This window comes from Gossypium hirsutum, chromosome D11 (genome assembly GCF_007990345.1).
Source record: "Gossypium hirsutum isolate 1008001.06 chromosome D11, Gossypium_hirsutum_v2.1, whole genome shotgun sequence".
In the NCBI taxonomy this organism is placed as follows: Eukaryota; Viridiplantae; Streptophyta; class Magnoliopsida; order Malvales; family Malvaceae; genus Gossypium; species Gossypium hirsutum.
Genome location: NC_053447.1, coordinates 55,318,258 through 55,390,346, shown reverse-complemented (window position 1 = coordinate 55,390,346; position 72,089 = coordinate 55,318,258). Strand labels below are relative to the sequence as shown.

Below are 72,089 nucleotides of genomic sequence, written 5' to 3'. Positions count from 1 at the left end.
TTGTCCCATAATTTCTTAGTGGTGACCTCGTTTTGGTAAGTTTCTAACAAACCATCGGATAAACCATTCAATATGTGGCCTATGCACATGTAATCAGCATTGTCCCATTTTTTTCTTTCTTAGGTTACAGCAACCGATTCATTTTCATTTTCTTCCGGTCTTGGAGTATCCAAAACATAGGCGATCTTCAAAGTTGATAATAAGAAGTGCATCTTTTTCTACCATCGTCGAAAATTGCCACCATCAAACCGATCAAGTTTGACAAAGTTTGAAGCCAACTCCCTTAGTGCTCCACTTTCTTGTGTTAAAATTGATAGTACAAAACTCCGGTGAGGAAAATCTCGAACACACAAACAAAACTCGAACAGAAAATGAAGAAATAAGACAAGGCTCCAAGGCGTGTATCAAACCACTATCTTTAAGGTTGTATTTGGTGTGCAAAAGAGTTTCAAGAAAATTAACATTAAGGATACAATGAGGCCAATGACTATTTTTTGTTTTGCACTGACGAATATAGTCCATTAAGCATTGAGCAATGTATAACTAGAAACTCAATTTCTACAAATAATTTTTGCAGTAATTATATATAGAATAATCTAATAATATCAAAAGAATAGAGGAAGGTTAGAAAGAATATTAGAACTTGTTGGTGTGATTTCCAAATAACATCTCATTCCTATTTATAGTAATTTTCATGTCTTTTCATAAAGACATCTTTCAACAGGTGTCACTTCTAAATAATAATGTCTTTGAAAAGCATAATTATTCATTTAATATTATAACTATTCAAACAATACTATTTGAATAATTATAATTTTATCAAAAATCAAGTGAGATACTCTTGACCGATAATCAAAAGATTTAACTTTTGATTAATTACACCATTTCATTTATAGTTAATGGAACACTATAAATATTTGAAAAATTTCCAACACAGACCAGTTCAAAATCAATTAATTTATCAATTAAAATGATTTTTTAGCTCAGTTCAATAAGTACATACTAGTTCGCAGGTCAACCGATTTTTTAACTCCTACTGGACTAATACCCCAACCGATTCTCTATCCAACAAATTCGATTTAGATAACAACAAATTTTGGAGCCTTTTAAATATTTTTAATTTTTTTTATTTTTAAAATTTTAAAGAGTTTTTATTGTTTTTCATAATTATTTTTCTTTTTGAATTTTAGTGTTTTTATTTAAAATATGAAAAAAATAATTTTTCAAAATTGCTTTATGTTTTTTTAATGGGTAAAAATCAAATTGACAAAAAAATTATAATTGGTTAAGAATGTTATTCAGACCATTGCCTTTGTTATTTTGAGAAACCAGAATTTGGGTATGATCATTACCATATTAGGATCAAATCCATCAATTAGTCCCTGATCTACTTGTTAAGGCTTTGCAATTTGGTTAAGAATATGGTGAAAATTTTTTGGTCACTATTCTGCTGGGCTAAGGAAAATTGTAGGCAACTAAAAATTAATAAAAATGAAAACATAAAGGATGGTTCTACCAAAAAGGTACACCTTAAAGTGCAATGTGTTGATTTGAGTGTTGTGATGGCAGTTGATTTAGTCCCTGATCCACCATTATCTTCGAAAGAGAGATTGGTGGGGAAAGGCCCTATTTGCTCGATGAGGGAGAACAGAATAACAGCGGTGGAAGTGGAGGATAACTTTGATTTTGTGGAAGGGGACATCACAAGATCGATGGTAACTAGCATTCCTTCGATTGATTTCTCGGAGAGGGTTCTACTTTTCTTGCTCCAAGAAATGGGTACTACAGTAGTGATTAAGATCTTAGGTCTAAACATTGGGTACGCTTCCCTCCAAAATTAGGTTTCTAATATTTGGAGACCCTCTATGCCGTTCCAACTTATGGACATCGAGAACGGTTATTTTTTTGCTAAGTTTCATAATAACGATGATTTCAAAAAGGTGCTCTCTCAGGGCCCTTTGATCACTTTTGGACAATACTTGAAGATGCAGTCATGGTCTATAGATTTTAATTCTGCACAACCCTTTACAAACATTGTAATGTTTTGGATCCGTTGTAACACCCCTAACTCGGCCTAGACGTTATGGCCAAATCTAGGTGTGTTACGAAAAAGGGTTTTAAAATATATCTTTTAAGTTAAAACTTATCGTTTTATTTGTTTACCAATCGGAGTCTTAATATCCAGAAAACTTGAGTTTATAATATTATTTGAAACCTTTTTAAGTTATCAAGAATTTGCAGCGAAAGTTTGAAAATCATTTTATTCGTAACCGAACTCGTGTTTCCAAAAACCATTTGTAAAAACCATTTGCTTTTGTAAAGTGTTTTTGTCAACGTTGCGGAACAGAAAGCAAAACAAAATCCAAATCCAAAAGTTAAAACCATACAATCCAGAAAGTCCTAAAAATTACAAAATTTTAAAAAAACAAGATTTAAAATAAAATCGATATTACTAAATGAAAACAGTTCTCTGTCGAGTGGCCGCTGCTAATCCTCTGTCGCACTGACCCGCCTAAGCCTATGGATTACCTGAAGAACAGACAAACAAATGTGAGTTTTCATAAACCTAGTGTGCAACCCAACATAAATAGTCATGCAACATATACAGAATTTCATATACAGTCAGATACAAATTCAAACTTAAGTCCATAAATGTAACAGATATTAGAATCAGATAACAGATAGGACGTACAGAATCCTACCCCATCCTCTATACACCATCTCCGCCCATCCCATCACACCATGTGGGGTTAAAAACACCCACTCATCCCTACACACCATATAGTGTCGATGCGACACATAACAAATAATATGCAATCAAGCTGCCAGAATATAGGCGTAAGGTCATCGTACAGATCACTTCCTTTACATGTACAAATCCCACCCCAAACACAGATACAGAATACAGATGCAAATATAACAGAATAAACATGCTTAACATGCTCGTATATAGACAAATACATACTTAACCGTACAATTAGGCATATATATCAGTTTCCTTCTCAAATAAGACTTTAGAGTATTAGATAACATAAAATAGGGTTTGGTTAGCCCTTACCGACTCTACGGTAGGTCCACAATTGATCAAAATGATCCGTACAAACTTAGGAAAATTTTAGAGTCACGGCCAAAATGGCCTTACCCATGTGGCCCATACGGCCTGGCCCAAAACCCACACACTCGTGTGGCATGCCCATGTAAGCCCACATGCCTAACCTAGCCTAGCCCATGTGGCCCACACAGCCATAATCACACCGTTACATGGTCGTGTCAAGCGCACGGCCATACCTTGTCAGCCACACAGTCGTATCTCACACACGGCCGGTCACACGTTTATGTGTCATCGAAAACCCAATTTTTGGCTTTCACCAAACCTCAATTTTTCGTGTTTAGGGTACACACCTAGTTCGTTTTTTACATTTAAACAATCCCGAGCCCTCTCAACCTAAAAAACACCGTTCAATCGATCAATTCCAAGTACCGAAACACCAATCTATCAAAACCCCAATCAACATACTTGAAAATTTTACTCAATCGAAAGGCTCGATCACTTGCCAAAATAGTTACAATATCCCAAACACGCTACACGATAGATACAAGACCTCAAACACACCCTCAAATCACTTAACCACTAAAATAGATACACATATGTGTCAGAATTTATAGAAATAGAAATAAATTATTCAAGGTGTTACATCCGTCTTCTAGAGCTTCCGGGGCATTTGTATAAAAAAAATTTATGGGACAGTGGAGAGATAGTGGAAAAAGTTACGAAACTAGATTTTAATATCGATAATAGAGCACAAAGACATTTCGCTCGTATAAAATGTTAGTTTAGATAAACTTTTGGTTTCCCAGGTCTTGATTAATGGAATATTTCAACGAGTTGAGTATGAGTATATTCCAACAATCTGTTTTGCGTGTGGACTATATGAACATGTAAAGGAAATATGTTCAAATATAGAACCTTGTCTAAGGGAAAATGGTGGTGTGCCTCCAGATATGGAGAATCTCTGATGGTTGATACGGTGATGGTGGACGATGATAGAGCGGAGGAAACATGCGCATACAGACCATGGATACTAGTTGAGAGGAAGCCGAGGCGTAACGCTAGGGATTCACGGAATAACGTAATTGCAAATCAGGGGGATATGATTATTGATTCCTGATTTATTGTGATGGTTGCCTTTAATTTAAAGGAGAAAGGAAATGGAGAGGGGAGTGAGGATTCTCTGAAGGCAAGCACTAAAGGGAAGGGGTCATGGATGGGGATAGGGTTAGTGGTAGTAAGTAGTTTTTTGGTCTCGTTTAGAGGAGGTCTGAGTAGACCACTTTAGTGGACCAATGGAGTAGGAATAAGGTAATGGGTTCCAAAGATGGAGTGCAGGCTAAGTGGGGGACTGAACTCTGGGGGAGATCGGGGTAAGCTCAGAGGCCTAAGGTAAGAAACCAGCCGAATCAAATGAGTTGGGGTTTCTAAAATTGGTTAAGTTGGTCGGGCAACAAAGGCTTCTATGCTCGATTGTGCTATAGAGGGCCAAGGTGTATCGGTCTGATCTAAAGAGGCATAGTTAGAGACTACCTAAGATGTGTCCACTTCTTTCGTGTCTGTAGTTTCCAAAAAAGACCCAGGTGAGTTTAGCAGTGCAACTAGAGATCGGCCTTTTTAAGCTAATAGCTCCGTGACAATTACTCACTTTAATCTTACTTTTGAGGCTCTATTGGAGGTTTCTTTGACATTGAAAGAAAGTGTACTTGACCTAGTAAAGCATTCGACAATTGTTTTTAAGGAAAACAATCACCCAAATTCGTTTTAGTTAGCGGACGATGACCGAGCAGGGGTGTTGGGCAACGATGATTCGACTTCTAAAGGGCAGATCACTGGAGGAAAAGTCAGTGCTGGCAGAAATGGAAGAAAGCTTAATAAGACAAAACGGGATCGAGAGAGCCATTTCAAGATGTCAAGCAGCTCTCGAGTGTCTCTATCGAAATCGATCAACAACATGGTTGAACATATCTCTTCTCAGATTGGAAAGAAAGGTGATAAGGAAGAACTGAAGGTGGTTGAAAAGCAACTGGAAGTCAAAGATGTCATTTGAAATTAAAGGTAGGTTTTTCTTCTCCTTTTATTCTATATGGATTTGTATTTTTCTGTTTTCTTGTGGAACTGTCAGGGGTGTGCGAGTGTAAAATTTCTCCATATTTTTTGGGAATGCCAATGGCAGATTGTTGAGTTGTGGACCTGACAGTTTTTCACTCTGGTAACCGGCTAAAGAAAGAGTTCTTCGTTAGAGAAAGACCAACAAGTTTTTGATTTATAAGAAAAAGTCTACTATAGGCTAAAGGTATGAAATGTGAATTTCAAAGTGTTGAGGTAAGTTTAGTAAATTTCAAAGGTAAGTTAAATCTTGTTAAAGCAAGGTATAGTTGAATGAATTTAGTATGTGTGCGAGCATGTATTAATGGAACAAATTTAAACATTTTGTTACAATTCAATTACTTATATATTCTTGTAGTGCTTACTAAGCCTTCATCGGCTTAATGCGTTTATTTTAATGCGCAGGTACAATTAGACTTGAAGAGCTAGAGTCAGGCAAAGAGATCTCTTATCTCATCATATCCTATAGAGCTACAAGAGTAGGTACTATATTTTGAGTTAAAATGGCATGCACATAAGTAGACCAAATGTGTTCCCAAGTGTCAGGGACTAAAATGCAAACTCTTGAAACTCCATCCATTTCGGTTTTTATTTGAAGAATTTTGGTTCTATATGAAATGAATTATTGAGGTTATAAGTATGTCTACAAATGTAGTTTGTTAAAGTGATAATTGTGATTGATTTGGAGTTGTTTTAAATAGTTTGAATGAATCTTGAATTGGTCTTAAAAGTTGAGTTGAATCCAATATATTGTAGGGGGTGTTACTGAGCTTTTAACTGATTTTTACCAAAATTTACCCAAGGTATCGATACCTATACCCTTGGTATCGATACCTAGGCTTTAAAAATCAAAAATTCCAAAACATACTGTGATTTTGGAATCGTTTTTAACATCAGTGTCGATATTGAAGGCTAGGTATCAATTCCTAGGCCTAAAGTATCGATACCTTCATCAAAATTTGAATTTCTAGAAGGCTAATTTGATATTGCCTTTCTTGTTTTCTCTTCAACAAGCCATTTGGGCATCATTGAAATACTTTTACAAGCCAAGGATTTTGATCATGGAAGGAGGTCAATGAATGATCTTAATGTCCTTTTGTTACTCATGTGGGTAAAGACGCAAATTCTTTACATAAGAATGCTATGAAAAGTTATCTCAATCGTCATAATTCCTAGCAAATATTGAGAGGCTTATTGAGAAATAAAATTCTGAACAAGTTGCAAGAAATCGGCTATAGCTCAAGGTGTCAATAGATGTTGTTAAGTAGCTTGTATTTCAAGGTTGTGCCTTTAGGGGATGCAATGAAGCAAAAGATTCAAGATATCGAGGTAACTTTCTGGAACTAATAAAACTCTTGGCTTCTTGTAATGAAGATGTGGGCGCAATTGTCTTAGAAAATGTCCTTCAAAATGCACAATATGTTAGTCCGACTGTTCTACATGACATTTTTTCTATTTTGGCGAGTAAAATTCAAGGATTCATTCGAGAAGATATTGGAGATTCAAACTTTTCTAGTTTAAGTCAAGCGCACATTTAACGGTCACAATTTTAGTATATTAATATTCCTGAATTCCTATCAGCCCCACAATCATAATGCAACACAACCCCACAACTTGAAGCCCCTAGTTTTCTGAAAATGGAATCATCAACATTAAACTTCAAAGCTCCCTCTTTATAGGGATCGCACCGAACATCGAATTTGATTTTAACCACACAACAGTCTTGGACACATAAGCTTGAGTCATCCTAAAAAGTCCACTAATTAATGACACCCCCCTCTTTAACTGCCTTTAGCTAGTAGTAAGCTATCGTTGGAAATGTTGAAACCAGAGAATCTGATTTACTTGGAAACTTATTTTTGTGAAATCAGCCTTTGATTTTTTCCTTGGTTTTATGTGAAATAGTACATTAGTTTCTTAATTTTGTTTTCCACTTCAGCATCTAAATAATTTCAATTAGAATAAAATAGTTGTTCATTCTTAAAATTCTTCAAGGTATCAATTCCAAAACATATATCATTAATCCAATTTTTTTCCAATGACTAGTATGGCATGACCAAAGAAAAAAAAACAATGGAGTTATCGGTCGATATCTCACCCAAACATGAAACAATGTCCAAAGGGAATCATGATGGATTTGAAAGTTTTCATACTCCTATCATAGGTTACAAGCTCAATGGAAACAACTATATTCCCTAGTCCCAATCAGTTAAAATGTTCATTTGTGGTCGAGGAAAAATATTTTTAGCTGAATAATATTTCTTGATATGCTTATGTGCCCCTTGTTTATTGAATAAAATGTTATTAGCCCTTCAAAGAAAAACACTAAAGTAAACTTTTGTCAATAATTATAGATAAGCAATCTGGACTTGCGGGTTGTGATCTAAAATGGTTTGCTCAATAACTTTCAACATATCATTCACTAGATGTATGTTTTTCAAAGCACAAGATCATAGGACACAGGTAAACCACCTTCACGCCTGTATAATTTTAACCTCCATACCCTTGCCTTACCATTCATTCATCCCTCTCAGCAATTCCTCATGTATTGAATATGATATTATACATCTTGAATGTGCAGGAAAGTGGTTATATATATATATAAGAAATAACTTAGAGAGACATAACAAACCAATTTTTATATTATTCAACTCATTCATGTGTTTTGCTTTATTCTAAGTTGAAATGTCTAACCATTTTATTGTGAAAGCTCTTATTTGTTGATGATTAATAGAATGGACAAAGGCTAGTTGGAACCATAAAAAACTTCAATTCTATTTAAATATCGAAAAAAATTAATAGAAAGTATTAGTCAACGTTTAATTTAGTAAATATAATTAATTAAGTAATTTCAATTTAATAAGAATTTTGATTTTAATGGTAGTAAAAACAATATAAATTTTATTTTAATAAAAAATTAAATAATTTAAATTTTTATCATAAACTAACTTTTTTAAAGTCATAAGAAACCAACTCATTCTATCAATTTAAATACATAAATAATGAATAAATTAGTCCATATTTAATTTAATAAAAATAATCAATTAAATAATTTTATTTTAATAAGGATATTAATGCTAATAATAATAATATATTTTATTTTAATTAAAACAGATTAAACAACTAAATTTTCTTTTAAAAAAATTAAGAATAAAGATTTCATTCACTATCTCTAATACCTACATTTATGTATAATTTGAGGGGAGAGGAAAAAAGCCAGAGAAATTGCAAAGGGTTTATATAATTTTGAAGGCTGTATAGATGATTCTTGAATATTGATTGTAAACCATAGTTGTAGTTAAGAAACTAATGAAATAATATTATGTTAGATCCCAATCAATTTCCAAAAGCGAAAAAAAGAAAACAACAAAAAATTAATACAAGAATCAAACGTAGTGATTGTTAGTACAAATCTCTGGTGAAGAAAATTTCGAATACACGAACGGAACTCGAACAGAAAAAGAAGAAATAGGACAAGGCTCCAAGGTGTGTATCAAGTCACTATCTTTAAGGTTATATTCTCCCCCATCTATCTTCGGTGTGCAAATGAGTTCCAAGCAAATTAACCTCGAGGATACAATGAAGCCAATGACTATTTGCGTTTTGCACTGACGAGAATAGTTCACTACATGCTGAGTAATATTTAACAAGAAACTCAATTTCTACAAAGGATTTCTGCAGTAATACTTTATAGAATAATCTAATAATATTAGAAAATGAAGGGAGGAAAGAAAGAATATTAGAATTTGTTGGTGTTATTTCCCAATAAAATCTCATTCCTATTTATACGAATTTTCATGTCACTTAATAGAGACAACTTTCAATAAGTGTCTTTCCGAATAATAATGTTTTTAAAATAAACATATAATATTATAACTATTCAAATAATATTATTTGAATAGTTATAATTTTTTTCAGAAAATCAAATAATATAACTTTTGATTAATTACACTCATTCATTTATAGTTATTGAAACACTATAAATATTTGAAAATGTTCTAGTGATTCATTCATTTCCCTAAACGAAGGTTTGAAATCCAAACTTTAAACTAAAAATAAATTGTAATTGTAAGACTCCATATCGTATGACGAAAATAATACTACGAGAGAGGTTACAATAAGTTAAGGTACATGAGAAACCTCTTCATTTTTTTATTTTTCTTTCAACTAAATTCAACATGAAAATTGTTTTTAACATCAGTATCGATATTGAAGGCTAGGTATCAATTCCTAGGCCTAAAGTATCGATACCTTCATCAAAATTTGAATTTCCAAAAGGCTATTTTGGTATTTCCTTTCTTGGTTTCTCTTCAACAAGCCATTTGGGCATTATTGAAATACTTTTACAAGCCAAGGATTTCAATCATGGAAGAAGGTCAATGAAGGATCTAAATGTCCTTTTGTTATTCATGTGGGTAAGGATGCAAATTCTTTACATAAGAATGCTATTAAGAATGCTATGAAAAGTTATCTCAATCTTCATAATTCCTTGCAAAATATTGAGAGGATTATTGAGAAACAAAATTCTAAACAAGTTGCAAGAAATCGGCTATAGCTCAAGGTGTCAATAGATGTTGTTAAGTCGCTTGTATTTCAAGGTTGTGCCTTTAGGGGACACGATGAAGCACAAGATTCAAGATATCGAGGTAACTTTCTTGAACTAATAAAACTCTTGGCTTCTTATAATGAAGATGCAGGGGCAATTGTCTTAGAAAATGTCCCTCAAAATGCACAATATGTCAGTCCGGCTGTTATAAAGGACATTTTTTCTATTTTGGCGAGTAAGATATTAGAGATTCAAACTTTTCCAGTTTAAGTCAAGCACATATTTAACGGTCACAATTTTAGTATATTCATATTCTTGAATTCCTATCAGCCCCACAATCATAATGCAACACAACCCCACAACTTGAAGCCCCTAGTTTTCCGAAAGTGGAATCATCAACATTAAACTTCAAAGCTCCCTCTTTATAGGGATCGCACTGAACATCGAATTTGATGTTAACCACACAACGGTCTTGAACACATAAGCTTGAGTCATCCTAAAAAGTCCACTCATTAACGACACCCCCTCTTTAACATTAATCAATTAAAGAATTTTATTTTAATAAGGATATTAATGTTAATGATAATATATTTTATTTTAATTAAAACAGATTGAACAACTAAATTTAAAAAAAAAATTAAGAATAAAAATTGCATACACTATCTCTAATACGTACATTTATGCATAATTTGAGGGGAGAGAAAAAAAAGCCAGAGATATTGCAAAGTGTTTATATAATTTTGAAGGGTGCATAAATGATTATTGGATTTTGTTTGTAAACAGTAGTTGTAGTTGAGAAACTATTGAAATGATATTATGGTAGATCCCAATCAATTTTCAAAGGAGAAAAAAACAACAAAAAATTAATACAATAATCAATCGTAGTGATTGTTGTTAGTACAAATCTCTGGTGAAGAAAATCTCGAACACACGAACGGAACTCAAACAGAAAAAGAAGAAATAGGACAAGGCTCCGAGGTGTGTATCAAGTCAGTATCTTTAAGGTTATATTCACCCCCACCTATCTGCGGTGTGTAAATGAGTTCCAAGTGAATTAACCTCGAGGATACAATGAAGCCAATGACTATTTGCGTTTTGCACTGACGAGAATAGTCCACTACACACTGAGCAATATTTAACAAGAAACTCAATTTCTACAAAGGATTTTTTCAGTTTTACTTTATAAAATAATCTAATAATATTAGAAAATGAAGGAAGGAAAGAAAGAATATTAAAATTTGTTGGTGTGATTTTCAAATGAAATATCATTCCTATTTATAGGAATTTTCATGTCTCTTTATAGAGGCATCTTTCAATAGGTGTCTTTCTGAACAATAACGTCTTTAAAATAAACATATAATTATTGATTTAATATTATAACTATTCAAATAATATTATTTAAATAGTTATAATTCTTTTTTAGAAAATCAAATAATATAACTTTTGATTAATTATACCCATTCATTTATAGTTATTGGAACACTATAAATATTTGAAAATGTTGCAGTGATTCATTCATTTCCCTAAACAAAGGTCTGAAATCTAAACTTAGAACTAAAAATAAATTGTAATTGCAAGACTCCAATCGTATGATGAAAATAATATTAAGAGAGGTTACAATAAGTATTGAACACTTATAGTTATTGGAACAGTATAAATATTTGAAAACGTTCTAGTGATTCATTCATTTCCCAAAACAAAGGTCTGAAATCCTAACTTCAAACTAAAAATAAATTGTAATTGCAAGAATTCATATCGTATGACGAAACTAATATTACGAGAGGTTACAATAAGTATTAGAACACTTGTAGTTATTGGAACACTATAAATATTTAAAAATATTCCAGTAATTCATTTATTTTCCTAAACGAAGGTCTGAAATCCAAACTTCAAATTAAAAATAAATTGTACTCCATACCGTATGACTAAAATAATATTACTGAGAGGTTACAAAGGTACATGAGAAACCTCTTTATTTTTTTTTATTCTTCTTTCAACTAAATTCAACGTGATAAACATCATCCAAACAATTAGCTACTAAGGTTCATGGGTTTAGAAGTATCCCCTAGTTGTTGTCCCACCAGAACCGGGACTGAAGTTGTTTAACGATATTTTGATCCAGCTGGAAGGCCTTGGCAAGAACATCAGGATTGATGGCCGGGTCAGAGCCAAACACTGCATTTGCAATGGTGATCACCCCTGGGTTTTGGCTACTGAGAGCAGCAAAGGCAACCGCATTCGTACTCCCTATGTTGAACTGGAAGTGAATCATACCTTCGGGGAAAACGAATACATCTCCGGGGTATAGGACTTTGGTGAAGAGACGGTTATCTGTGTTCGATGTGACAAAGCCGACGGAAAGTGTGCCCTCCACAACGACTAGAATTTCAGTGGCACGAGGGTGAGTGTGAGGAGGGTTTAGGCCACCGTAAGGTGCGTAGTCAATTCGAACAAGAGATATGCCAAGAGTGTTAAGTCCAGGTATTTGTTGAACATTGGCTGGAGTGACCATTGATCCTACTTGGTTTGATGTATTTCCAGGAATGTTGAGGCCAGGCAGGAAGAAGTCTTCTGCGGTTGCAAGCTTGGGGTCCTTGCAGAACTTGCCATTAACGAAAACTGCATAAATGGAAAGAAAAGAGTTTACTACTTGGACACTTGTCCAATACTTGTACTTGCTATATTTCTCCACTTTTAAGAGTCGAAACGAATATATTGCAAAGATGAAATTTCAAAGAATTAAAGAACACACCACCGTCTTTAGTATCATTAATTGCTACACAGAAATCCTGAAGAGGGCTGGGATCTGAAGCTGAGACAAGTTTGGAAGCCAAAGCCAAGAGGACAAATGCTACAAGGAATTGAACACCTTTCATTGTTGTAAGCAACAGTCCTGAACCTGATCAAATTGAGCTTCTAAGATTTGTTGCTTTATGAGGGGTGAGAAATCTGGTTTCAAAGCATGTCCATTTATAGATAGTAGTCACTGAACAGGTCCATTGTCATTTTATTTCTTTCACAATTCCATTTTAAAAAGGAAAATAAAAAAAGAGGTTTGCCAAGTCTGAAGTGATTACTGGTTCTTAAAGAAATCTGAAGGAATCATTCTTCAACTACTCTACACCCTCATCCTCATCGAACTGGTCGTTTTTACATACCCAATATCGTCTTAACTACGCTACTGACTTTGAATGTATATATATGTATATACACAATTGATAAGCCTCTAGCAGTATTTCAAAGTTGCAGTGCTCCTATATATCCATAGAATGGTGAAAACTATATGCAGGTTACATTTAATGCAACCGGGCTTTTATGAAGATGTCCATGCACGTGTATATTCAGAGAGATATAAAACCACAAGTTTTGAATCATTCCGAGGCGCTTTTCTTGCAAATACTTCTTACTTAATCAAGCTATTTTGTTTGAATTAATTAATAGATGTTGAAGCTGGTTAATAAGCCGGCCCGGAAAAACAGTTTCTCTAATTTTTTTTAAAAATAAAATAGAATTGAGATCACTAATTGCAAAAGGAGATGATAATGAGGGAAAAAGATCATGTCAAAGGTTTCAATAGTTAATCTCCCTCAACCCACAATGGCAGTCTCTTTCACACTTTAACCAAGCCCAGCTGCAGGCACTTTATGTTTAAACACTGCCATGCAAATGGCAAAATGTTTCCAACTAGGATTATTGTTAACATTATTTTCATTGTATCTTGCATGAACAGGGTTGCCTGCCCGCAGCCTTAGCAACCTTGGGTATCTCCTAAGGTCAACGTTCGAATGGATCAAGTTGTATTAAGTACTACAAAAGACATAATTTAATTACAGATTTGACTACTTCCATGACAAAGATACTGATGTAAGCATTGGAAGTGGGAAGAGACAAGGGTAGTAGTTGAAGAACAATTCATCAGAAATGGAAAAACATAGACTAGCTCAAAGACTGTAATGTATAAATAGTCATGTTCTGCAGCAGAGTTCCTCATCCTCTCCAAAGCAATCAAAATTCCATTTATCACAATGAAAACTGCCCATTTCATCCTAGTATTTTGTCTCTTGGCTCTGGCTTCCCCATTTGCCTATGCATCTGATCCCAGTCCTCTCCAAGATTTCTGCGTAGCCATCAATGACCCCGAGGATGCTGGTAAGTTTTGTTTTTATCTCTTCTTCTTAAACTTGACCTTCAAATAAAACATTCTACAATCTCTTCATGGCATGGTACATGAAAATAACATTCTTCTTCTCATCTCCAGTGTTTGTTAATGGGAAGTTCTGCAAGGACCCAAAGCTTGCTAAAGCACAAGACTTTTACTATTCAGGGCTCAACATCCCCAGAAACACATCAAATCCAGTGGGATCGACTGTTACTCCAGTTAATGTTGCTCAAATACCAGGGCTTAACACTCTTGGCATCTCATTGGTTCGAATTGATTACGCACCAAATGGTGGCCTAAACCCCCCTCATACTCACCCTCGTGCCACCGAAATCTTAGTCGTTGTGGAGGGCACACTCTACGTTGGCTTCGTGACATCCAACACCGATAATCGTCTCATTACCAAGGTCTTATACCCTGGAGATGTATTTGTTTTCCCAATTGGTCTCATTCACTTTCAATTCAATGTGGGGAAAACCAATGCCGTTGCCTTCGCTGCTTTGAGTAGCCAGAATCCTGGGGTTATTACCGTAGCCAATGCAGTGTTTGGATCAAATCCACCCATCAATCCCGATGTTCTCGTCAAGGCTTTCCAATTGGACAAGAATGTGGTGAAAAATCTTCAGTCAAAATTCTGGTGGGCTAACAATTAGGGCGCCCAAATATAATTCAATTTGAATCTTTGCAATAATCTTTGACTTGTTTCCTTTTCTACAATAATATATATATATTTTTTTTGGAAAGAATAAATATAAAAAGTATTTGCTTATGTTGCTGTAAGCTTCTTTGTTAAGTAATGAAATTTATTGTTTTAGTTATTGCTATTTTTACTTATTTTTTTGGTTTGATTTAATAATTTGTTTTCATTTTTCATTTTTTTATGGTAGTACTGTAGATTCAATGCATTTTAAATATAAAAAATTAAAAATTTAATGTTATCTAAATTGGACTGGACCGACTGGTCGGAGTGGGAACCGGTTGGGTATTAGGCCGACAAGACGTAAAAAATCAGTTGACTTAAAATTGGTATGGACTGCTTGAACTGAGCTAAAAAATCGTTGGAACCGATTTCTAGTTGGTCTAACCAATTGATTTCCAGAACAACCAATTCGACTCGTTCAAAGCAAATAAATTATTGAAAAATAAAAAAATTATAAAAAATGATTTTTTAGCCCGGTTTAACCAGTCCATACTAGCTCGCAGGTCAACTAATTTTTTACCTCTCATCGAATAGATACCCTAGCTAGTTCTTGACCCAATCGATCCGGTCCAGTTTAAATAACATTAAATTTTAGAATTTCTTATGTTTTTAAAATAGTTTTGAAAACATCTTTTTAATCTTTTATTTTTAAATAGTTTTATTTTTTAAATTTTTTTTAATTTTTTTTAAACTTATATATACTTTTTATTTTTTATTTTTTTATGTTTTAAAATAGTTTCCATAATGATTTGACTTGTTCTTTTCTTGTGTTTTAAGCTATATTTATTATGTACACGTATGCCACTTAAGAGGCAAAATTGTTGAGCACTTTAGCGACAACCATTCCTTAGCTGATTCAACTATAGGAACATTAGCAAGTATCAGCATTAATTGGTGCAAGAAGTTTCTATTTGGAATGCAAGGTTAGGTCAATCCTGCATGAAGTTCGACTATAGCAACATAAGCAAGTAATGTTTTCTTTTCCTTTAAATATACAATTTTTTCGTTGAAAGATAATTTTCTTAATCATCATATACTACTCCACAAGTCAAACAATGCAGTTCGACACACCTTAAAAAAGCAACATTAGATTGCATAAACCAGATTATAATAGATTACACGAACAATAAAAGAAACACTCCATCACTACTAGAAACTAGAAAACATGACACCCCTAAAGCATGTTGCTTTTTGCCAAAGAGTGAGCTATCTCATTAGCCACTCATAACACCATAGAGAAAGCCACTTCTCCAATCTTATTCAATGACTAGTTTTATCTTACTTTTTCAGTTTAAGTTAATGGCACATTTAACGCTCACAATTTCAGCATCTTTAAAATCTTGAATTCCTATGAGCCCCACAATCATAATGCAATACACCCCCACAACCTGAAGTCCCTAGTTTCCCAAAAGTGAAATCGTCAACATTAAACTTCTAAGCTCCTTTTACATGTGGATCCCACCGAACATTGAAATTGCTTTAACCACACAACAACATTGGACACATAAGATTGAGTCATCCTAGCAAGTCCACTCATTAATGAAAACCCCTTCCTTAACTGCCTTTAACCAATGGCAAGCCATCGTTCTAGCTAGAAATGTAAAAATCAGAGAATATGAAAAAAATTTATTTTAAAAAAAAATTTATGTACTTTTGAAGGGTAAGAACCGAATTGGCAAAAAAAATTGTAAATGTTGAGGGCTAAAAAAGTTGTTTTACCTTTGACAATGTTAACTTTAACGGCAAAAATTAAACAAAGGGACAAAAAAATTTTAAATAAAAAAGCACAGAATTTTAAAATATAGCGACTAAATTTTAATTTTTGAAAGAGTACAAGAACCTTTGACATATTTAAATTTAAATATTAGAAAGGGAATGACAAACGGATATAAAATGCTAATGTAATTAGATAAAATTGTAAAGGATGTCCAAACATGCCTAGTCACTTTGATTCAATCCAGAATTGGAATATATCATATACCTAATCACTTGATTTTGACTGGGTAAAGTCTGTATATTCGATTTTGTACAACATTGGATAAGCCTACACCAAATTTACCACATTCTTAATATATCAAACTCTTTGCTATTGCATCATATCGTATTTGTTAGTTCATGGCATTGCTGACTAGCAATAAACTTGTATTAAACAAACCGGTGTGATCACTCAAACTAATATGATTCGAAGTCTGTGAGGTAACTGAAGCCTTGAAGTTTACTTTTCTGTACTAGGAAAAATTCAAGTCATTAATTAGGCTTAAAAATATTTTATTACAAAGTTGGCAACAAATTGGATCAGTGATTAATTCAAAGCTCATTTTTGGGTAATTGCAGTGATCAACAGACTTGGAAAGTTTCGCTCTTGCATGCATGTTTCATTGAACTTGCAAGAAATTGACAATGTTGTGGATGTGATAAGCACAGATGTGAGTACAAACGAACATGCCAGAATAGACTATGTCAACTGAGATTGTATAACATGTTGATTACAGACACAATCAGAAGCCTTTAATCAAGCTTAAGTTTTTGTCTCCATAGCATTTCCTTGATCATGCTAACTAAAAGATTGACCGAGTTCAGTTTTACATACAAAACTGTCGGCTGCTTGCAGCAACTCCAAATCTAAATTAAATTATTCCCACTATCTGAATAAAAAATTACATATATATAGATTTGTTTGCATAAGGCCAGATGGAATTATTTTTGAGTTGACATTTGATGCAATATATATATTTGAAAGAAGTATTTTACAAGAAAACTTTCTTGTGACTAGCAAATTATAAGATAATAATGTATTTTCAGCACCTCCTTTTCTCCATCAACTTTAGTCTGTGAAGGAAAAGTCAAAGCCTGGATAAGAAAATGTTTAGAACTGCGAGTGAATTAAGACCAATTCCACGACATATATTGCAATGATGTACGAGGAGAACAGAACTAGAAAGTGTAGTGGTTGAAGACTGATTCACCTCCTAATAAGAAATGACTAATTGTGAAGGCAAACGCCTAGTCTTCACGTACTTGATGAAAGGCAAATCAGGACGAGTTCTTTTGTTTCAATGCCTATATATAGACCTGTTTGCCATGCAGGATTTCCCACCCCTCTCCCAAGTAGTAGCATACATTTCGTGCTTGCACATCAATTATGATGAAACGTGTTGGTGCAAGAGGTAGCAGCAAGCTGATTTTCCAGCTTTGTTTGGTAAGCAAGCCTCGAGACTTGGAGCAGAAACAACCGAAGAAGAAAGAAAAATTTGCAATGGAAAAATAGTAAAGAAAGAGAGAGATTTGAATGAAAATTGAGCTGATTTTTCATTAAAACATTTAAGAAGGCATAATGCCAATACATATATGAGATAGCAACAACAAAACAAACAAGTTACCACCTAATAACACACCTAACACCACTAACTTGCCTAGTAACTTGGTAAACTTGTTTGAATACATAAACAGCTACCAAAACTTGTCATTCATCACCTAATTACATCAAAATGCAGCTACCAACTAAGTTTGATCCTAACTAAATACAAAACATTCATTTAAAGAAACTAAATGAACCAAAATTCCTTCAGCTTGCTGCACCAGTTTGCTGCTTGAAGCACGTTCCTTGCATGGCCACCTTTGTTGCTGCATGGGAGCTGACTTTAACACTCCTCCTCAGCTTCTTTGCAGCAGACTCCTAGTAGCTTTCTTAAATTTAGAAATCTTGACACACCAAGTGACTTTGTAAAGATATCAGCAATCTGGTTCTTAGAGCTGCAGTGTATCAGCTCGATTTCTCGAGCTTGCTCCATTTCTCTTATCACATGCAGTTTTATATTGAAATGCTTTGTCCTGCCATGGAAGATAGGATTTTTAGCAATAGCAACTGCTGACTTGTTGTCACAATGTATCACAGTTGCTTCATTCTGCTGTAGATTCAAATCATTCAAAATTTTCCTTAACCATATAGCTTGATTAACTGCATTAGCAGCTGCTACAAACTCAGCTTCAGCTGTAGACTGAGCCACCATCGTTTGTTTTCTTGAACTCTAACAAATCATAGCTGAGCCTAGTGTAAAAGCATAACCAGAAGTGCTCTTCATATCATCTTTTGAACCAGCCCAATCACTGTCAGTGTAGCCAATCAGTTTCAATTCATCAGCCCTACTGAAATGTATTCCATGGCTTAAGGTGCCTTTGATGTATCTTAGCACTCGTTTTCCAACTTTATAATGCTGCTGGTTACAGCAGTGCATGAATCTTGATAGCATGCTCACAGCAAACAGAATATCCGGTCTTGTTGCTGTCAAATACAGCAAACAACCAACAAGGCTTCTGTAGTCAGTTTCACAAACAGATTCATGATCTTCTTGGCTCGATAGCTTCATGCCAACAGCCATAGGAGTGCTGGTTGGTTTACAATTCTCCATTGAGAACTTGGCTAGAACTTTCAAGGCAAATGATTTTTGTCTCAAGAAGATTCCTCCTTCTGCTTGATTAACTTCCATTCCTAGGAAGTATGTCATCAATCCCAGGTCTGACATTTCAAACATCTCTTTCATTTTTGTTTTGAAGCCAGCCAGCATGAATTTGTCTCCTCCAGTCACTAGAAGATCATCAACATAGAGTGACACAATGAGCTGTGTTTCAGCTCTATTTCTTTTAACATAGAGTGTTGGCTCACTAACACTTCTTTCAAATCCCAAACTGACCAGATATGAGTCAATTCGAGCATACCAGGCTCGAGGAGCCTGTTTTAGGCCATACAAGGCCTTTCTTAGCCTGTACACCAAATGTTCCTTACCAGACATTATAAAACCTGGAGGTTGTTCGATGTATATCTCCTCTTCCAAGAATCCATTGAGGAATGCTGACTTGACATCTATTTGATGGATTGTCCACTGGTTCTGAGCAGCTACAGCAACTAGCAATCTGATTGTATCGAGTCTGGCTACTGGAGCAAATGTTTCCATGTAGTCCAGACCATACCTTTGACTGAATCCCTTCACAACTAGCCTGGCCTTTAGCTTGTTCAAGCTTCCATCTGCATTGTGCTTCACTCGATAGACCCATTTTACACCAATGGTCTTTCTGTTGGCAGGCTTTTCAACCAACTCCCATGTATGGTTCTTCTCAATCATGTTGATCTCATCAGCCATAGCCTGTTTCCAACCTTCATCTGCCTCAGCCTCTTCAAAACTGCTAGGTTCAGCTATAGCAACATGTACCCTTTCATAAATCTCATCTAGGGACCTTGTCCCTCTTACAGGCTCATCATCAACATCCATTTCAAGACCAAGCTGCTCAAGTTCAGCTTGATTGGGCACCAGGTCTTCTGAAACTGCTTCTGGTTCATTCTTGTCCCAATTCCAGCAAGCCTTTTCATCAAAGATGACATCTCTGCTTACTTGGACTTTGTTTGACAAGGGATCCAGCACCCAGTAGCCCTTCTTAGCTGAGCTGTAGCCTACTAAGACACCTGGTTGAGCCCTTTCAGAGAGCTTGTCTCTCTTTGCTGCTGGTATTTGTGCATAACACAGGCAACCAAACACCTTCAGGTGTGCCAAGGAAGGTTTGAATCCAAACCAAGCCTCGAAAGGTGTCTTGGATGCAAGAGCTTTGGTAGGAAGCCTATTCTGAAGGTAAACAACAGTGTTTACTGCCTTAGCCCACATGGTCTTGGGCAGTTTCTTCTCGAACAGAAGACATCTGGCCATATCCATCAGACTTCTGTTCTTTCTTTCAGCTACCCCATTCTGTTGAGGTGTGTAAACATTTGTAATCTGATGTTTGATGCCAGCATCATTACAAATGGCTTGGAACTGAGCTGAAGTGTACTCAGTGCCATTGTCTGACCTTATCGATTTTAGCTTGCAGCCTGTTTCTGTTTCTACAGCAGTTTTAAACTTCACAAACACTTGAGTTACCTCAGACTTGTGTTTCAAGAAGAAAATCCAGCAAAACCTTGTAAAATCATCAATGAAGAGGATAAAATACCTGTTTTTGCTTAGTGATTCAATCCTCATAGGTCCACATACATCAGGTGCACCAGCTGCAATTTTTCAGTGGCTCTCCATACTGAATTTGTAGGAAATGGCAGTCTTGCCTGTTTTCCCATCTGACACACTTCACACACATCATCATCATGCTCTACAGAGCTGGTAAAGTTCTCAGCCAAGCCCTCACTAGCCATTCGAGCCATTGACCTGAAGTTGGCATACCCGAGCCTTTGGTGCCAAAGCTTGGAATCATCAACAGAGGCAGTGTATGCTGACTTTGAGTCACTTGGCCAATGAACCTCAAAGCATTTATCAGTCATTGTGACTGTCATAAGGCTTGATCCACTTGGATCAGCAATGTGGCACTGTTTGTCCTTAAACACAACAGAATAGCCTTTCTCAAGCAATTGAGCTATGCTGAGAAGGTTTCTATCAATTTCAGGTACCAGCAAGACATTTGAAATAACTTTGTTGCCTGTAGGAGTACATATCAGCACCTCTCCTCTTCCTTCAGCCCTTATAAACTGACCATTTCCAACCTTGACCTTGGTTTTGCAACTTTTATCCAAGGTTTTAAACAAGGAGATATCAGGTGACATATGGTTAGTGCAACCACTGTCCAATAACCATCCTTTTGAAGATTTCTTCTCAGTAGCTAAGCAAACAGCAAAGACCTGCTCTTCTTGATCACTACTGTCCTCAGCCACTCGAGCTTCAACCTTTGACTGCTGAAATTGATTCTGCCTTGGCTTGTTCCTGTTTTTACAGACCCTTTCAATATGGCCCTTCTTCTTGCAGTGTTGACACACAGCATCTGGCCTAAACCAACATCTATCTTCTAGATGTCCTAACCTCTTGCAATATCTGCAGGGCTGGTCATTGCTCCTTGCAGCATTAGGCTTAGGCCTACTTTTCCAAGGCTTTTTGCCTCTTTGAGCATTTGTGCTCGAGACTTCTCTAGCCTTGGCTTGAAATGCACCTTCATGGTAATCTTTAGATCTGCTAGCTCTCCTTTGTTCCTGAGCATAGAAAGTGTTAATTAGCTCAGTCAAAGAGATGCTACCAAGATCTCTTGAGTCCTCTAAGGAGGATATCTTTGCCTCATATCTCTTAGGCAAAGTGGAGAGGACTTTCTCCACAATTCTTGCCTCATCAAAATGCTCACCAAGGAGCCTTATGCTGTTAACCACTGCCATGATTCTATCTGCATACTGCTTCACTGTTTCTTCTTCCTTCATCTTCAGATTCTCGAAATCCCTTCTCAAATTCAATAGTTGTTGTTGCCTTGTCCTCTCAGTGCCTTGAAACTCCTCCTTAAGCTTGTCCCAGGCCTATTTTGGAGTCTCACAGGCCATAATTCTGGTGAAGATGACATCTGACACACAGTTCTGGATGCAGGACATGGCTTTGTGCTTTTTGGTCCTCTCATCAGCATGTTGTCTGATCTGAGCTACTGTGGGGTTGGCCCTCAGTGGTACTGGCTCAGCATCTGTGTTGACAACTTCCCACAGATCAAAGGCCTGCAGGTAAGTCTTCATCTTGACCAGCCATATGTGAAAGCCTTCTCCATTGAAGACTGGTGGGGCTGCTGGTGAAAATCCTGAAGAAGCCATCAGATTCTTTGATTTTAAGCAACAGGTCCACTAAGACAAGGGCTCTGATACCAATTGTTGGTGCAAGAGGTAGCAGCAAGCTGATTTTCCAGCTTTGCTTGGTAAGCAAGCCTCGAGACTTGGAGCAGAAACAACCGAAAAAGAAAGAAAAATTTGCAATGGAAAAATAGTAAAGAAAGAGAGAGATTTGAATGAAAAATGAGCTGATTTTTCATTAAAACATTTAAGAAGGCATAATGCCAATACATATGAGATAACAACAACAAAACAAACAAGTTACCACCTAATAACACACCTAACACCACTAACTTGCCTAGTAACTTGGTAAACTTATTTGAATACATAAACAGCTACCTAAACTTGTCATTCATCACCTAATTACATCAAAATGCAGCTACCAACTAAGTTTGATCCTAACTAAATACAAAACATTCATTTAAAGAAACTAAATGAACCAAAATTGCTTCAGCTTGCTGCACCAGTTTGCTGCTTGAAGCACGTTCCTTGCATGGCCACCTTTGTTGCTGGATGGGAGCTGACTTTAACAAAACGACTTCAACTTTTCATTGCAGCTTTTGCCATCTTGGCCTTCAGTTCCTTATTAGCCTCAGCTTCTGATCCCAGCCCCCTGCAAGATTTCTCTTGAGCCATCAATGACACCAAGAATGGTGGTACGCTATTGTTATATTATGTTTTGTTTCTCAGTACTCTCTTGTTGACTAGTATCTTTAAGTCCATAATTATGCAAGACGCTAGAGCCTTTTATCCGAAGTAACAATTTCTTCATAAGAATTCATATATTTGCATGGATTCACGATATTGACTAACCTTAGTTTGTTTCATACAGTGTTTGTAAATGGAAAGTTCTGCAAGGACCCAAAGCTTGCCAATGCAGAAGACTTCTTCTACTCAGGGCTTAATATCCCTAGAAACACCTCAAATCCGATTGGATCAACAGTGACTCTATCAATGTGGCACAAATACCGGGACTTAACACTCTCGACATATCTCTAGTTCGAATTGACTATGCTCCATATGGTGGCCTAAACCCTCCTCACACGCACCCTCGTGCAACGGAGATCCTTGTGGTTTTGGAGGGCACACTTTATGTCGGTTTTGTTACATCCAACACAGATAACCGCCTCATCACCAAAGTCCTAAACCCTGGTGATGTGTTTGCTTTCCCTGTCGGTCTCATCCACTTCCAATTCAATATCGGGAATACCAAAGCAGTTGCATTTGCTGGTTTCAGCAGCCAAAATCCAGGAGTTATCACGATTGCAAATGCAGTATTTGGCTCTAACCCTCCCATTAATCCTGATGTTCTCACTAAGGCCTTCCAGTTGGACAAGAATATTGTTACCTATCTCCAATCCAAATTTTGGTGGGACAACAATTAGTTCATTTAAATATATGGGAATAAAATTTCTTCAATCATAAGTTGTGATTGTATTGTTCTAAATAATGTGAGTATAATGTGCCTGAGCTGATGGTTATGGCATGGTTTCTAGTTTGCTAGTGTACTTGCAATGTTAAGAGCTAGTGACTTATGTTTCCTTGTTAAGTTTTTTCTGTCTTGCATTTTGTATGAAGATTTGCTTACGATGGTTGCTATTTTTTTCGGTAGCGATTATTTTAAATTGGCGCTACAACCTCCCACTTAACATATCACGTGGTGTTTTCGGTGTCAATACTTTCTTGTAAGCTATTATATTAGGTCCTTTTGTAAGTTATATTTCTAAAAAAATTATGTATATTTTATTACTAGAATTATGACTCATCATAGTATATTTATAATTAACTTAATCATTTTTCTACTAATTTTTTATTTATTAAAAAATTATACATTTTATAATTAACCAATTCTTACTCATTATTATTTATAATTATTAATTTTTATTGGTTTATAAATCGTGGGTAAATCTTATATATCATATACATCAATTAAATTATACTAACAAATGGTTGGAAAAAGCAGCCCTGGACTTTCTCCCTAAAAGTTTGGATTGAGTTAAAATCCTAGGGCAATTATTGTTTGGAAAGTTTACCTAAATACTAGCCCCAAACCAAGCAAAATTAGGCTCAAACCTTAAAATCAATTAAATTATCATATTTGTATGTCTAGTTATTGTATGTCAAAAATTTTAGATTAAATTATATCGTTAGTCACTTTAAATTGGGTTTGTCTCTAATTTGGTCACCCCAATTTTATTTTTTTAATTTGGTCACCCAAAAAAAAATTATCAAATTGGTCACTCCACTAATAAATGGTAACAGAAGACTAATAGTGCATTTATACTAAAAATTTTGGAGTCAGCAAAATAGGAACTACCCCTATTTAGAGTGATTAATAGGTAGTTTACTCAAATTTTGGCGTGACTAACGTGGAAATTCACCACTAATAAAGGATGTCCAAACATGCCTAGTCACTTTGATTTAATCTAGAATTGGAATATATCATGTCGAAACTGTCCTTTTGAAAATGGGGTCGACTTTAATTTTGAAAACGAAAATGAATATGGGAGTCGCCACCAATCTTTTTTAATGAGGTGTGATCGGGTCACCTCGAAAAATAATTTTTTTTATAAACGATTTGATTTATTAAAACAACAATTTTGGTCCACAAAATTCAGAAAGATGGGTTCAAGAGTCGGTTACGTACGAGGAAGGATTAGCACCCTCATAACGCCCAAAAATTGGTTCCTAGTTGATTAATTAGTGTCTTAATGTCGAAAAATTTACAAAAAATTTAAAATACGATCCTTTTATTCAAAAAGACACTTGTATAAATCAAATTACATGCTAAGACCCCCTTATTTCGGAGAGATAAAATGTCACACCCAATGAGTTAGGATATGATGTATGTCATCCTCAAAAATAAGCTTGTCCTTTGATTTTTAAAACTCATGCAGTGAAGTTTAAAAAGGATATTCAATTGTTTAAGTTAGATGAAAAATCGAAGCCCAGTAAGTTAGGGCACAATTTCTCAAAATTCCAAACATAGAATATTGCCTTTAAAAAAAATCCTCGTCTCGAGAGAACAAAATATCATATCCAATGAGTTAGGACACAACGTATCGAATCCCCGAGAATGAGATTTTTATTTATATGTTTTGATTAAAAAATGATACTCGATTACTTAGATTCAACGAGGAAAATTGGAACCCAGTAAGTTAGGGCACAATCTTCTCGGAGACCTCAAATACCGAGTATTGTGTTATCTTGAAAGCTTTGGAATAAAATGATTTCAAAACTTAAATGATATTAAACATAACTTTTTAAGTGAATAAAATGCAATGGAATGATAATGTACAACTCAAAGTGACATCTCGAAAACAAAATGTACACTAATGAACGATAAATAATCAATATACTAAGGAATTCAATACACATAATGGTACATATCATCTTGATGTTAATATCAACAATCAAAGAAAATGCGACGAAATTATATACAACACAATTTTAAAGTAAATAGCACAACAATTTAAGGTAAATAATATGCAAAACAAATTAAAATGAATAATATACACAGCAATTTAAAATAAATAACCTCCATGACAATTTAAAAAAAACATATAAAAAGTTTAAAATAAATGAATAGTAAAAAGAAATTTAAAATAATATAGAAAATAGTTAAAAGGATATACATAAAAAAAATTAAAATGGGGGATAGAACAATTTTAAATTTTTTAATATATGATAAAAGATTTAAAATAAACAAACAAATAGAAAATTTACAAAAACAAATTGAAATCAAACTGACTTGGGACTAAATAAATAAACGAATAAAATAAATAGAATATTTCTCCTTTTTCTTAAAATATGTATAATATTAAACTTAAATATAAACAAGGTATACAAAATAGTACTCAATAAATTTAATTAATATCAAGTTCGAATATTAAGATAACATAAGTTTAAATTTAAATACTTTAAAAGTAATAGAATAATAAATAATTTAATAATTTAATAATTTAATAAATTGAGCATGAGTAATTTAATTGGGCAACTGAGGACTATATTGAAATCAAAGCAGAATTACAAGAAAAAATGAAAATAAAATAAAATAAAATGAAGGGCCAAAGTATAATGCTCGAATAACATGGGGGTCAAATGGGAAATATTCCCAGCCCCAAAACGCAGCGCTACAATATGGGCCAAAATGAAATAAAAACAAAATGCGAGGCGAAATTTAAAAAAAAATAAAAGAACAAATCAGACTCATTTGGAACACCTCGCAAATGCGGATGGACTAGGGGGATAAATATCCCAAAGCTTAAAAACACACGGATCCCCCAGGAGTGGGTCGGGTCGCGCAAGTTATGGCCGTCAAATGGCGTCGTTTTGGCGCTATGGACCCTAGCTCAAAACGGCGCCGTATTGTATTATTACTTAAACAAAAATTTCTTCACAAAAAAAAACATTTGCAGTCTATGTTTCAAAAAAAAAAAGGTTGCTGCTCATTTTTTCTCAGCTAGGGTTTCGACCCTAGCCTCCATGTTGCCACCGTATTCGCCGCTCCTCCGCCATGGTTCCGCCAAGGACGGCGATCTGAGCCAACGAGGAGACCACGGACCTTCGATAAGTCCTCTCACTTTCCCTTTTCTATTATTCTTTACAAAAAAGCAGAGAAAAAAATTTAAAAGAAATAAAAAAAGGAAATATCAATCACCTTTTCTGGAACTTTAATTTTGTTTTTGTAATCTTTCTTTTTCTATTGACTATGTGCGTCCAAAAATTATACATGAACTGGGGCTTATTTATAGCCCGAAAATAGAATATTTTTCGTTGTTTTCCTATATTTTCTGTTATTTGCTTCTTACTCGTTTGTTTTGCAGGTGTAGAGGTCATTGGCCAGCTGGCGTACAGAGGTGCACATGGGGGAGGTGCGGCATGCGTGGGATAGGTAGTGGCGGCACACCTTGCTGAGTTAGGGTTTGCTGATTTTTTGGTTATTGGGCTGGGGACTAATTTAGGCTTAGGATTGGGTTTGATTTTTGGGTTGTGTAAATGAACTTTTAATTATTGGACTTTTAATTTTTGGGGGGTTTTATTTTTGGTTTATTTTGGTTTTGGGCCCAGGCCAAAATTGGTTCATTATAGCTGCCCCTCTTTGCTCATTGTTGTGTAACAGGAATGGAGCAAAGAAAGAAGGGCCAATTTTGTCTAGTCTAGCCGAATCTTGACTTTCTTCGGTGTTTCTCTTCTAAGTAGCTTCATTCCAATCCACCGCATCTTTAAGGGTATAAGAAATGTCTGTTCCACTGCAACTTCAAAGAGATAAGATTTGATATGATCTACCTAACTGCAACTCCAAAAGATAATATCTGCAATTTATAGCTTCAATCTGTTTCAATGTAATCTTCAGGGAGACAAGATTTGCTATATTCAGTCTGCTCCACTGCAACTTCAGGGAGATAAGACTTGCTATGGTAGATTTAATCTGACCTACTATAACTTCAGAGGTATAAGATTCATCATTTTAATCCGCTCCAATGCAACTTCAGGGAGATAGGATTAGTAGCTTTAACCTGCTCCACTGTAACTTTAGGGAGATAAGGTTGGATATCTTCAATCTGCTCCACTGTAACTTCAGGGAGATAAGACTTGTAGCTTCAATCTGCCCCATTGCAAATTTAGGGGGATAAGATTTGTATCTTCAGTCTACTCCACTGCAACTTCAGGGAGATAAGACTTGTAACTTCAACCTGCTCCACTGCAACTTCAGGGAGATAATGTTTGATATGATCTGCTCTACTAAAACTTCAAAGATATAAGATCTGTAATTTATAGCTTCAATCTGTTCCACTGCAACTTCAGGGACATAAGATTTGCTATCTTCAGTCTACTCCACTGCAACTTCAGGGAGATAAGACTTGTAACTTCAATCTGCCTTACTGAAACTTCAGGGGAATAAGATTGTTGACTTTAACCTGCTCCACTACAACTTCAGGGAGATAAGGTCTATAATTTAGCCTTAATCTGTTCCACTACAACTTTAGGGAAATGAGACTTGCTATCTTCAATCTGCTCCACTGCATCTTTAGGGAGATCAAAGTTGTAACTGCAATCTACCCCACTATAACTTCAAGGGGTAAGATTAGTGACTTTAATCTGCTTCGCTGCAACTTTAGGGAGATAAGATTTGCCATAATGACTTCAATCCATTCCCACTGTAACTTCAGTAGTATAGGGTTTGTGGTTTCACTAATCTGCTCTCTGGCGAACATGACCTGTAGAGTCCATTTTATGGACCTATTTATGCCTGGTGGTTAGGATGTTATGATCAGAATGAATCAAATGCTCCTAACTAGATGTGTATGCATGATATCTGCATGAATGCAGAATGTCATGAGAATGATCCCTTAATGTTTGAGTTGTCATTGCTCGTTGTTTATTAAGGCTTTAACACCGACATGTTATAATGTCATCTTGTTCGGCTGGTATCTCTAAAGAAACACTCATATTTACTTAATCTGATTGCCCCCACTATAACTTCAAGGTTCATTCCACTATACTTTTGGGACATAAGATTTGTACCATCTTTCTCCAACTGTAACCCAAGAGTATAAGATCTGGCTCTTTCTCAATACTCTCCTATTACAATTCAAGGGTACAAGATGTGAATCTCATTGGTCTTTTACACCATTCCCCAGGGTGTCGTGACCAGATGTTTATGCACAAATGTAGAATTTTCTTCTCCAAGAATAACCTCCTCTTATTGCTTGGTGATCATTGTTTATTTGCTCATTGAAGCTTTATCACCGACAAGATATCTTATCATTTTGTTCAATCAATATCTTGACAACATAATCTGAAGCGATAGACTTAATTTAGACTCTTCCGTCTCATATATTTCCAACCTTTAAACCTATTGCATTCTAAACAATAATCCTGTTTCAGGTTCTTGTATCATTTACAAACTTCTAGAATAATATGCAGAACTTTCTTTGTGAAAGTATTGTTAATCCATTAATCATTATTCCAATGCAACATGCTTGCAAAAGATCACTGGATAAGAATAGAATTGATTTGGAACATAGCTTGAAATGAATAAATTATTAATGATGGTAAAAAAATAAAAAAAAAGAATTAATTGGGAACATGTATCTTGAAAAGAAAAAAGTATTCCAAGAATAGCAAATTCAATATAGATAATATGAAGACTAGGTGCCCCAGATATCGCAGCTTGATCTTCTCTGTACAAACTTTCTAAAAATCGTTTTGAGCTTGACATGTGTTTAGGAGTTCTAGAGTACCTTGCGAAGCCCCAGATGTCGCATTCCCTTTCCTGTTGATTTAGGCATAGCAAGATTATCGCACTCCGTTTGGATCAAAATTTGAGCCGCCCTTTTGAGGTTTTCAACTCAAATCCCCTTTGGTCTCAAGGCGCCCTTTGCGGGTTTTCACCTGAGCCTCTCCCTTTTTTTTAGGACTCAAAGCGCCCTTTGCGGGTTTTCACCTTGGTCCATTCTCCTTCTTTAGGTGAAGTACTTCTTGACTAAATCTGAATTTACAAGGCTAGGCAAGATTTTACCATCCATCTCGATCAAAACCAATGCTCCTCCAGAAAAAACCTTTTTACCACATAAGGTCCTTCCCAATTTGACATCCACTTCCCTCTAAAATCTTTTTGCAGAGGAAAAATCTTTTTCAATACCAAGTCCCCTTCGTGGAATTCTCTAGGATGAACATTTTTGTTGTAAGCTCGCATCATTCATTGTTCGTACATCTGACCGTGATGAATAGCTTTTAGCCTTTTTTTTCAATTAGGTTCAATTGATCATATCGAGATTGGATCCATTCTGCTTCATCCAACTTTAGCTGAGCCAATATCGGGAGAGAAGAAATTTTGAATTCGATGTGTAAAACTGCCTCCATCCCATAATCCAGAGAGAAAGGCGTTGTCTTGGTGGAGGTCCTGATAGATGTTCGGTAAGCAAAGAGGGCAAATGGTAATTTCTCATACGAGTCTTTGTAAGTCTCAACCATTTTCCCCACGATCTTCTTAATATTTTTATTAGCTGCCTCTACCGCACCATTCATTTTTGGGCGATACGGTGACTAGTTATAGTGTCTGATCTTGAATTGACTGAAAACCTCCGCTATTGTGCTGTTGTTCAAATTTAGCGCATTGTCAAATATGATTCTTTTTGGCATCCTATATAGACATATGATCTCTTTTTTCAAGAATTTACCGTCTGCTGACTTCTTGACGTTAGCATATGAAGCAGCTTCCACCCACTTAGTAAAGTAATCAATGACCACAAAGATGAAGCGATGCCCATTGGAAGCCTTCGGTGATATTGGCCCAGTGACATCCATGCACCACATGGAGAAAGGCCATGGAGAAGTCATAACGTGAAGAGGTGGAGAAGGTGCATGTATTTTGTCTCCATAAATTTGACATGTGTGGCACTTCTTGGCATAATTGATGCAATTTCCTTCCATGGTGGACCAATAGTACCCGAATCTCATAATCTGCCTAGCCATTGTGAAACCATTTACATGCGTTCCGCAGATACCATCATGGACTTCTTCTAAGATTTTCTTAACCTCCACAACGTTCAATCATCTTAATAGTACCTGATCCTTTCCCCTTTTATATAAGGTCTCCGCATCTAAGACATTGTCAACGGCTAGTCTTCTCAATGTCCTCTTATCATTCTCAGTTACCTGGTCAGGGTACTCGCGATTCTTCACATATCATAGTATATCTTGATACTAAGGATGATCATAATTTTCCTCTTCTTCGATGCTGTAACAATGAGCCGGGGGTCTCATAGATACTCATCTGGATAAGCTTAACATCCTCTTGTTTGTTTACTTTGATCCGGGAAGCTAGGGTAGCCAACGCATCAACCATCTAGTTTTTATCTCGTGGGAGATAGCAAAATGTAATGTCATCAAACTCATCAATTAATTCGAAAACCAGCTTTCGATAAGTAATTAATTTGGGATATCTTATCTCCCATTCTCCTTTGAGTTGGTATATCACAAATTTGGAATCCCTATATACCTCTAGTACTTTGATTTTACGTTCTATGGTTGCACGGATGCCTATGATGCACGCTTCATATTCTGCCATGTTGTTTGTGCAATCAAAATCCAATTTTCTAGTAAAAGCATAATAATCTCTGTTTGGGGATACTAAGACTGACCCAATTCTATTGCCCACAGCGTTTGAGGCTCCGTCAAAGTTTAGCTTCCAAACGTGACCTACTTGGGAATTTTCTTTAGTGGTTGCCACATACATCAAGTCTTCGTTCGGGAAATCAAAGTTTAAAGGCTCATAATCCTCCAAGGCTCTACTAGCTAGAAAGCCTGCTATTGCACTCCCTTTCACGGCCTTCTAGCTCACATAAACTATGTCAAATTTGAAAAGCAAAATCTACCATCTGGCCATCCTCCCATTTAAAGCAGTCGACTCTATCATATACTTTAAAGGGTCTAATTTTGAAATTAGCCAAGTCGTATGGTACGACATGTACTGCCTCAGTCTCTGAGTTGTCCAGATCAAAGCACAACATAATTTCTCAATAGGCGAGTATCTCATTTCAGAATCAGTCAATTTCTTACTAAGATGGTATATCTCCCTTTCTTTCCTTCCTGTGTCATCATGTTGGCCTAGCACACATCCCATGGAATTATCGAACACTGTTAAATACAATATAAGTGGCCTATCTGGACTAGGTTCTGATAGTATCGGAGTATTGGACAAGTACTGTTTTACATTGTCAAAAGGTTCCTCACATTCTTCGTCCCATATGCCTAGATTATGTTTCTTCAGAAGACGGAATATGGGGTCACATTTCTCGGTTAGTTGTGAAATAAACCGATAAATGTAAATCAGTCTCTTAGGAAACCTTAAACTTCCTTCTGAGTGCGTGGTGGAGGTAATTCTCGTATCACCTTGACTTTATTTGGGTCAATCTCGATTCATTTTTCACTGACTATGAAGCCTAACAGCTTTCCTGACCTAGCTCTGAAAGTGCATTTTGTTGGATTGAGCTTGAGCTGGAACTTCCTCAATCTTAAGAACAATTTTCTTAGGACTTGCACATGTTCCTTTTCTGTTCTAGATTTTGCAATCATTTCGTCGACATAAACCTCGATTTCCTTGTGCATCATGTCATGGAACAAGGTTACCATGACTCTTTGATACTTTGCTGCCGTATTCTTTCATCTAAATGGCATCACTTTATAGCAAAATGTTGCCCACAGGGTTATGAATGTGGTCTTTTCCATGTCTTCGGGATGCATCTTTATCTGATTGTATCCAAAGAAACTGTCCATGAAGGAGAAAATCGACTAACCGAGTAATCGAGGAAAATTATTTTTAGCTGAATAATATTTTTTGTATGCTTCTGTGCCCCTTGTTTATTGAATAAAATGTTATTAGTCCTTCAAAGAACAAAAATTAAAGTAAAATTTTGTCAGTAATACCAGATAAACAATATGGACTTGCGGGTTGTGATCTTAAATGGTTTGCTCAATAACTTTCAACATATCATGCACTCAATGTATGTTTTTCAAAGCACAAGATCCTAGGACACAGATAAACCGCCTTCACGCCTGGATAATTTGAACCTCCATACCCTTGTCTAACCATTCCTTCATCCCTCTCGGCAATTCCTCATGTCTTGACTATGATATTATACATCTTGAATGTACAGGAAAGTGGTTATATATATAAAAGAAATAACTTAGAGAGACATAACAAACCAATTTTTATATTACTCAACTCATTCATGTGTTTCGCTTTATTCTAAGTTAAAATGTCTAGCCATTTGATTGTGAAAGCACTTCTTTGTTGATGATAAATAGAACGGAGATAGGCTAGTTGGAACCATAAAAAACTTCAATTCTATTTAAATATAGAAAAAAATTAATAGAAAGTATTAGTCAATGTTTAATTTAATAAATATAATTAATTAAGCAATTTCAATTTAATAAGAATTTTGATTTTAATGGTAATAAAAACAATATAAATTTTATTTTGATAAAAAATTAAATAATTTAAATTTTATCATAAACTAACTTCTTTAAGTCATAAGAAACTAACTCATTCTATCAATTTAAATATAGAAATAATGAATAAACTAGTCCATATTTAATTTAATAAAAATAATCAATTAAATAATTTTATTTTAATAAGGATATTAATGTTAATAATAATATATTTTATTTTAATTAAAAAAGATTGAACAACTAAATTTTTTTTTTAAAAAAATCAAGAATAAAGATTTCATTCACTATCTCTAATACTGTACATTTATGTATAATTTGAGGGGAAGAGGAAAAAGCCAGAAAAACTGCAAAGGGTTTATAGAATTTTGGTTTTTATTTGAAGTATTTTGGTTTTATATGAAATGAATTATTGAGGTTACAACTATATCTGCAACTGTGGTTTGTTAAAGTGATAATTGTGATTGATTTGGAGTTGTTTTAAACTGTTTAAATGCATCTTGAATTGGTCTGAAGTGTTGAGTTGAATCCAATATATTGTAGGGTGTTTTAGTGAACTTTTAACTGATTTTTACCAAAATTTACCCAATGTATTGATACCAAGGGTATAGGTATCGATTCTTAGGGCTTAAAACTCAAAATTTCCAAAATAGAATGTGATTTTGGTATCGTTTTTAACATATGTATCGATATTGAAGGCTAGGTATCGATACCTAGGCCTAAGGTATTGATACCTTCATCAAAATTTGAATTTCTAGAATGTTATTTTGGTATTTCGTTCATTGTTTTCTCTTCAACAAGCCATTTGGGATCATTGAAATACTTTTATAAGCCAAGGATTTCGATCATGGAAGAAGGTCAATGAAGGATCTAAATGTCCTTTTGTTACTCATGTGGGTAATGATGCAAATTCTTTACATAAGAATGCTATGACAAATTATCTTGATCTTTATAACTCCTTACAAAATATTGAGAGGATTATTGAGAAACAAAATTCTGAGCAAGTTGCAAGAAATCGGCTATAGCTCAAGGTGTCAATAGGTGTTGTTAAGTGGCTTGTATTTCAAGGTTGTGCCTTTAGGGGACGTTCTAAAGCACAAGATTCAAGAAACCGATGTAACTTTCTTGAACTAATAAAACACTTGGCTTCTTATAATGAAGATGTGGGGGCAATTGTCTTAGAAAATGTCCCTCAAAATGCACAGTATGCCAGTCAGACTGTTCTAAAGGACATTCTTTCTATTTTGGCGAGTAAAATTCAAGTATTGAATCGGGAAGATATTGGAGATTCAAACTTTTTCAGTTTAAGTCAAGCGCACATTTAACGGTCACAATTTTAGCAAATTCATATTCTAGAATCCCTATCAGACCCACAATCATAATGCAACACAAACCCACAACCTGATGTCCCTAGTTTTCCGAAAGTAGAATCATCAACATTAAACTTCAAAGCTCTCTCTATCTATGTAACACCCCCTACCCGTATTCGTCGCCGAAATGGGGTATGAGGCATTACTGGATTTTATTGAATAAATTTTTTGCAAAATCCCAAAGTTTTTTTTTTTGAATTCAATATAACCCCTTTACAAGTATCTAATCTTCCCTGCAATTTTAAACCGAGACCAATCCAACACAACTAATCAATTTCAACATATTTTCATGATAGATTTAACATATTCATAAGATAACCTCATCACGTACCAAAACCAAAATTTGTTAGCCATACCAATGGCTAACCATACATTCATTTCACATTAACATTTACTTTACTAGCTTGTACATGCCATTGATTTCCAAAATAAAGTTTCTTTATATACCGAGATCTTGAGGTTGATAGTGTGATACGTTTCTGACCGAATCCGACCTCCGAGCTCTTAACACTACAGAAAAAAGGAAAAGGAAACAGGGTAAGCACTTTGTGCTTAGTAATCTCATGTAACAAGAATTATACTTACCTAATATTTTCAATACAATGCAATAAACATTCATACATCCATTCAATGCATTATTCCCTTAACATACACAAACTCGACATTCAAGTTAGTTCAATAATTTTCATGTATCAATAATATATATATATACCATGATTGATGAGCTCATCAATACCATGATTTCTATTCCCTAGTTATTTTTCCATATTTATCTCGTTGAATTTCTCGAAATTTTGATGGATTTTCAGGGGTACACTTTAGTGTATAGATCCAGGTCTGTCAATCCATATTCATATGCGCACATTTCCATTTCAGAGAGCACACTGCCGCGAACCTCATCCTTACAGAGGGATTACTAGTCCAGGCTAAATCCCCTGTAATATAAAATCATAGAGTATAGTCGGGATTATCAGTCCAGGCTAAATCCCCTGCAATGACAATTACTCTAATGAGCTTGGATCTAAATTACCAGTCCAAGCTAAATTTAGACCCTAATTCAGATTACCTGTTCGGGCTAAATCCATTTTCCACATATTCTTCGGGAGGGCTATATTAGGATAGGATCACCCGTCTGGGCTAGATCATATTCATAGAAACTTTCAATTTCATTCATAAAATCAAAAAGTAATGAATTTAGTAATACGACCTAGTTGTAAAAGTCTTAAAAACACAGAAATTACAAGAAAAAGGCAAGGATTAACTCACTTGGTGCAAAAATTATGAAAACCCAGCTTGAATAAACCCTTAGGACGTTTTTGGCCGATGAGAATGCAGAAAATATGAAGAGAATTCTAGATATTCCAATTTGGTCCCATTTTTATGTTAGTAAAATTTGTTATTTTCCCATTTTACCCTTATTTCACCAATTCTCCTGATTTTTCTCAGCTTATACTGCCCAAAATATCTCCTTTGGGCTTATTTTCAATTTATGTCTCTCCTCATTTAACAATTGAGCTATTTAATCCTTCTAGAAACTTTTACACATTTTTCAATTTAGTCCTTTTCACTTAATTGACTACCGAAACATTAAAATTTTCTAACAAAATTTTAATACCATATTACTAACATTTCATAAATATTTATAAAAATATTTTTGACTCAGTTTTACGAGATCGAGGTCTCGATACCTTGTTTTTACCCAATTTCTTTAATAATTTCTTTTTCTAACTAACCACTAAATCGGTAAAATTTTTCTATCGATATTTTCCTACAATTTTCCTATCATATCAATATTCATGCAAAAATATTAAAATAAATTTCTCTTTAAATTGGATTTGTGGTTACGAAATCACTATTCCAATAACCTTGAATTTAGGACATTACAATATAGGGATCGCACCAAACATCAAATTTGTTTTTAACCACAAAACTGCCTTGGACACATAAGCTTGAGTCATCCTAAAAAGTCCACTCATTAATGACACCCCCTCTTTAACTGCCTTTAGCCAGTAGTAAGCCATTTTTTTAGTTGGAAATGTTGAAACCAGTGAATCTGATTTACTTGGAAACTTATTTTTGTGAAATCAGCCTTTGATTTTTTCCTTGGTTTTATGTGAGATAGTACATTAGTTTCTTAATTTTGTTTCCCACTTCAGCATCTAAATAGTTCCAATTAGAATAAAATAGTTGTTCATTCTTCAAATTCTTCAAGGTATCAATTCCAAAACATATATCATTAATCCAATTTTTTTCCAATGACTAGATATGGCATGACCGAAGGAAAAAAACAATGGAGTTATCAGTTGATATCTCACCCAAACATGAAACGATGTCCTAAGGGAATCATGATGGATTTGAAAGTTTTCATACTCCTATCATAGGTTACAAGCTCAATGGAAACAGTTATATTCCCCAGTCCCAATCAGTTAAAATGTTCATTTGTGGTCGAGGAAAAATATTTTTAGCTGAATAATATTTCTTGACATGCTTTTGTGCCCCTTGTTTATTGAATAAAATGTTATTAGCCCTTCAAAGAAAAAAATTAAAGTAAAATTTTGTCAGTAATACCAGATAAGCAATCTGGACTTGCGGGATGTGATCTAAAATGGTTTGCTCAATAACTTTCAACGTATCATTCACTAGACGTATGTTTTTCAAAGCACAAGATCCTAGGACACAGATAAACCACCTTCACGCCTGGATAATTTTAACCTCCATCTTGTTTAACCTTCATCCATCTCGGCAATTCCTCATGTATTGAATATGATATTATACATCTTGAATGTGCAGGAAAGTGGTTATATATATACATATATATAAGAAATAACTTAGAGAGACATAACAAACCAATTTTTATATTATTCAACTCATTCATGTGTTTTTCTTTCTTCTAAGTTAAAATGTCTAACCATTTTATTGTGAAAGCTCTTCTTTGTTGATGATAAATAGAATGGAAATAGGCTAGTTGGAACCATAAAAAACTTCAATTCTATTTAAATATCGAAAAAAAATTAATAGAAAGTATTAGTCAATGTTTAATTTAATAAATATAATTAATTAAGCAATTTCAATTTAATAGGAATTTTGATTTTAATGGTAATAAAAACAAAATAAATTTTTATTTTAATAAAAAATTAAAAAATTTAAATTTTATCATAAACTAACTTTTTTTAAGTCATAAAAATCCAACTCATTCTATCAATTTAAATACAGAAATAATGTCCATATTTAATTTAATAAAAATAATCAATTAATGAATTTTATTTTAATAAGGATATTAATATTAATAATAATATATTTTATTTTAATTAAAACAGACTGAACAACTATTTGTTTTTAATTTAAGAATAAAGATTTCATTCACTATCTCTAATACGTACATTTATGCATAATTTGAGGGGAGAGGAAAAAAGTAAGAGAAATTGCAAAGGGTTTATATAATTTTGAACGGTGTATAAATGATTATTGAATTTTTTTTGTAAACAGTAGTTGTAGTTGAGAAACTAATGAAATAATATTATGTTAGATCCCAATCAATTTTCAAAGGAGAAAAAAAACAACAAAAAATTAGTACAATAATCAATCGTAGTGATTGTTAGTACAAATCTCGGGTGAAGAAAATCTCGAACACGTGAACGGAACTCGAATAGAAAAAGAAGAAATAGGACAAGGCTCCAAGGTGTGTATCAAGTCACTATTTTAAGGTTATATTCGCCCCCACCTATCTTTGGTGTGCAAATGAGTTCCAAGCAAATTAACCTCGAGGATACAATGAAGCCAATGACTATTTGCGTTTTGCACTAACGAGAATAGTCCACTACACACTGAGCAATATTTAACAAGAAACTCAATTTCTACAAAGGATTTTTGCAGTTTTACTTTATAAAATGAAGGAAAAGGAAAGAATATTAGAATTGGTTGGTGTGGTTTTCAAATGAAATCTCATTCCTATTTATAGGAATTTTCATGTCTCTTTATAAAGACATCTTTCAATAGGTGTCTTTCTGAACAATAACGTCTTTAAAATAAACATATAATTATTTATTTAATATTATAACTATTCAAATAATATTATTTAAATAGTTATAATTCTTTTTTAGAAAATCAAATAATATAACTTTTGATTAATTACACCCATTCATTTATAGTTATTGGAACACTATAAATATTTGAAAAAGTTGTAGTGATTCATTCATTTCCCTAAACAAAGGTCTGAAATCTAAACTTAGAACTAAAAATAAATTGTAATTGCAAGACTCCATATCGTATGATGAAAATAATATTACGAGAGGTTACAATAAGTATTGGAACACTTATAGTTATTGGAACACTATAAATATTTGAAAACGTTCTAGTGATTCATTCATTTCCCAAAACAAAGGTCTGAAATCCAAACTTCAAACTAAAAATAAATTGTAATTGCAAGACTTCATATCGTATGATGAAAATAATATTACGAGAGGTTACAATAAGTATTGGAACACTTATAGTTATTGGAACACTTTAAATATTTGAAAACGTTCTAGTGATTCATTCATTTCCCAAAACAAAGGTCCGAAATCCAAACTTCAAACTAAAAATAAATTATAATTGCAAGACTCCATATCGTATGACAAAAATAATATTACGAGAGGTTACAATAAGTATTGGAACACTTATAGTTATTGAAACACTATAAATATTTGAAAAATGTTCCAGTAATTCATTTATTTCCCTAAACGAACGTCCGAAATCCAAACTTCAAATTAAAAATAAATTGTACTCCATACCGTATGACTAAAATAATATTACTGAGAGGTTTCAAAGGTACATGAGAAACCTCTTTATTATTATTTTTTCTTTCAACTAAATTCAACGTGAAATACAAGTTAAACATCATCCAAACAATTAGCTACTAAGGTTCGTGGGTTTAGAAGTATCCCCTAGTTGTTGTCCCACCAGAACCGGGACTGAAGTTGTTTAACGATATTTTGATCCAGCTGGAAGGCCTTGGCAAGAACATCAGGATTGATGGCCGGGTCAGAGCCAAACACTGCATTTGCAATGGTGATCACCCCTGGGTTTTGGCTACTGAGAGCAGCAAAGGCAACCGCATTCGTACTCCCTATGTTTAACTGGAAGTGAATCATACCTTCGGGGAAAACGAATACATCTCCGGGGTATAGGACTTTGGTGAAGAGACGGTTATCCGTGTTCGATGTGACAAAGCCGACGGAAAGTGTGCCTTCCACAACGACTAGAATTTCGGTGGCACGAGGGTGAGTGTGAGGAGGGTTTAGGCCACCGTAAGGTGCATAGTCAATTTGAACAAGAGATATGCCAAGGGTGTTAAGTCCAGGTATTTGTTGAACATTGGCTGGAGTGACCATTGATCCTACTTGGTTTGATGTATTTCCAGGAATGTTGAGGCCAGGCAGGAAGAAGTCTTCTGCGGTTGCAAGCTTGGGGTCCTTGCAGAACTTGCCATTAACGAAAACTGCATAAATAGAAAGAAAAGAGTTTACTACTTGGACACTTGTCCAATACTTGTACTTGCTATATTTCTCCAGTTTTGAGAGTCGAAACGAATATATTGGAAAGATGAAATTTCAAAGAATTAAAGAACACACCTGTTGAATTTAGTTCCCATGCAAGACATGCAAAGGTGGCCATGCAAGGAGAAGTGGCAGCAAGCAGTCTAGCTATGAAGTGCAGAAACTGGAGCTTGAAGTTGCCTAACTTCTTGTTATGTTTTGATTGTATTTTTAATTATTATTTTGTAATCTAGTTCATGTTGAACTAAGTTGGTAAACCTTATGATGTTTTTGTTGATTGATTGACTGAAAAATCAGCAAAGAAACTTAAGCAAGCTGATTAACAATTTCCAATGTAAATTTAGTGGTGTTAGGTATGTCATTAGGTAAAGACTTGTTCATTTTGTTATTGTTATCTATTATATGTAATGGCATTATGCCTTCTTGATTTGTTAACGAAAAATATCAGCTCTTTTCATTCAAAATAATCTCTCTCAATTTCTTTTGTTTTCCATTCGCATGTGTTTCTGTTCTTGCTTCTGAGTTTGTTTCTTCAGCAAGGCTCGAGGCTTGTTATACAAGCAAGATTGAAAACAGTCTGCTGTTGTCTCTTTGCACCAACAATTGGTATCTAGAGCTTCATTCTTAGTGGACCCGTTTTATCAAACTAAGAAAGCTGAATGTCTTCCTCAAGTTTTTCACCAGCAGCCCCACTAGTCTTCAATGGAGAAGGCTTCCACATATGGCTGGTCAAGATGAAGACTTACCTACAGGCCTTTGATCTGTGGGAAGTTGTCAACACAGATGCTGAGCCAGCACCACTGAGGGCTAATCCTACAGTAGCTCAGATTAGGCAACATGCTGATGAGAGGACCAAAAGGCACAAAGCCATGTCCTGCATTCAGAATTGTGTGTCAGATGTCATCTTCACCAGAATTATGGCCTGTGAGACTCCAAAACAGGCATGGGATAAGCTTAAGGAGGAGTTTCAAGGCACTGAGAGAACAAGGCAACAGCAGCTATTGAATTTGAGAAGGGATTTCGAGAACCTGAAGATGAAGGAAGAAGAAATAGTGAAGCAGTATGCAGATAGAATCATGGCAGTGGTTAACAGTATAAGGCTCCTTTGTGAGCACTTTGATGAGGCAAGGATAGTAGAGAAAGTCCTCTCCACTTTGCCTGAGATATATGAGGCCAAGATATCCTCTCTTGAGGACTCAAGAGACCTTGCTACCATCTCTTTGACTGAGTTAATCAACACTTTCTATGCTCAGGAACAAAGGAGAGCTAGCAGAGCTGAAGACCACCAGGAAGGTGCATTCAATGCCAAGGCCAGAGAAGCCTCGAGCATCAATGCTCCAAGAGGTAAAAAGCCTTGGAAAAGCAGGCCTAAGCCTGATACTGCAAGGAGCAATGACTAGCCCTGCAGACATTGCAAGAGGCCAGGTCATCCAGAAAACAGATGCTGGTTCAGGCCAGATGCAGTATGCCAACACTGCAAGAAGAAAGGCCATGTTGAAAGGGTTTGCAAAAATAGAACCAAGTCAAGGCAGAGTCAATTTCAACAACCAAAGGTTGAAGCTCGAGTAGCTGAGGACAGTAGTGATCAAGAAGAGCAGGTCTTTGATGTTTCTTGCTTAGCTGCTGAGAAGAAATGCTCAAAAGGCTGGTTATTGGACAGTGGTTGCACTAACCACATGTCACTAGATGCCTCCTTGTTTAAAACCTTGGATAGAAGTTGCAAAACCAAGGTCAAGGTTGGAAATGGTCAGTTCATAAGGGCTGAAGGAAGAGGAGAGGTGCTGATATGTACCCCCACAGGCAACAAGATCATCCCAAATGTGCTGTTAGTGCCAGAAATCGACAGGAACCTTCTCAGCATAGCTCAATTACTCGAGAAAGGCTATTCTGTTGTGTTCAAGAACAAAAAGTGCCACATTGCTGATCCAAGTGGATCAAGCCTTATGACAGTCACAATGACTGACAAATGCTTTGAGGTACACTGGCCAAATGACTCAAAGTCTGCATATATAGCCTCTGTTGATGATTCCAAGCTTTGGCATCAAAGGCTTGGGCATGCCAACTTCAGATCATTGGCTCGAATGGCCAAAGAGGGCTTGGCAGAGAACTTTACTAGCTCAGTGGAGCATGATGATGTGTGTGAAGTTTGCCAGATGGGGAAACAGGCAAGACTGCCATTTCCTACAAATTCAGCTTGGAGAGCTACTGAAAAACTGCAGCTGGTGCACTCTGATGTATGTGGCCCAATGAGGACTGAATCACTCAGCAAAAATAGGTATTTCATCCTCTTCATTGATGATTTTACAAGGTTTTGCTGGATTTTCTTCTTAAAACACAAGTCTGAGGTAGCTCAAGTGTTTGTGAAGTTTAAAACTGCTGTTGAGACAGAAACAGGTTACAAGCTGAAATCGATAAGGTCAGACAATGGCACTGAGTACATTTCAGCTCAGTTTCAAGCCATTTACAATGATGCTGGTATCAAACACCAGCTTACAAATGTCTACACACCTCAGCAGAATGGGGTATCAGAAAGAAAGAACAGAAGCTTGATGGATATGGCCAGGTGCCTGCTGTTTGAGAAGAAACTGCCCAAGACCATGTGGGCTGAGGCAGTAAACACTGCTGTCTACCTTCAAAATAGGCTTCCTACCAAAGCTCTTGCATCCAAAACACCTTTCGAGGCTTGGTCCGGTTTCAAGCCTTCCTTGGCACATCTGAAGGTGTTTGGTTGCCTGTGTTATGCATAAATACCAGCAGCAAAGAGAGACAAGCTCTCTGAAAGGGCTCAACCAGGTGTTCTAGTAGGCTATAGCTCAGTTAAGAAGGGCTACAGGGTGCTGGATCCTTTGAAAAACATAGTTCAAGTGAGCAGAGATGTCATCTTCGATGAGAAAGCTTGCTGAAATTGGGAAAAGAATGAACCAGAAGCTGCTTCAGAAGACCTGATGCCTAATCAAGCTGATCTTGAGCAGTTAGGACCTGAAATGGATGTTGATGATGTGCCTGTGAGAGGCACAAGGCCCCTAGATGATATTTATGAAAGAGCACAGGTTGCAATAGCAGAACCTAGCAGTTTTGAAGAGGCTGAGGTAGATGAAGGCTGGAAACTAGCTATGGTCGATGACATCAACATGATTGAGAAGAACCAGACATGGGAGCTAGTTGATAAACCTACTGGAAAGAAGACCATTGGAGTAAAATGGGTCTATCGAGCAAAACAGAATGCAGATGGCAGTCTGAACAAGCTAAAAGCCAGGCTTGTTGTCAAAGGTTTTAGCCAAAGGTATGGTCTGGACTACCTGGAGACATTTGCACCAGTAGCCAGGCTTGACACAGTTAGAATGATAGTTGCCTTGGCTGCTCAACATCAGTGGACCATTCATCAGCTTGATGTTAAGTCTGCATTTCTCAATGGTTTCCTGGAAGAAGAGATCTACATCGAACAGCCTCAAGGATTTGTGGTCACTGGCAAAGAACACAAGGTGTACAGACTGAAAAAGGCTTTGTATGGCCTGAAACAGGCTCCTCGAGCCTGGTATGCTCGAATTGATTCTTACTTGCTCAGTTTGGAATTTGAGAGAAGTCTCAGTGAACCAACACTGTATGTGAAGAAGAACCAAGCTGAAACTCAGCTTATCCTGTCACTCTATGTTGATGATTTATTGGTGACTGGAGGAGATAGAAGAATGCTAGAAGATTTCAAAAGAAAAATGATGGAAATGTTTGAAATGTCTGATTTAGGCAGAATGAACTACTTCCTTGGAATGGAAGTGAAGCAAACAGCAAAGGGAATCTTTCTTAGTCAGATTTCTTTTACTATGAAGATCCTGGATAAGTTCTCTATGAAGAACTGCAAGCCAACAAGCACACCAATGGCTGTTGGAGTGAAGCTTTCGAGGCAAGGGAGTGGTGAACCAATTTGCAAGACTATGTACAAAAGTCTCATTGGTAGTCTGTTGTATTTGACTGCAACAAGACCCGATATCATGTTTGCTGTTAGTGTGCTATCCAGATACATGAATTGCTGCAATGATCAACACTTTCAAGCAGCTAAAAGAGTGCTTAGATACATCAAAGGCACCATTGATCATGGTGTATTGTTCAAAAGGGCTGAAAACATGAAGCTGATAGGCTATGTTGATAGTGACTGGGCTGGATCTTGTGATGACATGAGGAGCACATCTGGATATGCCTTTAGTCTTGGCTCAGGCATGTATTGCTGGAGTTCTAAAAAGCAAAGTCTGGTAGCACAGTCAACAGCAGAAGCTGAATATGTTGCTGCTGCATCTGCTGTAAATCAAGCCATATGGCTTAGAAAAATCCTAGCTGATTTAAACCAAAATCAAGGAAAGGCAACAGAGATTTACTGTGACAACAAATCTGCTATTGCAATTGCAAAGAATCCTATCTTTCATGGTAGAACAAAGCACTTCAACATCAAGCTACATGTCATAAGGGAGATGGAGCAAGCTCATGAAATCGAGCTGGTTCATTGCAATTCAGAAGAGCAAATTGCTGATATCTTTACAAAGGCACTCAATGTGTCTAAATTTGTTAAATTAAGAAGGTAGTTAGGTGTCACTAGCATGGAAACTAAGGAGGAGTGTTGAATTTAGTTCCCATGCAAGACATGCAAAGGTGGCCATGCAAGGAGAAGTGGCAGCAAGCAGTCTAGCTATGAAGTGCAGAAATTGGAGCTTGAAGTTGCCTAACTACTTGTTATGTTTTGATTGTATTTTTAATTATTATTTTGTAATCTAGTTCATGTTGAACTAAGTTGGTAAACCTTATGATGTTTTTGTTGATTGATTGACTGAAAAATCAGCAAAGAAACTTAAGCAAGCTGATTAACAATTTCCAATGTAAATTTAGTGGTGTTAGGTATGTCATTAGGTAAAGACTTGTTCATTTTGTTATTGTTATCTATTATATGTAATGGCATTATGCCTTCTTGATTTGTTAACGAAAAATATCAGCTCTTTTCATTCAAAATACTCTCTCTCAATTTCTTTTGTTTTCCATTCGCATGTGTTTCTGTTCTTGCTTCTGAGTTTGTTTCTTCAGCAAGGCTCGAGGCTTGCTATACAAGCAAGATTGAAAACAGTCTGCTGTTGTCTCTTTGTACCAACAATCCACCGTCTTTAGTATCATTAATTGCTACACAGAAATCCTGAAAAGGGCTGGGATCTGAAGCTGAGACAAGTTTGGAAGCCAAAGCCAAGAGGACAAATGCTACAAGGAATTGAACACCTTTCATTGTTGTAAGCAACAGTCCTGAACCTGATCAAATTGAGCTTCTAAGATTTGCTGCTTTATGAGGGGTGAGAAATCTCGTTTCAAAGCATGTCCATTTATAGATAGTAGTCACTGAACAGGTCCATCGTCATTTTATTTCTTTAACAATTCCATTTTAAAAAGGAAAATAAAAAAAGAGGTTTGCCAAGTCTGAAGTGATTACTGGTTCTTAAAGAAATCTGAAGGAATCATTCTTCAACTACTCTACACCCTCATCCTCATCGAACTGGTCGTTTTACATACCCAATATCGTCTTAACTACGCTACTGACTTTGAATGTGTATATATATATGTACACAATTGATAAGCCTCTAGCAGTATTTCAAAGTTGCAGTGCTCCTATATATCCATAGAATGGTGAAAACTATATGCAGGTTACATTTAATGCAACCGGGCTTTTATGAAGATGTCCATGCACGTGTACATTCAGAGAGATATAAAACCACAAGTTTTGAATCATTCCTAGGCGCTTTTCTTGCAAATACTTCTTACTTAATCAACTATTTTATTTGAATTAATTAACAGATGTTGAAGCTGGTTAATAAGCCGGCCTGGAAAAACAGTTTCTCTAATTTTTTTAAAAAAATAAAATAGAATTGAGATCACTAATTGCAAAAGGAGATGATAATGAGGGAAAAAGATCATGTCAAAGGTTTCAATAGTTAATCTCCCTCAGCCCACAATGGCAGTCTCTTTCACACTTTAACCAAGCCCAGCTGCTGGCACTTTATGTTTAAACACTGCCAAATGGAAAAATGTTTCCAACTAGGATTATTGTTAACATTATTTTCATTGTATCTTGCATGAACAGGGTTGCCTGCCCGCAGCCTTAGCAACCTTGGGTATCTCCTAAGGTCAACGTTCGAATGGATCAAGTTGTATTAAGTACTACAAAAGACATAATTTAATTGCAGATTTGACTACTTCCATGACAAAGATACTGATGTAAGCATTGGAAGTGGGAAGAGACAAGGGTAGTAGTTGAAGAAAAATTCATCAGAAATGGAAAAACATAGACTAGCTCAAAGACTGTAATGTATAAATAGTCATGTTCTGCAGCAGAGTTCCTCATCCTCTCCAAAGCAATCAAAATTCCATTTATCACAATGAAAACTGCCCATTTCATCCTAGTATTTTGTCTCTTGGCTCTGGCTTCCCCATGTTGGATTTTAACTTAGCAAACAAAGTTTAAAAACAACTTAGATGAATGTTTTAGATGTTTGAAAGCTTAAAACAGGAGCAAGAACAAGCAAAAGATGAATGAGCAAAGTGTTTTTCTCATTACCCGAATAAGTGCATGGTTACATACATAGATAGAACAAAGTTACATAGAAAGAAAACACAGCTTGCTTGTGCAAGTAACTAAAGGTTTACATCAACAAAATGACAACCTAATTTGACTACTAAATCAGCTAAGCACACATTTTAACCTTAGCTGATCAAAGCATATAATGATTACACCATAGACTAACAAAAGTCAACTAAATAAACAAGGCTTGTCGAATTGCACAACGGATTTCAACATGCTTCAGCCGAGTTTCTGGTTTCATGCATGCAACGTAAGTTTGCATGGATTCTTCAACTTGCTGCTGTCGTTGCCACCTTTTAAACACTCCTCTTTGGCTACAAAGCAGCAAACTCTGATTTTCTTCTTCAAATATTCAAACCTTGAAGCAGCCAATGGTTTGGTTAATAGATCAGCAAGTTGATCTTTTGAGCAGCAGTGAACTAAGCTTATCTCCTTGGTCATTTCAGCTTCTCTCACAAAATGATATCTAATTTTAAAATGCTTGGTCTTACCATGAAAAACCAGATTTTTGGCAATGGCTACAGCCGATTGGTTGTCAACCTTAATCACAGTGGCCTCCTTTGGATCAGCATTCAGATCATGCAATATTTTCCTAAGCCAAATGGCTTGATTTACAGCAGAAGCAGCTGCGATGTATTCTGCCTCAGCAGTGGATTGAGCCACTGTCTGTTGCTTCTTCGAGCTCCAGCAGAAGACACTTGAGCCAAGGGTGAAGAAGTAGCCTGATGTGCTCTTCATGTCATCAACAAAACCAGCCCAATCACTGTCTGAATATCCCACTAGTCTTAGCTCCTCAGCCCTTTCAAACTTCACTCCACAACTCAGAGTCCCTTTGACATACCTTAGGACCCTTTTTGCTGCTTTAAAATGTGCAACTGTGCAGCAATGCATGAATCTCGATAGAAGACCAACAGCATGCATGATGTCTGGTCTAGTTGCAGTCAAATAGAGCAGGCAGCCAATCAAGCTTCTGTAATTCTTTTCATCCACTCGATCTTCATCTCCTAGGCTGGTGAGCTTTTCTCCTAAAGCCACAGGAGTGCTAGGAGGCTTGCAGTTTGTGATGCAAAACCTGCTCAAAACCTTCGATGCGAATGCCTTCTGGCCTATGAAAATACCTTGTTCATTTTGTTTCACTTCCATGCCAAGGAAGTATGTCATTAATCCAAGGTCAGTCTTCTCAAACACAGTTTGCATTTGCTTCTTAAAGGTTTCAATTTCCTCCCTTTTGCAGCCAGTGACCAGTAAATCATCAACATACAATGAAACAATTAGCAAAGTTTTATTACCTTCCTTCTTAACATAGAGAGTAGGCTCACTGGTGCTCTTTGTGAACCCGAGCCTTGTCAGGTAGGTATCCATTCGATCGTACCAGGCCCTTGGAGCTTGCTTGAGACCATACAGGGCCTTTTTGAGCTTGTAGACCTTCTCTTCTTCTCCTTGAACTTCAAATCCTTCAGGTTGATCTATGAAGATTTCCTCCATGAGAAATCCATTTAAAAAGGCTGATTTGACATCCAGTTGATGCACCTACCACTGTTTCTGGGCTGCTAAGGCAAACAACATTCTTATAGTGTCCAGCCTTGCAACAGGAGCAAATGTTTCAAAGAAATCGACTCCCTGCTGTTGGCTATACCCTTTCACAACTAATCTAGCTTTGTGTCTGTTCAGTGATCCATCTGCATTATTCTTGATCTTGAACACCCATTTAACTCCAATGATCTTCCTACCTTCTGGTCTATCAACCAGCTCCCAGGTTTCATTCTTTTGAATCATCCTTAGTTCAGCTTCCATAGCCTCTTGCCAGCATTTCTCTTTCGAGGCTTCAGCATAGCAGGATGGCTCAACCATGGTCACAGCACATCTTTCATAGATGTCTGCCAATGTTCTGGTGCCCCTAACAGGCATATCATCAAAATCATCCATAGCTTCATTTTCAACTTCAGCATGTTGGTGATCAAGGTCCTGCAAGTCTTCTTCAGTTAAGCTTGCATCTGTCCCATTCCACTTCCAACAGCTTCCTTCATTGAACTTGACATCTCTGCTTACAATAACCTTTTTTGTTGATGGATCAAAGATCCTATAACCCTTTTTCACACTACTGTAGCCTACAAATACCCCTGGCACAGACTTTCTTTCTAGCTTTGTTCTCTTCTCTGCTGGCACAAGTGCATAGCATAAGCATCCAAACACTTTCAAGTGTGACACGATTGGTTTCTGCTTGAAGCAGGCCTCAAAGGGTGTTTTACCTATGACTGCTTTAGTTGGTAGTCTATTTAGTAAGTAGACAGATGTGTTTACTGCCTCAGCCCAGAAGTTGTTTGGCATTTTGGCCTCAAACAGTAGGCATCTGGCCATATCAAGAACAGTCCTGTTTTTCCTCTCACAAACACCATTTTGCTGTGGTGTGTAGACAGTGGTCAGTTGGTGTAGGATGCCAGCATCATCACAAATCTTCTGGAACCTCTGAGACACATACTCGGCTCCATTGTCTGACCTTAGGCTCTTGAGTTTGCTGTTGGCTTGGTTTTCAGCCAAAGCCTTGAACTTGCAAAAGAAGTCAGTGACATCTGACTTTTGTTTCAAGAAGGTTACCCAACAAAACCTGGTGCAGTCATCAATGAACAAGGCAAAATACTTGCAGCCATTTAGTGAGCTGGTCTTCATAGGTCCACAGATGTCAGTGTGAACCAACTGAAGTTTCTCTTGGGCTCTCCATGCCTTGTTGACTGGAAAGGGCAGTCTGGTTAGCTTGCCAAGCTGACAGACTTCACACACCTCTTTGTTTGGCTCGAACTTAACCATATCTTCAACCAAATTTAGTTTTTGCATTTGCCCGAGTGAGTTGTAGTTCACATGCCCCATTCTTTTGTGCCACAAACTTGCCTCATCAGTCTGAGCTGCATATGCTCTTGCTTGCAACTGATTTACATCCACATTGAAGGTTCTATCTTGCATAGCTACTTTTGCCAACACCTGGTCAGTAGCATCTTTGATTGTGCAGATTTTGCCTTCAAACAGGAGAGAGTACCCTTTCTCCAGTAGCTGACCAACACTTAACAAATTTTGGTCAATGTTAGGTACATAAAGAACTTCTGAAATGGTTTTAATACCTGACTTGGTGCAAATCACTGCTTTGCCTTTGCCTTTAGCCTTAAGAAGTTCACCATTTCCAATTCTAACATTGGATTCAAATGAGGTGTCAAGCTCCTTGAACATGCTTTCCTCTGAGGCCATATGATGAGTACATCCACTATCGATCAGCCAAATCTTGCTGACTTTGCTTGAGCTTGCAAAGCAGGAGGTTGTGAAGACATGTTCTTCCTGTGCCTCGATGTCTTCAGCTACTTGAGCCTGATTATGATTCTATGACTGAGCTTTTGGTTTGTTCTTACACACTTTCTCAATGTGACCAAGCTATTTGCAGCCTCTACACTGAATGTCAGGCCTGTACCAGCAATATTTCTCAAGGTGAGTTGTTCTTTTGCAATGAGCACAGGGTGGAAACTTCTTCTTGGCAGCTTCCTTCTTTCCTCTTTCTTTCTTTTCTGACATAGGCTTCTTGCCTTTGTGATTCGAGCTGAAGCTTGAGCTCTCTCTACTCCTAGCTTGAAAAGCTCCCTCAGAATACTCCTCCATTCTGTTTGCTCTTCTTTGCTCTTGAGCGTAGAGAGCATTTATCAGTTCTGTCAAGGGAATGGCAGATAAGTCCCTCGAATCCTCCAGGGAAGAAATCTTGGATTCATACTTCTCTGGCAGGGTTGTTATGATTTTCTCCACTACCCTCTGATCACTAAAGTCATCTCCAAGCAGTCTTATGTTGTTGACAGTAGACATTATTCTGTCAGCATACTGCTTGATGGTTTCTGAGTCTTTCATTCTCAGATTCTCAAAGTCCCTTCTCAAGTTAATGAGTTGTTGCTGCCTGGTTTTGTCTGAGCCTTGAAACTCTTCCTTGAGTTTGTCCCAGGCCTCCTTTGGTGTGTCGCAGGCCATTATCCTTGTGAAGATAACATCTGAAACTCCACTTTGAAGGCATGACATGGCCTTGTACTTCTTTACACAGTCTTCATTATACTGCCTTATCTGAGCTATCGTGAGGGTGGTGGTTCAGTGTCATTTTGAACAACATTCCATAGGTTATGTGCCTGTAGATATGTTTTCATTTTGACAGCCCATATATTGTAGCTTTCACCAGCAAACACGGGTGGAGGTGGTGGTGAGAAGCTCATCTTCACGCAGCTTCCAAAACTCTGAGCAACAAAGATAGTTCCTGCTTCTTTTCTTTCAAACACACAGCACACAACAAGAGGCCCTCAAAGACAACAGGCTCTCGATACCATTTGTTGGATTTTAACTTAGCAAACAAAGTTTAAAAACAACTTAGATGAATGTTTTAGATGTTTGAAAGCTTAAAACAGGAGCAAGAACAAGCAAAAGATGAATGAGCAAAGTGTTTTTCTCATTACCCGAATAAGTGCATGGTTACATACATAAATAGAACAAAGTTACATAGAAAGAAAACACAGCTTGCTTGTGCAAGTAACTAAAGGTTTACATCAACAAAATGACAACCTAATTTGACTACTAAATCAGCTAAGCACACATTTTAACCTTAGCTGATCAAAGCATATAATGATTACACCATAGACTAACAAAAGTCAACTAAATAAACAAGGCTTCTCGAATTGCACAACGGATTTCAACATGCTTCAGCCGAGTTTCTGGTTTCATGCATGCAACGTAAGTTTGCATGGATTCTTCAACTTGCTGCTGTCGTTGCTACCTTTTAAACACCCCATTTGCCTATGCATCTGATCCCAGTCCTCTCCAAGATTTCTGCGTAGCCATCAATGACCCTAAGGATGCTGGTAAGTTTTGTTTTTATCTCTTCTTCTTAAACTTGACCTTCAAATAAAACATTCTACAATCTCTTCATGGCATGGTACATGAAATAACATTCTTCTTCTCATCTCCAGTGTTTGTTAATGGGAAGTTCTGCAAGGACCCAAAGCTTGCTAAAGCACAAGACTTTTACTATTCAGGGCTCAACATCCCCAGAAACACATCAAATCCAGTGGGATCGACTGTTACTCCAGTTAATGTTGCTCAAATACCAGGGCTTAACACTCTTGGCATCTCATTGGTTCGAATTGATTACGCACCAAATGGTGGCCTAAACCCCCTCATACTCAACCTCGTGCCACCGAAATCTTAGTCGTTGTGGAGGGCACACTCTACGTTGGCTTCGTGACATCCAACACCGCTAATCGTCTCATTACCAAGGTCTTATACCCTGGAGATGTATTTGTTTTCCCAATTGGTCTCATTCACTTTCAATTCAATGTGGGGAAAACCAATGCCGTTGCCTTCGCTGCTTTGAGTAGCCAGAATCCTGGGGTTATTACCGTAGCCAATGCAGTGTTTGGATCAAATCCACCCATCAATCCCGATGTTCTCGTCAAGGCTTTCCAATTGGACAAGAATGTGGTGAAAAATCTTCAGTCAAAATTCTGGTGGGCTAACAATTAGGGCGCCCAAATATAATTCAATTTGAATCTTTGCAATAATCTTTGACTTGTTTCCTTTTCTACAATAATATATATATATATTTTTTTGGAAAGAATAAATATAAAAAGTATTTGCTTATGTTGCTGTAAGCTTCTTTGTTAAGTAATGAAATTTATTGTTTTAGTTATTGCTATTTTTACTTATTTTTTTGGTTTGATTTAATAATTTGTTTTCATTTTTCATTTTTTTTATGGTAGTACTGTAGATTCAATGCATTTTAAATATAAAAAATTAAAAATTTAATGTTATCTAAATTGGACTGGACCGACTGGTCGGAGTGGGAACCGGTTGGGTATTAGGCCGACAAGACGTAAAAAATCAGTTGACTTAAAATTGGTACGGACTGCTTGAACTGAGCTAAAAAATCGTTGAAACCGATTTCTAGTTGGTCTAACCAATTGATTTCCAGAACAACCAATTCGACTGGTTCAAAGCAAATAAATTATTGAAAAATAAAAATAAATTATAAAAAATGATTTTTTAGCCCGGTTTAACCAGTCCATACTAGCTCGCAGGTCAACTAGTTTTTTACCTCTCATCGGATCGATACCCTAACTAGTTCTTGACCCAATCGATCCAGTCCAGTTTAAATAACATTAAATTTTAGAATTTCTTATGTTTTTAAAATAGTTTTGAAAACATCTTTTTAATCTTTTATTTTTAAATAGTTTTATTTTTTAAATTTTTTTAATTTTTTTAAACTTATATATACTTTTTATTTTTTATTTTTTTATGTTTTAAAATAGTTTCCATAATGATTTGACTTGTTCTTTTCTTGTGTTTTAAGCTATATTTATTATGTACACGTATGCCACTTAAGAGGCAAAATTGTTGAGCACTTTAGCGACAACCATTCCTTAGCTGATTCAACTATAGGAACATAAGCAAGTATCAGCATTAATTGGTGCAAGAAGTTTCTATTTGGAATGCAAGGTTAGGTCAATCCTGCATGAAGTTCGACTATAGCAACATAAGCAAGTAATGTTTTCTTTTCCTTTAAATATACAATTTTTTCGTTGAATGATAATTTTCTTAATCATCATATACTACTCCACAAGTCAAACAATGCAGTTCGACACACCTTAAAAAAGCAACATTAGATTGCATAAACCAGATTATAATAGATTACACGAACAATAAAAGAAACACTCCATCATTACTAGAAACTAGAAAACATGACACCCCTAAAGCATGTTGCTTTTTGCCAAAGAGTGAGCTATCTCATTAGCCACTCATAACACCATAGAGAAAGCCACTTCTCCAATCTTATTCAATGACTAGTTTTATCTTACTTTTTCAGTTTAAGTTAATGGCACATTTAACGCTCACAATTTCAGCATCTTTAAAATCTTGAATTCCTATCAGCCCCACAATCATAATGCAATACACCCCCACAACCTGAAGTCCCTAGTTTCCCAAAAGTGGAATCGTCAACATTAAACTTCTAAGCTCCTTTTACATGTGGATCCCACCGAACATTGAAATTGCTTTAACCACACAACAACATTGGACACATAAGATTGAGTCATCCTAGCAAGTCCACTCATTAATGAAAACCCCTTCCTTAACTGCCTTTAACCAATGGCAAGCCATCGTTCTAGCTAGAAATGTAAAAATCAGAGAATATGAAAAAAATTTATTTTAAAAAAAAATTATGTACTTTTGAAGGGTAAGAACCGAATTGGCAAAAAAAAATTGTAAATGTTGAGGGCTAAAAAAGTTGTTTTACCTTTGACAATGTTAACTTTAACGGCAAAAATTAAACAAAGGGACAAAAAAATTTTAAATAAAAAAGCACAGAAATTTAAAATATAGCGACTAAATTTTAATTTTTGAAAGAGTACAAGAACCTTTGACATATTTAAATTTAAATATTAGAAAGGGAATGACAAACGGATATAAAATGCTAATGTAATTAGATAAAATTGTAAAGGATGTCCAAACATGCCTAGTCACTTTGATTTAATCCAGAATTGGAATATGTCATATACCTAATCACTTGATTTTGACTGGGTAAAGTCTGTATATTCGATTTTGTACAACATTCGATAAGCCTACACCAAATTTACCACATTCTTAATATATCAAACTCTTTGCTATTGCATCATATCGTATTTGTTAGTTCATGGCATTGCTGACTAGCAATAAACTTGTATTAAACAAACCGGTGTGATCACTCAAACTAATATGATTCGAAGTCTATGAGGTAACTGAAGCCTTGAAGTTTACTTTTCTGTACTAGGAAAAATTCAAGTCATTAATTAGGCTTAAAAATATTTTATTACAAAGTTGGCAACAAATTGGATCAGTGATTAATTCAAAGCTCATTTTTGGGTAATTGCAGTGATCAACAGACTTGGAAAGTTTCGCTCTTGCATGCATGTTTCATTGAACTTGCAAGAAATTGACAATGTTGTGGATGTGATAAGCACAGATGTGAGTACAAACGAACATGCCAGAATAGACTATGTCAACTGAGATTGTATAACATGTTGATTACAGACACAATCAGAAGCCTTTAATCAAGCTTAAGTTTTTGTCTCCATAGCATTTCCTTGATCATGCTAACTAAAAGATTGACCGAGTTCAGTTTTACATACAAAACTGTCGGCTGCTTGCAGCAACTCCAAATCTAAATTAAATTATTCCCACTATCTGAATAAAAAATTACATATATATAGATTTGTTTGCATAAGGCCAGATGGAATTATTTTTGAGTTGACATTTGATGCAATATATATATTTGAAAGAAGTATTTTACAAGAAAACTTTCTTGTGACTAGCAAATTATAAGATAATAATGCATTTTCAGCACCTCCTTTTCCCCATCAACTTTAGTCTGTGAAGGAAAAGTCAAAGCCTGGATAAGAAAATGTTTAGAACTGCGAGTGAATTAAGACCAATTCCACGACATATATTGCAATGATGTACGAGGAGAACAGAACTAGAAAGTGTAGTGGTTGAAGACTGATTCACCTCCTAATAAGAAATGACTAATTGTGAAGGCAAACGCCTAGTCTTCACGTACTTGATGAAAGGCAAATTAGGACGAGTTCTTTGTTTCAATGCCTATATATAGACCTGTTTGCCATGCAGGATTTCCCACCCCTCTCCCAAGTAGTAGCATACATTTCGTGCTTGCACATCAATTATGATGAAACGACTTCAACTTTTCGTTGCAGCTTTTGCCATCTTGGCCTTCAGTTCCTTATTACCCTCAACTTCTGATCCCAGCCCCCTGCAAGATTTCTGTTGAGCCATCAATGACACCAAGAATGGTGGTACGCTATTGTTATATTATGTTTTGTTTCTCAGTACTCTCTTGTTGACTAGTATCTTTAAGTCCATAATTATGCAAGATGCTAGAGCCTTTTATCCGAAGTAACAATTTCTTCATAAGAATTCATATATTTGCATGGATTCACGATATTGACTAACCTTAGTTTGTTTCATGCAGTGTTTGTAAATGGAAAGTTCTGCAAGGACCCAAATGTTGAAAGTTGGACTGCATTACAACACAAAACCAGCAGCAAGCTACTGTCAAGACCAGCAGCAGTTATCGAGCTCAGCCTATTTTGCTTGGTGCGCAAGGTTGAATTTTGGACCGAATGAAGCAACCAACTTTGTTATTTTTGTTCTGTTGTAATTTGATTTAGTTCAACTTTAGTTTATTCACAATGTTGTTAAAGTTAAGCTAGTGATATGATCTTTTGATTTAATGGCTGATTGGTCAGCTATTTTTTAGCTAGTGTTTAGGTTTATATTAGTTGGGGTAGTTAAACACATTAGGTAACTGTCAAATTGTATTGTAACTCCTTTATATTTCAAATTTTGAATGAAAATGGTCAATGTTCAGTTACAAAAATTTGTCTGTGCATTCAAGTTTATTGCTTTTTTGCTGTTCTGCTTGTTTTCTTTCTGCTTCGATTTCTTTTGTTCTTATTGTAAATTTCAGTCTATTGTTGCTGCCATTGTTCCAACAAATGGTATCATGAGCCGGAATCTTTGAGGGGCCTTTGTTTGTACTTTGTTGAGTTCAAATCAAAACCAACAGCAAAGCTTAAAATTAAAAAGGATCGAAGCACTTAAAATCAGTTTAGCAGAATGAGTTTCACTCCACCACCTCCACCTGTGTTCACTGGAGAAAACTATCACATTTGGATAGTCAAAATGAAGACTTACCTCCAGGCACATGATCTCTGGAGTGTGATCGAGAATGATGCTGAACCACCTCCATTGAGAGCCAATCCCACCATTGCACAGATGAGACAGCATGCTGAGGAGCGAGCCAAGAAGCATAAGGCTATGGCCTGCTTGCAAAATGGAGTCTCTGATGTGATATTCACTCGCATCATGGCCTGTGACTCACCAAAGCAGGCTTGGGAGAAGCTGAAGGAGGAGTTCATGGGGACTGACAAGACAAGGCAATGGCAAGTGATTAACCTCAGGAGAGACTTTGAGAATTTGAGGATGAAGGAGTCTGAGACCATCAAGCAATACTCAGATAGGATAATGGCCATTGTCAACAGCATAAGGCTCTTGGGAGTAGACTTCACAGAGAGCAGAGTTGTTGAAAAGGTCATTACAACTCTCCCTGAGAAATTCGAGTCAAAAATCTCTTCACTTGAGGACTCGAAGGACTTATCAGCCAGTTCATTATCTAAGTTGATAAACTCCCTGTATGCACTTGAGCAAAGGAGGGAAAATAAGCAGGAGGAGAATCCTAAGGCTGCTTTCCAGGCTAAAGCCAGTGAAGGCTCGAGTGTGAGTGCAAAAGGCAAGAAGCCTTGGCAAAATATAAGGGTCAAGTTAGGAAGAGATGAAGCAAAAAGGGTGTTCCCACCATGTGTTCACTGCAAGAAGACAACACATTCAGAAAAGTATTGCTGGTTCAGGCCAGATATCCAGTGAAGAAAGTGCAAGCAGTTTGGCCATGTGGAGAAGGTGTGCAAGGGCAAACCAAGGGAGGCTGCTCTGCAACAAGCTAGACCTGCTGAGGACATGCAAGCTTAGGAGGAGCATGTGTTCACAGCAACTTGTTTTGTTGGCACAACTAAGGCCAGCAATGATTGGCTACTAGACAGTGGCTGCTCACATCATATGGCAGCAGATAAGAAGCTATTCAAGGGCCTAGACAGAAGCTTTCACTCGAGGATCAGAATTAGAGATGGCAAGCTGATTGAGGCTAAGGGCAAAGGCAATGTGCTGGTTAGCACTGGTTCAGGTAACAAGCTGATTTTAGATGTGCTTTTTGTACCTGACTTAGACCAGAACCTACTTAGTGTAGGCCAATTAGTTGAAAAAGGCTATACCTTAGTCTTTAAAAATGGTTGCTGTATTGTTCAAGACATGAATGGCCTGGAGTTAGTCACAGTCTCTATGACTGATAGGTGCTTCATGCTGGATGTTAGCCAAGTAGAAAGAAGGGCATACACCAGCCTTGCTGACAGCACAGACTTGTGGCATAGGAGATTTGGCCATGCCAATTTCAGATCCATTGATCTGTTACATAGGCTGAATTTGGTTGATGATATTTCTAAAATTGAGGCTAGTGGGAGTGTTTGTGAGGTTTGTCAGCTTGGTAAGCAGGCTAGACTACCTTTTCCTGCTGACAGTGCTTAGAGAGCTCAAAATAAGCTCGAATTGGTGCACTCTGATGTTTGTGGTCCTATGAGAACACCTTCAATCAATGAGAACAGGTACTTTGTCCTGTTTATAGATGATTTGACAAGGATATGTTGGGTCTACTTCTTAAAGAAAAAGTCAGAAGTGTTTGAAGCCTTCTGCAAATTCAAGGCATATGCTGAAAATCAGTCAGGCTGTAAAATTAGAGCCTTGAGGACTGATAATGGCTCTGAATATGTATCTGAGAGATTTCAGAAGCTTTGTGACAATGCTGGGATTCACCATCAGCTCACAACAGTCTATACTCCTCAACAGAATGGAGTCTGTGAGAGGAAAAATAGGACTCTACTAAACATGGCCAGGTGCCTATTGTTTCAAGGCAAGCTTCCAACCCAGTTTTGGGCTGAGGCAGTTAACACCTCAGTATACCTGCTCAATAGGCTGCCAACATGAGCAGTCAAGGATAAGACTCCTTTTGAGGCTTGGCATGGAGTCAAACCAGTGGTAACACACTTGAAAGTGTTTGGTTGTGTGTGTTATGCTCTTGTACCAGTGGAAAAGAGAAGCAAGCTTGAGAGCAGGGCCACTCCAGGAATCTTTGTTGGCTATAGCAGCAATAAGAAAGGTTATAGAGTGTATGATCCTACAGCAAACAAGGTTTTAGTCAGCAGAGATGTGAAGTTTGATGAGGAAAAGGTGTGGAACTGGAATGGTGTTGAAGCTGACATGTCTGAAATGGACCAGTTGGACTTAGTTGCTGAACCTACAGAAGTTGGACCAAATGAAGATGCTGTTGATGATGATACACTAGTGAGGGGCACCAGAACTTTGGCTGATGTCTATCAGAGGTGTAATGTTGCTGTGATTGAGCCTTCAGACTTTGAGGAAGCTGCCAAGGACAGAAACTGGATGAAAGCTATGGAGGCTGAGCTGGAAATGATCAACAAAAATCAGACATGGGAATTGGTGAGCAGACCAGAACACAAGAAGGTCATAGGAGCTAAATGGGTGTATAGGGCCAAGTACAATGCTGATGGCTCTTTGAACAAGCATAAGGCCAGGCTTGTGGTGAAAGGCTACAGTCAGCAATATGGTGTGGACTTCTTGGAGACATTTGCACCAGTAGCAAGACTGGATACAATCAAGCTACTGTTTGCTTTAGCAGCTCAGAAGCAGTGGAGGGTTCATCAATTGGATGTAAAATCAGCATTCCTGAATGGTTTTCTTAAGGAAGAGATCTTCATCGAGCAACCAGAAGGCTTTGAAGTTGCTGGACATGAAGACAAAGTGTACAAGTTGAGAAAGGCCCTTTATGGCCTGAAACAGGCACCAAGGGCCTGGTATGACAGGGTTGATAGTTATCTGACCATGCTTGGATTTGTGAAGAGCCTTAGTGAGTCTACTCTGTATGTTAAAAGGTCAGATCATGAAACCTTGCTAATTGTCTCCTTGTATGTGGGTGATCTTTTAGTGATAGGGAGCAAAGTTGAGCTCATTGATAAGTTCAAGGTTCAAATGCAGCAAGTGTTCGAGATGACTGGTTTGGGGGTCATGACATACTTCCTTGGCATGGAAGTTCACCAGTCTGATCGAGGCATCTTCATCAGTCAACACACATTTGCTTTGAAGATTCTTAGCAAATTTTGCATGCAAAACTGTAAAGCAGTCAGCACACCTGTTGCTCAAGGAGAAAAGTTGACAAGCAGTGGTAATCAGCAAAGAGTTGATGAGAGGCACTATCGAAGCCTAGTAGGTTGCCTGTTGTATTTAAGAGCAACCAGGCCAGACATTATGTTTGGTGTTAGTTTGCTATCGAGGTTCATACACTGCTGTAATGAGGCACATTTGAAGGCTGCCAAAAGGGTTCTTATATACATCAAAGGCACAGCTAACTTTGGTGTGATGTTTGAAAGTAGAAAGAAACTGAAACTAGAAGGTTACTCTGACAGTGACTGGGCAGGATCCCTCGATGACATGAAGAGTACCTCTGGATACTTCTTCACACTTGGATCGGGCATGTTTTGCTGGAGTTCAAAGAAGCAACAAACTGTTGCTCAGTCCACAACTGAAGCAGAGTATATTGCTACAACATCAGCAGTCAATCAGGCCATTTGGCTTAGGAAGTTGCTTCAGGATCTTAATGAAACACAAGTTGAAGCAACTGAAATTTGGGTGGACAATCAGTCTGCAGTTGCAATACCCAAGAACCCTGTGTTCCATGGTAAAACTAAGCACTTTAAAATTAAGTTGCATTTTGTTCGAGAGGCTGAACAAGCAAAAGAGATCAGCCTTGTTCATTGTAGCTCAGATGCACAATTGGCTGACATGGTAACCAAGCCCTTAGGAACTGCACGATTTGAAGCTTTGAGAAGTGCAATTGGTATGTGTTGCATACAGTCCAAGGAGGAGTGTTGAAAGTTGGACTGCATTACAACACAAAACCAGCAGCAAGCTACTGTCAAGACCAGCAACAGTTATCGAGCTCAGCCTATTTTGCTTGGTGTGCAAGGTTGAATTTTGGACCGAATGAAGCAACCAACTTTGTTATTTTTGTTCTGTTGTAATTTGATTTAGTTCAACTTTAGTTTATTCACAATGTTGTTAAAGTTAAGCTAGTGATATGATCTTTTGATGTAATGGCTGATTGGTCAGCTATATTTTAGCTAGTGTTTGGGTTTATATTAGTTGGGGCAGTTAAACACATTAGGTTACTGTCAAATTGTATTGTAACTCCTTTATATTTCAAATTTTGAATGAAAATGGTCAATGTTCAATTACAAAAATTTTTCTGTGCATTCAAGTTTATTGCTTTTTTGCTGTTTTGCTTGTTTTCTTTCTGCTTCGATTTCTTTTGTTCTTCTTGCAAATTTTAGTCTGTTGCTGCTGCCATTGTTCCAACACCAAAGCTTGCCAATGCAGAAGACTTCTTCTACTCAGGGCTTAATATCCCTAGAAACACCTCAAATCCGGGTGGATCAACTGTGACTCTGTCAATGTGGCACAAATACCGGGACTCAACACTCTCGGTATATCTCTAGTTTGAATTGACTATGCTCCATATGGTGGCCTAAACCCTCCTCACACGCACCCTCGTGCAACGGAGATCCTGGTGGTTTTGGAAGGCACACTTTATGTCGGTTTCATTATATCCAACACAGATAACCGCCTCATCACCAAAGTCCTAAACCCTGGTGATGTGTTTGCTTTCCCAGTCGGTCTCATCCACTTCCAATTCAATATTGGGAATACCAAAGCAGTTGCATTTGCTGGTCTCAGCAGCCAAAATCCAGGAGTTATCACGATTGCAAATGCAGTATTTGGCTTTAACCCTCCCATTAATCCTGATGTTCTCACTAAGGCCTTCCAATTGGACAAGAATATTGTTACCTATCTCCAATCCAAATTTTGGTGGGACAACAATTAGTTCATTTAAATATATGGGAATAAATTTCTTCAATCATAAGTTGTGATTGTGTTGTTCTAAATAATGTGAGTATAATGTGCCTGAGCTGATGGTTATGGCATGGTTTCTAGTTTGCTAGTGTACTTGCAATGTTAAGAGCTAGTGACTTATGTTTCCTTGTTAAGTTTTTTCTGTCTTGCATTTTGTATGAAGATTTGCTTACGATAGTTGCTACTTTTTTCGGTAGCGATTATTTTAAATTGGCGCTACAACCTCCCACTTAACATATCACGTGGTGTTTTCGGTGTCAATACTTTCTTGTAAGCTATCATATTAGGTCCTTTTGTAAGTTATATTTCTAAAAAACTTATGTATACTTTATTACTAGAATTATGACTCATTATAGTATATTTATAATTAACTTAATCATTTTTCTACTAATTTTTTTATTTATTAAAAAATTATACATTTTATAATTAACCAATTCTTACTCATTATTATTTATAATTATTAATTTTTATTGGTTTATAAATCGTGGGTGAATCTTATATATCATATACATCAATTAAATTATACTAACAAATGGTTGGAAAAAGCAGCCCTGGACTTTCTCCCTAAAAATTTGGATTGAGTTAAAATCCTAGGGCCATTATTGTTTGGAAAGTTTACCTAAATACTAGCCCCAAACCAAGCAAAATTAGGCTCAAACCTTAAAATCAATTAAATTATTATATTTGTATGTCTAGTTATTGTATGTCAAAAATTTTAGATTAAATTATATCGTTAGTCACTTTAAATTGGGCTTGTCTCTATTTTGGTCACCCCAATTTTATTTTTTTAATTTGGTCACCCAAAAAAAATTATCAAATTGGTCACTCCACTAATAAATGGTAACAGAAGACTAATAGTGCATTTATACTAAAAATTTTGGAGTCAACAAAATAGGAACTACCCCTATTTAGAGTGATTAATAGGTAGTTTACTCAAATTTTGGCGTGACTAACGTGGAAATTCACCACTAATAAAGGATGTCCAAACATGCCTAGTCACTTTGATTTAATCCAAAATTGGAATATATCATGTCGAAACTGTTCTTCTGAAAACGGGGTCGACTTTAATTTTGAAAACGAAAATGAATATGGGAGTCGCCACCAATCTTTTTTAATGAGGTGTGATCGGGTCACCTCGAAAAATAATTTTTTTATAAACGATTTGATTTATTAAAACAACAATTTTGGTCCACAAAATTCAGAAAGATGGGTTCAAGAGTCGTTTACGTACGAGGAAGGATTAGCACCCTCATAACGCCCAAAAATTGGTACCTAGTTGATTAATTAGTGTCTTAATGTCAAAAAATTTACAAAAATTTTAAAATACGATCCTTTTATTCAAAAAGACACTTGTATAAATCAAATTACATGCTAAGACCCCCTTATTTCGGAGAGATAAAATGTCACACCCAATGAGTTAGGATATGATGTATGTCATCCTCAAAAATAAGCTTGTCCTTTGATTTTTAAAACTTATGCAGTGAAGTTTAAAAAGGATATTCAATTGTTTAAGTCAGATGAAAAATCGAAGCCCAGTAAGTTAGGGCACAATTTCTCAAAATTCCAAACATAGAATATTGCCTTTAAAAAAATCCTCGTCTCGAGAGAAGAAAATGTCATATCCAATGAGTTAGGACACAACGTATCGAATCCCCGAGAATGAGATTTTTATTTATATGTTTTGATTAAAAAATGATACTCGATTACTTAGATTCAACAAGGAAAATTGGAACCCAGTAAGTTAGGGCACAATCTTCTCGGAGACCTCAAATACCGAGTATTGTGTTATCTTGAAAGCTTTGGAATAAAATGATTTCAAAACTTAAATGATATTAAACGTAACTTTTTAAGTGAATAAAATGCGATGGAATGATAATGTACAACTCAAAGTGACATCTCGAAAACAAAATGTACACTAATGAATGACAAATAATCAATATACTAAGGAATTCAATACACATAATGGTACATATCATCTTGATGTTAATATCAACAATCAAAGAAAATGCGACGAAATTATATACAACACAATTTTAAAGTAAATAGCACAACAATTTAAGGTAAATAATATGCAAAACAAATTAAAATGAATAATATACACAACAATTTAAAATAAATAACCTCCATGACAATTTTAAAAAACATATAAAAAGTTTAAAATAAATGAATAGTAAAAAGAAATTTAAAATAATATAGAAAATAGTTAAAAGGATATACATAAAAAAATTAAAATGGGGGATAGAACAATTTTAAATTTTTTAATATATGATAAAAGATTTAAAATAAACAAACAAATAGAAAATTTACAAAAACAAATTGAAATCAAACTGACTTGGGACTAAATAAATAAACGAATAAAATAAATAGAATATTTCTCCTTTTTCTAAAAATATGTATAATATTAAACTTAAATATAAACAAGGGTATACAAAATAGTACTTAATAAATTTAATTAATATCAAGTTCGAATATTAAGATAACATAAGTTTAAATTTAAATACTTTAAAAGTAATAGAATAATAAATAATTTAATAATTTAATAAATTGAGCATGAGTAATTTAATTGGGCAACTGAGGACTATATTGAAATCAAAGCAGAATTACAAGAAAAAACGAAAATAAAATAAAATAAAATGAAGGGCCAAAGTATAATACGCGAATAACCTGGGGGTCAAATGGGAAATATTTCCTGCCCCCAAAACGCAGCGCTACAATATGGGCCAAAATAAAATAAAAACAAAATGCGAGGCGAAATTTAAAAAAAATAACAGAACAAATCAGACTCATTTGGAACACCTCGCAAATGCGGATGGACTAGGGGGATAAATATCCCAAAGCTTAAAAACACAGGGATCCCCTAGGAGCGGGTCGGGTCGCGCAAGTTATGGCCGTCAAATGGCGTCGTTTTGGCGCTATGGACCCTAGCTCCAAACGGCGCCGTATTGTATTATTACTTTAACAAAAATTTCTTCACAAAAAAAACATTTACAGTCTATGTTTCAAAAAAAAAGGTTGCTTCTCATTTTTTCTCAACTAGGGTTTCGACCCTAGCCTCCATGTTGCCACTGTATTCGCCGCTCCTCCGCCATGGTTCTGCCAACGACGACGATCTGAGCCGACGAGGAGACCACGGACCTTCGATAAGTCCTCTCACTTTCCCTTTTCTATTATTCTTTACAAAAAAACAGAGAAAAAATTTAAAAGAAATAAAAAAAGGAAATATCAATCACTTTTTCTGGAACTTTAATTTTGTTTTTGTGATCTTTCTTTTTCTATTGATTATGTGGGTCCAAAAAAATATACATGAACTGGGGCTTATTTATTGCCCAAAAATAGAACATTTTTCGTTGTTTTCCTATATTTTCTGTTATTTGCTTCTTACTCGTTTGTTTTGCAGGTGTAGAGGTCATTGGCCAGCTGGCGTACAGAGGTGCACATGGGGGAGGTTCGGCATGCGTGGGATAGGTAGTGGCGGCACACCTTGCTGAGTCAGGGTTTACTGATTTTTTGGTTATTGGGCTGGGGACTAATTTAGGCTTAGGATTGGGTTTGATTTTTGGGTTGTGTAAATGAACTTTTAATTATTGGACTTTTAATTTTTTGGGGGTTTTATTTTTGCTTTATTTTGGTTTTGGGCCCAGGCCAAAATTGGTTCATTATAGTTGTCCCTCTTTGCTCATTGTTGTGTAACAGGAATGGAGCGAAGAAAGAAGGGTCAATTTTGTTTGGTCTAGCCAAATCTTGACTTTCTTCGGTGTTTCTCTTCTAAGTAGCTTCATTCCAATCCACCGCATCTTCAAGGGTATAGGAAATGTCTGTTCCACTGCAACTTCAAGGAGATAAGATTTGATATGATCTACCTAACTGCAACTCCAAAAGATAAGATCTGCAATTTATAGCTTCAATCTGTTTCAATGTAATCTTCAGGGAGACAAGATTTGCTATATTCAGTCTGCTCCACTGCAACTTTAGGAAGATAAGACTTGCTATGGTAGATTTAATCTGACCTACTGCAACTTCAGAGGTATAAGATTCATCATTTTAATCCGCTCTAGTGCAATTTCAGTGAGATAGGATTAGTAGCTTTAGCCTGCTCCACTATAACTTCAGGGAGATAAGGTTAGATATCTTCAATCTGCTCCACTGCAACTTCAGGGAGATAAGACTTGTAGCTTTAATCTACCCCATTGCAAATTTAGGGGGATAAGATTTGTATCTTCAGTCTACTCCACTGCAACTTCAGGGAGATAAGACTTGTAACTTCAACCTGCTCCACTGTAACTTCAGGGAGATAATGTTTGATATGATCTACTCTACTAAAACTTCAATGATATAAGATCTGTAATTTATAGCTTCAATCTGTTCCACTGCAACTTCAGGGACATAAGCTTTGCTATCTTCAGTCTACTCCACTGCAACTTCAGGGAGATAAGACTTGTAACTTCAATCTGCCCTAATGAAACTTCAGGGGATTAAGATTGGTGACTTTAACCTGCTCCACTACAACTTCAGGGAGATAAGGTCTATAATTTAGCCTTAATCTGTTCCACTGCAACTTCAGGGAAATGAGACTTGCTATCTTCAGTCTGCTCCACTGCATCTTCAGGGAGATCAAACTTGTAACTGCAATCTACCCCACTATAACTTCAGGGGGTAAGATTAGTGACTTTAATCTGCTTCGCTGTAACTTTAGGGAGATAAGATTTGCCATAATGACTTCAATCCATTCCCACTGTAACTTCAGTAGTATAGGATTTATGGTTTCACTAATCTGCTCTCTGGGGAACATGACCTGTAGAGTCCATTTCATGGACCTATTTATGCCTGGTGGTTAGGATGTTATGATTAGAATGAATCAAATGCTCCTAACTAGATGTGTATGCATGATATCTGCATGAATGCAGAATGTCATGAGAATGATCCCTTAATTTTTGAGTTGTCATTGCCCGTTGTTTATTAAGGCTTTAACACCGACATGTTATAATGTCATCTTGTTTGGCTGGTATCTCCAAAGAAACACTCACATTTTACTTAATCTGATTGCCCCCACTATAACTTCAAGGTTCATTCCACTATACTTTTGGGACATAAGATTTCTACCATCTTTCTCCAACTGTAACCCAAGAGGATAAGATCTGGCTCTTTCTCAATCCTCTCCTATTGCAATTCAAGGGTACAGGATGTGAATCTCATTGGTCTTTTAGACCATTCCCAGGGTGTCGTGACCAGATGTTTATGCACAAATGTAGAATTTTCTTCTCCAAGAATAACCTCCTCTTATTGCTTGGTGATCATTGTTTATTTGTTCATTGAAGCTTTATCACCGACAAGATATCTTATCATTTTGTTCAATCAATATCTTGACCACATAATCTGAAGCGATAGACTTAATTTAGAGTCTTCCGTCTCATATATTTCCAACCTTTAAACCTGTTGCATTCTAAACAATAATCCTGTTTCAGGTTCTTGTATCATTTATAAACTTTTAGAATAATATGCAGAACTTCCTTTGTAAAAGTATTGTTAATCCATTAATCATTATTCTAATGCAACATGCTTGTAAAAGATCACTGGATAAGAATAGAATTGATTTGGAACATAGCTCGAAATGAATAAATTATTAATGATGGTAAAAAAATAAAAAAGGAATTAATTGGGAACATGTATCTTTAAAAGAAAAAAGTATTCCAAGAATAGCAAATTCAATATAGATAATATGAAGACTAGGTGCCCCAGATATCGCAGCTTGATCTTCTCTGTACAAACTTTCTAAAAATCGTTTTGAGCTTGACATGTGTTTAGGAGTTCTAGAGTACCTTGCGATGCCCCAGATGTCGCATTCCCTTTCCTGTTGATTTAGGCATAGCAAGATTACTGCACTCCATTTTGATCAAAATTTGAGCCGCCCTTTTCAGATTTTCAACTCAAATCCCCTTTGGTCTCAAGGCGCCCTTTGCGGGTTTTCACCTGAGCCTTTCCCCCCTTTTTTTTAGGACTCAAAGCGCCCTTTGCGGGTTTTCGCCTTGGTCCATTCTCCTTCTTTAGGTGAAGTACTTCTTGACTAAATCTTAATTTACAAGACTAGGCAAGGTTTTATCATCCATCTCGATCAAAACCAATGCTCCTCCAGAAAAAGCCTTTTACCACATAAGGCCCTTCCTAATTTGACATCTACTTCCCTCTAAAATCCTTTTGTAGAGGAAAAATCTTTTTCAATACCAAGTCCCCCTCGTGAAATTCTCTAGGATGAACATTTTTGTTGTAAACTCGCATCATTCATTGTTGGTACATCTAACCGTGATGAATAGCTTTTAGCCTTTTTTTCTTCAATTAGGTTCAATTGATCATATCGAGATTGGATCCATTCTGCTTCATCCAACTTTAGTGAGCCAATACCGGGAGAGAAGAAATTTTGACTTCGATGTGTAAAACTGCCTCCATCCCATAAACCAGAGAGAAAGGCGTTGTCTTGGTGGAGGTCCTGATAGATGTTCGGTAAGCAAAGAGGGCAAATGATAATTTCTCATGCGAGTCTTTGTAAGTCTCAGTCATTTTTGTCACGATCTTCTTAATATTTTTATTAGCTGCCTCTACCGCACCATTCATTTTTGGGCGATACGGTGACGAGTTATGGTGTCTGATGTTGAATTGACTGCAAACATCCGCTATTGTGCTGTTTTTCAAATTTATCGCATTGTCAAATATGATTCTTTTTGGCATCCCATATCGACATATGATCTCTTTTTTCAAGAATTTACCGACTGAGGACTTCTTGACGTTAGCATATGAAGCAGCTTCCACCCACTTAGTAAAGTAATCAATGACCACAAAGATGAAGCAATGCCCATTGAAAGCCTTCGGCGATATTGGCCCCGTGACATCCATGCCCCACATGGAGAAAGGCCATGGAGAAGTCATAACGTGAAGAGGTGGAGAAGGTTCGTGTATTTTGTCTCCATAAATTTGACATGTGTGGCACTTTTTGGCATAATTGATGCAATCTCCTTCCATGGTGGACCAGTAGTACCCGAATATCATAATCTGCCTAGCCATTGTGAAACCATTTGCATGCGTTTCGCAGATACCCTCATGGACTTCTTCTAAGATTTTCTTAGCCTCCACAACGTTCAATCATCTTAATAGTACCTGATTCTTTCCCCTTTTATATAAGATCTTCGCATCTAAGACATTGTCAACGACTAGTCTTCTAAATGTCCTCTTATCATTCTCAATTGCTTGGTCAGGGTACTGGCGATTCTTCACATATCATAGTATATCTTGATACCAAGGATGATCATAATTTTCCTCTTCTTCGATGCTGTAACAATGAGCTGGGGGTCTCATAGATACTCATCTGGATAAGCTTAACATCCTCTTCTTGTTTACTTTGATCAGGGAAGCTAGGGTAGCCAACGCATCAACCATCTAGTTTTCATCTCGTGGGAGATAACAAAATGTAATGTCATCAAACTCATCAATTAATTCGAGAACTAGCTTTCGATAAGAAATTAATTTGGGATCTTTTATCTCCCATTCTCCTTTGAGTTGGTATATCACAAATGTGGAATCCCTATATACCTCTAGTACTTTGATTTTGCGTTCTATGGCTGCACGGATGCCTATGATGCACGCTTCATATTCTGCCATGTTGTTTGTGCAATCAAAATCCAATTTTCTAGTAAAAGGATAATAATCTCCGTTTGGGGATACTAAGACTGACCCAATTCTAATGCCCACAGCGTTTGAGGCTCCCTCAAAGTTTAGCTTCCAAACGTGACCTACTTGGGAATTTTCTTTAGTGGTTGCCACATACATCAAGTCTGTGTTCCAGAAATCAAAGTTTAAAGGCTCGTAATCCTCCAAGGCTCTACTAGCTAGAAAGCTTGCTATTGCACTCCCTTTCAAGACCTTCTAGCTCACATAAACTATGTCAAATTCGAAAAGCAAAATCTACCATCTGGCCATCCTCCCATTTAAAGCAGTCGACTCTATCATATACTTTAAAGGGTCTAATTTTGAAATTAGTCAAGTCGTATGGTACAACATGTACCGCCTCAGTCTCAGAGTTGTCCAGATCAAAGCACAACATAATTTCTCAATAGGCGAGTATCTCATTTCACAAGCAGTCAATTTCTTACTAAGATGGTATATCGCCCTTTCTTTCCTTCCTGTCTCATCATGTTGACCTAGCACACATCCCATGGAATTATTGAACACTGTTAAATACAATATCAGTGGCCTATCTTGACTAGGTTCTGACAGTACCGGAGTATTGGACAAGTACTGTTTTACATTGTCAAAAGGTTCCTCACATTCTTCGTCCCATATGCCTAGATTATGTTTCTTCAAAAGACAGAATATTGGGTCACATTTCTCGGTTAGTTGTGAAATAAACCGAGAAATGTAATTCAATCTCCTAGGAAACCTTGAACTTCCTTCTGAGTGCGTGGTGGAGGTAATTCTCGTATCACCTTGACTTTATCTGGGTCAATCTCGATTCATTTTTCACTGACTATGAAGCCTAACAGCTTTCCTGACCTAGCTCCGAAAGTGCATTTTATTGGATTAAGCTTGAGCTGGAACTTCCTCAATCTTAAGAACAATTTTCTCAGGACTTGCACATGTTCCTTTTCTATTCTAGATTTTGCAATCATATCGTCGACATAAACCTCGATTTCCTTGTGCATCATGTTATGGAACAAGGTTACCATGACTCTTTGATACTTTGCTGCCGCATTCTTTCATCTAAATGGCATCACTTTATAGCAAAATGTTGCCCACAGGGTTATGAATGTGGTCTTTTCCATGTCTTCGGGATTCATCTTTATCTGATTATATCCAAAGAAACTGTCCATGAAGGAGAAAAGCGACTAACCGAGTAATCGAGGAAAGTTATTTTTAGCTGAATAATATTTTTTATATGCTTCTGTGCCCCTTGTTTATTGAATAAAATGTTATTAGTCCTTCAAAGAACAAAAATTAAAGTAAAATTTTGTCAGTAATACCAGATAAACAATATCGACTTACGGGTTGTGATCTTAAATGGTTTGCTCAATAACTTTCAACATATCATGCACTCGATGTAGTTTTTCAAAGCACAAGATCCTAGGAGACAGATAAACCGCCTTCACGCCTGGATAATTTGAACCTCTATACCCTTGTCTAACCATTCCTTCATCCCTCTCGGCAATTCCTCATGTCTTGACTATGATATTATACATCTTGAATGTACAGGAAAATGGTTATATATATAAAAAGAAATAACTTAGAGAGACATAACAAACCAATTTTTATATTACTCAACTCATTCATGTGTTTCGCTTTATTCTAAGTTAAAATGTCTAGCCATTTGATTGTGAAAGCACTTCTTTGTTGATGATAAATAGAACGGAGATAGGCTAGTTGGAACCATAAAAAACTTCAATTCTATTTAAATATAGAAAAAAATTAATAGAAAGTATTAGTCAATGTTTAATTTAATAAATATAATTAATTAAGCAATTTCAATTTAATAAGAATTTTTATTTTAATGGTAATAAAAACAATATAAATTTTATTTTGATAAAAAATTAAATAATTTAAATTTTATCATAAACTAACTTCTTTAAGTCATAAGAAACTAACTCATTCTATCAATTTAAATATAGAAATAATGAATAAACTAGTCCATATTTAATTTAATAAAATAATCAATTAAATAATTTTATTTTAATAAGGATATTAATGTTAATAATAATATATTTTATTTTAATTAAAAAAGATTGAACAACTAAATTTTTTTTAAAAAAATCAAGAATAAAGATTTCATTCACTATCTCTAATACTGTACATTTATGTATAATTTGAGGGGAAGAGGAAAAAGCCAGAGAAACTGCAAAGGGTTTATAGAATTTTGGTTTTTATTTGAAATATTTTGGATTTATATGAAATGAATTATTGAGGTTACAACTATATCTGCAAATGTGGTTTGTTAAAGTGATAATTGTGATTGATTTGAAGTTGTTTTAAGTTGTTTAAATGCATCTTGAATTGGTCTGAAGTGTTGAGTTGAATCCAATATATTGTAGGGTGTTTTAGTGAACTTTTAACTAATTTTTACCAAAATTTACCCAATGTATCGATACCAAGGGTATAGGTATCGATTCTTAGGGTTTAAAACTCAAAATTTTCAAAATAGAATGTGATTTTGGTATCGTTTTTAACATATGTATCGATATTGAAGGCTAGGTATCGATACCTAGGCCTAAGGTATTGATACCTTCATCAAAATTTGAATTTCTAGAATGTTATTTTGGTATTTCGTTCATTTTTTTCTCTTCAACAAGCCATTTGGGATCATTGAAATACTTTTATAAGCCAAGGATTTCGATCATGGAAGAAGGTCAATGAAGGATCTAAATGTCCTTTTGTTACTCATGTGAGTAAGGATGCAAATTTTTACATAAGAATGCTATGAAAAATTATCTTGATCTTTATAACTCGCAAAATATTAAAAGGATTATTGAGAAACAAAATTCTGAGTGAGTTGCAAGAAATCGGCTATAGCTCAAGGTGTCAATAGGTGTTGTTAAGTGGCTTGTATTTCAAGGTTGTGCCTTTAGGGGACGTTCTAAAGCACAAGATTCAAGAAACCGATGTAACTTTCTTGAACTAATAAACACTTGGCTTCTTATAATGAAGATGTGGGGGCAATTGTCTTAGAAAATGTCCCTCAAAATGCACAGTATGCCAGTCAGACTGTTCTAAAGGACATTCTTTCTATTTTGGCGAGTAAAATTCAAGTATTGAATCGGGAAGATATTGGAGA

The 72,089-nt window shown here is 36.1% G+C and overlaps 4 protein-coding genes and 3 pseudogenes across 4 annotated transcripts; 4 read left to right on the top strand and 3 right to left on the bottom strand.

The window, feature by feature from the left end:
• Nucleotides 1-11,610: 11,610 nt before the first annotated feature.
• LOC107963427 (germin-like protein subfamily 1 member 7) lies at nt 11,611-12,704 on the bottom strand. The gene is made up of 2 exons (XM_016899948.2): nt 12,457-12,704; nt 11,611-12,323 (listed from the first exon to the last, which is right to left on the bottom strand). The coding sequence occupies exons 1-2, from the start codon at nt 12,578-12,580 to the stop codon at nt 11,770-11,772; spliced, it is 678 nt and encodes a 225-aa protein (XP_016755437.1). The 5' UTR covers nt 12,581-12,704; the 3' UTR covers nt 11,611-11,769.
• An 858-nt stretch (nt 12,705-13,562) lies between these two features.
• Nucleotides 13,563-14,585, top strand: LOC107961909 (germin-like protein subfamily 1 member 14). The gene is made up of 2 exons (XM_016898083.2): nt 13,563-13,853; nt 13,963-14,585. Exons 1-2 carry the CDS (start codon nt 13,730-13,732, stop codon nt 14,514-14,516), a joined length of 678 nt encoding a protein of 225 aa, XP_016753572.2. The 5' UTR covers nt 13,563-13,729; the 3' UTR covers nt 14,517-14,585.
• Nucleotides 14,586-22,588: 8,003 nt separating this feature from the next.
• On the top strand, nt 22,589-23,682 carry LOC107963426 (germin-like protein subfamily 1 member 14; annotated as a pseudogene).
• Nucleotides 23,683-39,396: 15,714 nt separating this feature from the next.
• LOC107944453 (germin-like protein subfamily 1 member 7) lies at nt 39,397-45,328 on the bottom strand. The gene is made up of 3 exons (XM_016878279.2): nt 45,166-45,328; nt 43,785-43,787; nt 39,397-39,971 (listed from the first exon to the last, which is right to left on the bottom strand). Exons 1-3 carry the CDS (start codon nt 45,284-45,286, stop codon nt 39,418-39,420), a joined length of 678 nt encoding a protein of 225 aa, XP_016733768.1. The 5' UTR covers nt 45,287-45,328; the 3' UTR covers nt 39,397-39,417.
• Nucleotides 45,329-46,870: 1,542 nt separating this feature from the next.
• Nucleotides 46,871-48,118, bottom strand: LOC107944452 (uncharacterized mitochondrial protein AtMg00810-like). Its single transcript, XM_016878278.1, has one exon. It carries the CDS (start codon nt 48,116-48,118, stop codon nt 46,871-46,873), a length of 1,248 nt encoding a protein of 415 aa, XP_016733767.1.
• Nucleotides 48,119-51,386: 3,268 nt separating this feature from the next.
• On the top strand, nt 51,387-52,234 carry LOC121223204 (germin-like protein subfamily 1 member 14; annotated as a pseudogene).
• A 3,124-nt stretch (nt 52,235-55,358) lies between these two features.
• Nucleotides 55,359-61,253, top strand: LOC107963424 (germin-like protein subfamily 1 member 14; annotated as a pseudogene).
• The last annotated feature ends 10,836 nt before the right edge of the window (nt 61,254-72,089 follow it).

Coding starts and splice junctions, on each gene's coding strand:
- LOC107963427 (XM_016899948.2), bottom strand. CDS start 12,580: ATGAAAGGTGTTCAATTCCTTGTAGCATTTGTCCTCTTGGCTTTGGCT. Junction 12,324..12,456: donor TAATGATACTAAAGACGGTG/GTGTGTTCTTTA, acceptor CCATTTATGCAG/TTTTCGTTAATGGCAAGTTC.
- LOC107961909 (XM_016898083.2), top strand. CDS start 13,730: ATGAAAACTGCCCATTTCATCCTAGTATTTTGTCTCTTGGCTCTGGCT. Junction 13,854..13,962: donor CAATGACCCCGAGGATGCTG/GTAAGTTTTGTT, acceptor TCTCATCTCCAG/TGTTTGTTAATGGGAAGTTC.
- LOC107944452 (XM_016878278.1), bottom strand. CDS start 48,118: ATGGAGGAAATCTTCATAGATCAACCTGAAGGATTTGAAGTTCAAGGA.
- LOC107944453 (XM_016878279.2), bottom strand. CDS start 45,286: ATGAAAGGTGTTCAATTCCTTGTAGCATTTGTCCTCTTGGCTTTGGCT.